This window comes from Calidris pugnax, unplaced genomic scaffold (genome assembly GCF_001431845.1).
Source record: "Calidris pugnax isolate Ruff unplaced genomic scaffold, ASM143184v1 scaffold123, whole genome shotgun sequence".
NCBI lineage: Eukaryota > Metazoa > Chordata > Aves > Charadriiformes > Scolopacidae > Calidris > Calidris pugnax.
In genome coordinates this window covers 2,589,449-2,660,578 of record NW_015090876.1, presented here as the reverse complement: position 1 = coordinate 2,660,578, position 71,130 = coordinate 2,589,449, and the positions used below count along the sequence as shown (strand labels likewise).

Sequence of the window (71,130 nt, the reverse complement as noted above, 5' to 3'; positions counted from 1 at the left end):
TTTTCTTTCAGCTTGCGGAAAAATACGGCCCCATCTTCACCCTCCACTTTGGGTTCCAGAAAGTCGTGGTCCTGACCGGGTACGAAGTTGTGCGGGAGGCGCTCGTGAACTACTCAGAGGAGTTTGTAGACAGACCATCCATCCCAATATTTGACCAAATTCAGAACGGAAACGGTACTAGAGAAAGGCGGGGGGGCGGGCGGGGGGGACGACGCCGTCGCTTGGTGCCAGCCAAACTGTGCTTCCCCGGAGCCCGGCTTTTAAACATCCCCCTTGGACCCTTCCCAGGCCAAGCCAACAGAAAAGATTTGGCTTTCTGAAAAGCCTCCTGGCTTTTTGCTGCCGTGGTTTTTCCTAATGCACTTGCAGCTGATCCATACCCTAAACGTTCAAGGGTGAGGAGTGGGATTTTTAAAGGCACCGTGGTAATTCTGGGCTTAATTTCTGTAAGACGTCCCTGAGAGCGGCTCTCCATCACCACCACCACATTTACAAACCTCCCCCAGGGTTCCAGGGGGATTTGGATTGACTGGTTTGTAGGGTTTTTCCCTTTCTCCCACAGCCAGGTGCCACAATTTTGGCCACCATCAGCCCCCCCTGTGCCTTGCCTCCCCACAAAACCCCTCGGGTGGACCACAGGAAACAGGTTGAGGCAGAAGCAATAGGCTGAGAATTTGCCCCCACAACCAACCTCAGGGTTTTTCCAGGGCAACCGAGTATTTCAGAGGCCTTTTTTCCTCATTTTCCATCCTCTGAGGCTTTAGCTTTGAGCATCCAAAAGGCAGCTTTATATGCTGGTCACAGGCTGAAGTTGGTCTTACAATTAGAAATTAAATTACCCAGCCATAATATCAACATATGAATTTATCGCTACATAAGGGAAAGGAATCGATGGGGAGAAAAGCATTTTTCAGAGCTAATTTACATGTAAAATATCCCTGTGGGAGACTGTCAGTATTGCACTATAAGTCCTTTCACACTTACCTCCTCAGCCCAAGTCTGAGCCACTTAGAGATGACCCAAAGCTGTAAATTCACAGGAACTAAGTCACGATGGTCACAAATTTTCCCGTGAAACACTTTTTCTTCAGAAAATGCCAATCTGTTGACTCCAGAGCTGTTTGCAGAAAAGGAATGACCCAGATGAAATTGCCTGAATTAAAGAAAAAATAAAAATGAAGTTTAGAAATTTGCTTTGACATTTTTAGAGCAAGAAAATTGGTTTTCCAAACTAAAACTACCCTGCTTTGAAACAGTGTTTATTCTAGACAAAAAAACCAAAGGCATTTAAAAACCTTGCAGCCAAGATGAAGATGTGAAGTGCTAGGATCCAGCTTTTCGATTGACATAACTTGAGATAGTCTTTGACTTACTGATAAAATTTTTTTCTTTCACTATTTCCAACCCCCTGACAGATGAAATACCCATCCCTGCTTGGTGGTGTTAGTGGTCAGCAAGGCGTGAGCTGAGTGACCTCTACAAAATGATCGTATTTTTGCCACTGCTGAAAATATAGCATTGCTGGCAATCTCCATAAAGCAGTTCAGCACTGACCAGGGTTCAGGAGACTGAATTATCCCACCCCACATAGATAAAATCCCTTTATGAGTGGAATGGGATGAAAGGAGAAGCTTCAAAGACACAAGGTTGTTGTAAAATCCCTTTATGAGTGGAATGGGATGAAGGGAGAAGCTTCAAAGACACTTGAGGCCTTAGACTTGCAACCAAACAGGGTCAGAAAGTTGTGTGATTGACTTAGACTGCCATCTCTCCCCAGCTCTACAGCCAACCAGTACTGGTTTGAAACCATTTCTGCTGAACTTCCACTCAGGAGAGGGCTGGGACAGACTGGGTTGGGTGGGAGTTGCTGAGACTCAGTGAGACTGGGCGAATGTTGCTGAGAGGATACAGGGATGGGGCACACAGAAACGGGAGACCCTTTCTGTGTCTCCCAAAGTGGGAGACTGGGCAAATCCATGGGAAACTGGGCAGCAGGAACGCTTGTGGAGACCCCTCCTCAGCCGGTCCCCTGTTCTGCTCCGTGCGGTGGGGCTCCTCCGCGCGTGAGCCCAGCGGCGATGCCTCACGGCCTCCCCAGGTTTATTCTTCTCCATCGGGGAGCTGTGGAGAACAACTCGGAGGTTCACCGTCTCCAGCATGCGCAACCTCGGCATGGGGAAAAAAATGATAGAAGGGAAAATTTTCGAGGAGCTCCACTTCCTCATCGAGATGATCAAATCCTTCAAAGGTGAGCTGGAGACCACCGCGGCGCTGCACAGCCCCATACGTGTCACTGCTGCTGCAACATCTCACTAACGTCCCCATCCTCCTCCCCTCACAGGGGAACCTTTTAGCCTGACGTCCTTCAACTGTGCTCCCATCAACATCACCTTCATCATGCTGTTCGGGGACAGGTTTGACTACAAGGACCCAACATTTCTCACTCTCTTAAGACTCATAGATGAAGTTATGATCCTTCTGGGATCTCCGTATTTGAACGTAAGTGACCTGTTCCACAGACTAATTTTTTTTTTTTAATGCTGGCCCGTTATATTTGGGAGCCTCACAAATCTTAGGATTTAGTTCAGCAGTTTTCAAACATTCAGAACCAGCAATTACACCTAAAACATGACAGTTCTCCTGTCACACCACCTCACTCACCACACGTGTGCAGCCAGATCCCAGATTTTTAGCCAGATTTTGCTACTCTCCTTTTGAACCACCCTGTGTGGAGCTACAATGAGAACTGAACTATGATTATTTTAGCTCCACAGATATTTTGGGGGGGCACTTTCAACATAATTGCTCCACACAGGAGCCCCAACTCTGTTGAGAAGCTGACCAGGCTCCTGGTTCCCACAGAACAGCATAAATGCTAATTTTAGGTAATTCTAAATAAAGACTCAAAGGTTGCAGAGCACTCCCTTATGAAAATCTGCCCAGGAAGTCCCCGAGATGCCAAGATGATACGACTACAAGACAAAACTCACCTGGCATCTCTTGCCTTAGGAAGAAGCTGTTTCAACATGCTGATATTTCTGCAGAATTAATGCTTCTCTCTTTTTAATTCCTCACTAGTATTTCAATTTCTACCCGTTCCTTGGATTTCTTTTCAAAACCCACAAGATCATGCTTGGGAAAATAGAAGATGTGCGCGTCATTTTAAGGCAATACATCAAGGCAAGCAGGGAGGACATCAACGAGAACAGCGTGAGGAGCTACATTGATGCACTGATTTTCAAGCAACAAGAGGTATTTGACTGTTTAGCTCTGTTGACTGTTTTGCAATGTCTCCTTTAGATTTTTCTCGCTAAAATACTTGCTGAATCTTGATTTCAGACATTTAAAAACCTTGCAGCCAAGATGAAGATGTGAAGTGCTAGGATCCAGCTTTTCGATTGACATAACTTGAGATAGTCTTTGACTTACTGATAAAATTTTTTTCTTTCACTATTTCCAACCCCCTGACAGATGAAATACCCATCCCTGCTTGGTGGTGTTAGTGGTCAGCAAGGCGTGAGCTGAGTGACCTCTACAAAATGATCGTATTTTTGCCACTGCTGAAAATATAGCATTGCTGGCAATCTCCATAAAGCAGTTCAGCACTGACCAGGGTTCAGGAGACTGAATTATCCCACCCCACATAGATAAAATCCCTTTATGAGTGGAATGGGATGAAAGGAGAAGCTTCAAAGACACAAGGTTGTTGCTTGAGGCCTTAGACTTGCAACCAAACAGGGTCAGAAAGTTGTGTGATTGACTTAGACTGCCATCTCTCCCCAGCTCTACAGCCAACCAGTACTGGTTTGAAACCATTTCTGCTGAACTTCCACTCAGGAGAGGGCTGGGACAGACTGGGTTGGGTGGGAGCTCGTTCTTCCCAAACTACAGGCTCAGTGAGACTGGGCGAATGTTGCTGAGAGGATACAGGGATGGGGCACACAGAAACGGGAGACCCTTTCTGTGTCTCCCAAAGTGGGAGACTGGGCAAATCCATGGGAAACTGGGCAGCAGGAACGCTTGTGGAGAGTCCTCCTCAGCCGGTCCCCTGTTCTGCTCCGTGCGGTGGGGCTCCTCCGCGCGTGAGCCCAGCGGCGATGCCTCACGGCCTCCCCAGGTTTATTCTTCTCCATCGGGGAGCTGTGGAGAACAACTCGGAGGTTCACCGTCTCCAGCATGCGCAACCTCGGCATGGGGAAAAAAATGATAGAAGGGAAAATTTTCGAGGAGCTCCACTTCCTCATCGAGATGATCAAATCCTTCAAAGGTGAGCTGGAGACCACCGCGGCGCTGCACAGCCCCATACGTGTCACTGCTGCTGCAACATCTCACTAACGTCCCCATCCTCCTCCCCTCACAGGGGAACCTTTTAGCCTGACGTCCTTCAACTGTGCTCCCATCAACATCACCTTCATCATGCTGTTCGGGGACAGGTTTGACTACAAGGACCCAACATTTCTCACTCTCTTAAGACTCATAGATGAAGTTATGATCCTTCTGGGATCTCCGTATTTGAACGTAAGTGACCTGTTCCACAGACTAATTTTTTTTTTTTAATGCTGGCCCGTTATATTTGGGAGCCTCACAAATCTTAGGATTTAGTTCAGCAGTTTTCAAACATTCAGAACCAGCAATTACACCTAAAACATGACAGTTCTCCTGTCACACCACCTCACTCACCACACGTGTGCAGCCAGATCCCAGATTTTTAGCCAGATTTTGCTACTCTCCTTTTGAACCACCCTGTGTGGAGCTACAATGAGAACTGAACTATGATTATTTTAGCTCCACAGATATTTTGGGGGGGCACTTTCAACATAATTGCTCCACACAGGAGCCCCAACTCTGTTGAGAAGCTGACCAGGCTCCTGGTTCCCACAGAACAGCATAAATGCTAATTTTAGGTAATTCTAAATAAAGACTCAAAGGTTGCAGAGCACTCCCTTATGAAAATCTGCCCAGGAAGTCCCCGAGATGCCAAGATGATACGACTACAAGACAAAACTCACCTGGCATCTCTTGCCTTAGGAAGAAGCTGTTTCAACATGCTGATATTTCTGCAGAATTAATGCTTCTCTCTTTTTAATTCCTCACTAGTATTTCAATTTCTACCCGTTCCTTGGATTTCTTTTCAAAACCCACAAGATCATGCTTGGGAAAATAGAAGATGTGCGCGTCATTTTAAGGCAATACATCAAGGCAAGCAGGGAGGACATCAACGAGAACAGCGTGAGGAGCTACATTGATGCACTGATTTTCAAGCAACAAGAGGTATTTGACTGTTTAGCTCTGTTGACTGTTTTGCAATGTCTCCTTTAGATTTTTCTCGCTAAAATACTTGCTGAATCTTGATTTCAGTCTTGTCATTTAAACCTACTGAAATCCATGCTGCTGTTCTGGTGGTACAGAAACCAGACACCAGTCTCTTACGGCTGGTAATTTACTGCAGGGATTTTTCTATCAAAATTAAGATCTAAAAGGCACTGTCTCAGTCCACTCCTGGAACAGCAGCGCTAATAACCTGAGATCTACTCCTTGTTCCTAGTAGAAATTGCATGAATTCACATGAAAGCTGACTCTGCCTTTCTTGTTACAACAGCAAATCAATTAATCATCGATACTGTTGTTCCAAGATGAGTGATACGCTTAAAGCACTTGGATAATAAATCATCTGTACAAGTCCTAGCCCTGCCCTGCATCTTACTTTAGCAGAGACTTGGCAGTTTCACACATCAGTTGAGTTCATTCGACACAAAATATTTGGGATCTGAGTTTTTTCTCCTTTCTGGATCTGGGCCAACCTTAGGCACAAAGTCTTCTACCCAGCTACGTGGAAGAAGGGTCAGTAGAGTCCTAAAGCCCAGCATAAATGGCCTGAAGGGTCATTTTGAATGTTGTCGGGGATTCAACCCTGCCCTTGGGCAGGAGGAGCTGCTCAGACCTAGGAATAGCTGAATCTCCTTCTGTACAGGGGAGAGACCAGGCTCTTTCCAAACCTGTGAAGGTCCATGAACAGCATTTGGTGCTGGGCTTCTGCTTCTGGGTGGAGATGGAACAACCCAAAACTCCACTCCAAATCTCCCATCTTTGGTGCTCCCACCTTTGGTGAACACTTTGCATTCAAGATCAGGTCTATTTTAACACCCTGTTCACAAACCCAAGACAATGGTCAGGGGTGCTGCAGGCCATGCGATATTTCCCAAGCGTGGGGAATACTAACACTGATGGTTTTAAGACCTTTCTTATCACTTGTGTTTTTCAAGGAGAAAAACAAGAAGGACAGCCTCTTCCATGATGACAACTTAATAGCATCCATACTGGACCTGGTCATGGCAGGAACAGAGACCATAGCCACGACGATCCAGTGGGCCATCCTGCTGATGATGAAATACCCGGAGATTCAAAGTGAGCTCCTTTCCCCCCGTCCATGGCACAGCAGATACGGGGAGGGGAGAGTCTGGGACACAGATCCACAGGAGCTCCTGCACCTTAAAAACTGAATCCCACCTCTCTGTTATTATGAACTCCCGATGTAATTAGATGCTAGTCAAAGTCACGACCAAATTGTCCCTGTGCCTTGCTGGGAGAGAGGAGGAGTGGAGATTGAAGCATGACACCGGGAAAACAACCCATCCATATGTCTGAAGTAGAAATAGAGCAGAGAAACCCTGGCATTTTAAGAATCCTCTCCCTCCAGACCCTGGAAAAATATCATAGAATCACAGAATGACCGAGGTTAGAAGGGACCTTTCAGACCATCTAGTCCAGCCATCAACCTAACACTGACAAAAACCATTGCTAAACCATATTGCTAATATGTTTTTACCAAAACTGAATCAGGAACCGGCTTTCTTGCTGGAACCCAACTGTGTTTGTTCCTTTCAGAAAAGGTGCAGGAGGAGATTGGGAGAACTGTCAAAGCTGGAAGCTGGGCCACATATGAGGATCGGAAGAACATGCCATTTACAAACGCGGTGCTACACGAAGTGCAGAGGTTTATCACCCTCCTGCCCCACGTTCCCCGCTGCACTGCTGTTGACACCCACTTCAGGGGCTACTTCCTTCCCAAGGTAGGTTCCAGCCCAGGAACACATCACCTTCCTCGTTTTTGCTAGTGCCACTAGAGATGGGTTTCTTTAGAGGGAGTTCTAGGACAGAAACCCAAAGTAGGTATCCAAACTCACTTCCAGAAGAGTTTCTATGTTGAGTCTATGAGATCGGTATTGTAGGACTATTGTGTCCTAGTTGAGCCTGTTCAACCATACTGAGTCCAGACAGACTGATCTTGTAGGACTCAGTTCAGTCCCTCTCATGCTCAGGACTTTATCACTCCATGGGTGATCCCGGTTTGCCTCCTCAATGCCATCTGCATGGTGAAGTATCTGCCAGGGAATTTACAGGATCTGACCCTCTGCTTGAAGCTTTCACAGCCCCCACGTAGGGTTTGGTTTCAGTCCTTGGCACTGCTGGGAAAGTCTCACTCACTTCTCTCTCTACTGGCTATGGGGATAAAACCCTGAGGGTCTCCACCTACTCCAGGTGGAGCAAAATCTCCTGGATACCAAAGTCTGTGTCACAAAATGAACCAAAACAGAGTGCTTTTGCTGTCTTTTGTGCCTTCAAATACTTTTCTTCCAGGGTATAATTGTAATCCCGTCGCTCACCTCAGTGCTGCTGGATAAGACGCAATGGGAGACACCACATCAGTTCAACCCCAACCACTTCCTTGACACTGAAGGGAATTTTGTAAAGAGAGAAGCTTTCCTGCCCTTCTCCACAGGTAACCAAAGGGCTGACCTGCACAGAGCTATGGCAGGACCACCATTTTACTGCAATATACATTAACGTGGTCTTCATGGCCAAGTACTGCCTTTAACCCAGGCAGTAAGCACCCAGGTAAGTGAACGGAGTCAGTTATCCTACATCCAGGCAAATGGCTGCTCTCGGAGCACGCCTCTCCCACCACTGAAGGGGCTGGTTCCCAAAGCTTCACTGGGAGAGAGGACAAAGAGATATACTGCCTCCATAAGAAGGTGGAAAAATGCCTTAAAGCTGTCAGGAGCAAGTGGATAATCAGAGAGGGCTGGTGGGGCTGCCAGCACGGGGTTTTGTGAGCTCTTTCCATCAAATAAACACGCTGCTTCCCTCCGCAGGGCGACGGAACTGCATTGGAGAAAGCCTCGCCAAGATGGAGCTGTTTGTCTTCTTCGTAGGGTTGCTGCAGACATTTACTTTTCAACCCCGGCCAGGAGTTTCGGAGGCCGACCTGGACCTTACCGTCCCCCAAACGACTTTCACATTAAGGCCTCAGCCTCAGGCAACCTGTGCTGTCCTACGCGAATAGCCACGGCCTGGCTGGAGAGCAACCCAACAAGCACAGAAGCTGCTTAGACCCAACTTAGCCACGCTAGGACTCACCAACCCTCCTTCACATCCCCTTCCCACTGTCTCCACCCACTCCCACTCCATTGCTCCCCACCACCACATCTGCCCCATAGGCTGACGCCCCCCTCTTTGCTTCTGTGCTGCCATCAATTAGAAACCACGACCATGGTTGACAAACACAGGCTTCCTCTCAAGACAGACTGTCTATGGAGCAAATGGAAGGACCATGGAGATGGTCTGGTGAAGGGGGTGCAGCCCACCAGTAGTAGGAGTGTCAACCCAGGCTCCCACGGGAAAGCATTGAGGCTCATAACGTCGCAGAAATCTGCCCAAAATCCTGAGAAAAGACACTCCACCATTTGCTAAAAGCCACAGAAATGCACTCTAGGTCACACACCTGAACCCTCTGCAGGTACCTCCTGAACTTTTCCAAGCTCCCTAGTTGTCCACAGCTTCTAGCGAAATCCTCCCAGGCTGGGTAGCCAAGTCAAACACCCAGAGTGAAAAACAGATCGATTCATGTGATTTGAGAATAAAGGTATTTGTGCCCTGGAACAGTGTCCTGAGAGATGCCCCAGAGTCTGCAAAGTCATTTAGATAAGCAAGTGCTCACCACCAAGTTGAACACGGCTTCACGGTCTGAACAAAAGAAGATCTACATTTCTAAGTTTGCAGTCTGAATCATGAGGCCATGTGAGATTTGTACCAGCAACCGATCACAGAAGGCTAATGACACAGTCCCATTTCTAGTTTTATGGATCTCTGTCTTTCCTGTTAAATAGGAATAAACACTGTTCCTCTCTCAGACCTCCTGGGCCACGCTAGGAGCCACCACCAGCAGCCAGTCTGGTCTTTGGGATGGCCTGGCCATTGGAACCAGCCATGCAATTTCCTTGCAAAGGTGTCTCATTTCTCAGTGCTGGTATTTCACGCTCACACACGTGGAGAATTGGGATCAGGGATTAGACAAGACCTGGTTTGGGTTGTTTTCCTTTCCTCCGTAGCTCTGTCTGGCTGTTTTCCTGCCTGTAGCACTCTTATCTGCCATCATATTCCACAATTTTACTCCAGTTGAAGTATAGCTCAGGCAATTTTTCATCCACTAATCTGCCTGTGAATTGCCACTTCTCCATGTGCATTTTCTTATCATGTGCTTTATGATACTGTTTGTTTCCCCCATCGTGGGAACCAAATAAAGTTTTAATCCCAATGTCTTCATCATATTTCATATGCCTGATACCCAACTTTGCTAACACAGAAATGAAAACGCCACGAAAGTTCGATCCCGTACCCAGAGTGACAAAGAATACTCTTAAGTTTTACTTTTATCTCATGGGTGAGAGGTTCTGCATACCCTTAATCGACTAAAAACCAGCTCAACAGGAGACTCTCTGTATCTGCAGAGTGGTTTCTCCAGGGCAAAGAGCTTTTCCTTTGTGCTCAGCTTTGGGCTACTAGTCTATCCTGGGGAGAGCCTTGGGTTTTCACTTTTTCATCTTCAACTCCTGGTTTCAGAGGCTGAATGAAAGGTTCCCACCACAACTTCACTGATGTTGGTGCTGTCCCTCTGCCTCGTGCCTTGGACCCTCAGCCTCTCACCTCCTGTCCTCCCAAAGCATCACCTGCTGGCAATGTCACTCCTGAGCAGTGGCAGCAGGATGGGGTCATCTTCAGGGAAGGTGTGGAGAGACAGGTAAAGCAACAGTGGAGTAGGCCACGTTATCAACTCAGTGAAGGAAGCCTTGGCCCTGTTGTACATTACTCCGAAGGTAAACTCAAAAGAAATACAGCAACAATCTTGAGCTTTGGGGGACAAACCTACCTGGGCTGGCTTCAAATCTGCATGAATCCTCTGGTGGAACCTCAGCCCTGACTCCTTCCTACGGGGTCTCAGGATCCTGGCTTTGAAGGAGAGAGATGGATCCCCTCCTACAGGGCACAGCAGCCTTTGGACATCACCTTCTGCCCCAGCACTTGCTGTCGGGCAGAGCAGAGCTCAGGGTGGTGCTGGCCATGGACAGAAACCCATCAGCCCCAGCAGGAGCCCTGAGCTGGCACGTTCAAACACTGAAGGAAAACAGGTTTCTTTGATTCCTTTGAAAAGTGCATCCCCCTTGTGCCTGCGTTGGCAGCTGGATGGAGGCGATCACTCCCCAGCACGCTGAATCAGGCACCTGAATACATCTCCCCAAAAGAAAGTGCCCGCCTCCCATTTATTTGTTCAGCCAAACGATGGCAGAACATTGATTATGACTCAGCTACACAATTATCCAGCAGAAAACATTGGCTCTCGGGGGTGGAAATACCATTTCCACATTCCTCAGCGGCCCCCAGGGTCTTCTCTTGAGCTGCAAAACATGTTGGTGCCTTGCAACACGCTGACCTGAATTGAAGGCAAACATCTCGGGGCAGGGCAGGTGGCTGGATTTTTAAAGTCAGATCTGAACAAATCCAGCCCACGCTGTGCCTGTGGCTCGTGCCACGTGGAGCTGGCAGGGCATGTCCCACAGCCCAGCCTGCCACCCCGTCCCAGGACCGGGGGCTTCTGCACTCATCAAGGACTGAAGTGAATGCATAGATTTGCAAAACCAGGTCTGTCTTGTACCCGCAGCCCCTCTGGGCACTGGCCAGAGCAATTAAGCCGTGTGCAGAATATAATTTCTATTTTCTTTTTGCCACGAGATGGCACCACGATCCCTCGGAGTCGCAGCCAGCCCGGTCCTTACTGGGGTAAAGCGACCTGCCCACCACAAACTGGGGCTGTTGGAGGAGGGCAGAGCTAAGCCATGAGGGTTTATGCACCCCCAGCCCAACAGCATCCATCTGAGAGGAGAGCTGGGGCCAAAGACATATGCACTATTTATTTACCATTAACCTGGGACAATCGGGCAGCACACAGGGAACAGGAGGGCTCTTCTCCTCCCATCCTACAGCAGATGAGGGGAACCTAGAAAGTCCAGCATTTGGCATCTGGGATTCAAAACCAGAAGTCTGGGAAGTGTGGAAGAGCATCCATCAGACACAGAAAGAGCAGGTGTCTGGAATAATTTATCCCGTGTGCAGCAGGGAAAAGAGCAGGAATTAGACACAATATTTGTATCTAGTGTGGAAGAGCATCCATCAGACACAGAAAGTGCAGGTGTCTGGAATAATTTATCCCATGTGCAGCAGGGAAAGGAGCAGGGATTAGACACAATATTCATATCTAGTATCACTCTGCAAGTGAAGAAATGATCCACTCTTGAGAACCATCTTCTCCCAGAAGCTCAGAGCCAAAATAACTTTCTTACGTTGCATATTGGATGTGTAAAGTCGTGGCTGTCCTGTCATTTCCAGTCACGTATCTGGCTGGAATTTTCCAGGTAACCTCACCCACCAGCCCTCCTCTGCTTCTCTGAAAAATACTTGTTCAACAGGTATTTTAATCACTTAGCCAGCACCTGCAAGGCTTTGAGTGAGAAGACACTTATGGCTACTGCACAGGGACCTGACTTCTCCTCTGTGCATCTGCTGGGCCCTGCACAAAACGACGAGGTGGGTCTTTCCTCAGTTGAGGGCCTGTTGGCGTAGCACGGCGCAGGCGCACTGCGGATGGGGCCTCATGGTGAACCCGGCCTCCGCAGTCGTGTCCAGCTCCGATTCTTTCACCCCAGCTGGGGGCTGGAAAGTAAACTTCTGGATCAGGCCCGTGAAGAAGACGAAGAGCTCCGTCGTGGCAAGACCTTCTCCAATGCAGTTTCTCCGCCCTGCAATGCCAAAAGTTGGTGGAGAGGTTGGGTAAGCGGTGGCTCAACCTGACTTCTCTTCCTTACCACTTGGTAACAACAGCGTGAGGGACAGTACAGGCTTCAGAAACACCAAATATCATGGCATGACATTCAGCAGCCATCCCCATTCATCTCCTTCAGGCATTTGAAGGGGGCTGTTTTACTCTCAGCCTGCAGGGAATTGGTGTGGGACACCCTGGACACCAGCCTTCCCAAGACAGAGGGAAGGTTGAATGTTTGCTTGAAGGCGTTGAGTCTTCTGTAGGTCCCAGTGGTGTCTTTAAACACCAGGACCTGGTGTGTGCCTCCCAGCATGGGCTGAGGGGCTTTTGCAAGCCATCAAAACCCAGGGTGGGTATTTCTAGACCACCCCCACCACTGATGTCCGTGCTGTTCCTCACAGAGGCTTGGATCCTGCCTCTTGGCTAGGACCTTCTGAGGGGCACTGGGAAATCAGCGCAGGATCAAATGTTTTCGTTACCTATGGAGAAGGGCAGGAATGCCTTCTTCTTTACGAAGTTTCCATCCGCATCAAGGAAATGGCTGGGGTTGAACTCGTCTGGCGTCTCCCACTGCGTTTTATCCAGCAGCACAGAGGTGAGCAGAGGAATCACCATCGTTCCCTGCAGCACAACCACACTCTGCTTTAGCACGTGAGGACGTAGCAAACTTCTGGCTTTGCCCATTCAGCCACATCCCTCCCTTTGTGTTTGGGAGCAAACTTCTACCTCCGAAGAACTAATTTCTGGGCTTGTGCATGACCATATGACCCTTAGTTAGTGGGGATACCCACTTTGCTGGAATTTCTGACTAATATGTGATGAAACAACAGTGGCTGTTGGCCGTTCCTGAGTTCTGAAGAAGAAGACAGATGTGGACCAGGCTTCCTTCCTGCCCAGCTCCTCTCTACGTGCCTCATGCAGGCAACGAGACGATGCCGTGGTACTCCAGGGCATGCTCTACAGGGCAGGAATGGCAATGGAGAGCGAAGAGAATACGAAAGAGGCTCCAGGTTATGGGAAATGGGAAGTTGTGTGTGTAACCCTGAAGTCACACTGCCCTCCATCTGGGCGCGGAGGGGACAGGGAACTGACTCTTCCCCCCAGAAAGCCCTGTGACATCGTGTCCTGTGGGTCACTGGTGTGCTGCACCCCCCTTCCCTCTGGAGAGCAGCAAGTACCTTGGGGATGAAGTAGCCCCTGAAGTGGGTGTCAGCAGAGGTGCAGCGGGGAACGTGTGGCAGGAGGGTGACAAACCTCTGCACCTCGTGGATCACCGCGTTGGTAAATGGCATTTTTTTCCGGTCCTCGAAGGTAGGCAAGCGGTCAGGGCCAAGGACTCGCTCGATCTCTGCGTGCACCTTTTCTGGAGGGCAAGGGAAAGGCATAAAGGGAGCTTTCTTTGGTGGCAAAGCACCTCCAAATCCCAGCTCCTGATGACTCTTGGCTGGACTTCCCCAGGCAGGGGGTTGCCCAGCCCCTGGGAGCAGAGAGGGGACAACCTCTCAGATCCTTTGGTCCTGAAGGAACGCCAGGACAGGTTGCAGGTGCTCAGATGTTGGATGCATGAGAGGCTACGAGGTGAGCGGTGCTTAGGGGGTCACTGTGCCCCACGTAAGAAGAGCAAACCCATAAAGGTGCCTTACCTTGGATCTCAGGGTGCTTCATCAGCAGCAGGATGGCCCACTGCAGCGTCGTGGACGTTGTCTCAGTGCCAGCCACGAGCAGGTCGAGCGCAGAGGCCAATACATTTGCGTCGTGAAAAAGCGTATTGCTTTCATTTTGCTCCTTTAGGGAAATAAAAAGAGAAAAAAAAATCCAAAACACTGCTGTTAGCATGGAAAGAGAGAACTGGGACAGGCAACCTTGTCTTCAGAGACATCACAGTGGGATGCATGTGAAGTACAAGTGCCAAGACGTACTGCATTGACAGGCCATTCCAGAAATGCCTCAGTTTACAGCAGGAATATCTTCACACTTGAGATTTTGCCCCCCCAAAATGAACTAATTGGAGTAATTCATTGGTTTTTCAACATCATATGACATTTCTCTGCTCTGGGCAGTGGTTATCTGATTGACTCAGCACTTCCACCCCCTGCCTGTGGGTCCCAAGAAGGTGAGAAATTGATGGGAGGTGGAGGAACACGATAGAGTGTGTTCATTAGACAAGAAACACAGAGCATCTCGGTAGGAGACACCGCGCTAAGAATTGTCATATCATTAAAATACCTCTTGTTTGAACACCAAAGCATCGATGTAGCTCTTCAGGTTGTCTTTATTAAGACTTTCTTTGCTTTCCTGGATGCACTTCTTTAAGACCACACACATCTCTTCTACATTTTTCAGTATTGTCTTGTGAGGTTTGAGGAGAAATCCAAGGAATGGGTAGAAATTAAATAACTAAAAAGAAAAAAAAAGGTAAGAAAAATCACAGAAGAAAAATTAAATTCACCCATTACCTTGTAAATCTCAAGTATCATAGTGGAGAAATCATTTATGTCAGAGACCAAATGACATGTGATTGGGATCCCTCTTTTTTGGTAACTAAAAAATTTTAATGTATAAAAATGCCTCCTCTTATTAAAAGTTCTCTATAGAAATGAATGGAGCCTATCAGACTTGTCTAGACAGAGCCTATAAACACGAATTTAAAAAAGTACAATTAAGGGAAAGTGATAATAAACTCACGAAACAATGAAATTACATTTTAAAAGAGGTAATAAAGTAAAAAGATAAAGCATTACGCAAAGAAAACCCCAAATGTTCAGCAAGCCAAAATACTTATGTTTTAAAGTTGTTAGATCATCATTTTTAACTTTCACATGAATTATAAATCAATTACACTGAGTTCTCAGCATCGTTAAATTTCACAGCACAATAAACAGTTGCATTTTATGTGTGTGTGGGGGGTTACTTACTCCATCTCTCAATGTTATAAATAAACTGGCTGCAGAATAAGCCTCACAAATCTCTTGCTCTTGCTAACTGGTTATAATTTCTGTTCTTTTCTGCAAAACCTAAACCTGCCGCAGAGATTAAAATAAAAGGGATGTTGTACTATTGTCAATTGTAACTATAGGAAATAGTTCTCATCCAGGTAATAAACCCACCAGCTTTTTTTTTTTTTTTAACCAGCTGTTGGGATTACTTTCAATATTACCTGAAGTAACTACTACTGCACTCCTGGTGATGGAGGATTGAGTTTAACAGGAGCTTTTGGCTCAGGTGAGAGCCTTGTGGTTGGAACACTCCTTTGATGCAGCTCCCTTGAGCAGGTATTGATTTAATGCCACAACAGGTAGGAAAGGTCCATCTGTAATGTCTGCAGCTCTGTACTTTGTACCACTACTCTGTAGCTTCGCTAATTTCTTAAACTCTTGCAAGAAACCAAAGCCTGGTAACCCTCAAATACACGTGCAATTGTCCTTAAGACAAGAGGTTACTTTTGGGATGTTCACACAGCACTCAGCAGAAAATAACTGGAATGAGCCTGGCTATTTTTATTTGTACATGCACAAAGTCATTATTTCATTAATTTTGTGACCAGTGTGATAAAACCAGCAGCTCAGCCCAGTGGCACCACGGGATGTTGGACCTTCATCATAAGAGGATTTAATGAAGGAAGAAAGACCCAAAACAATCTTGTCCCTGCAGGGGGCTTGGACTACATAACCATTAAAGGTCCCTTCCAACCCAAACCATTCTATGACTCTTACGTTTCAGTACCCTAAAGATTCTCCAAAACCATTCAGTAACAGAAAGTCAGCTTGACCTACCAACTCCAACGAGACACTGAAGCACCGAGGGGAACTTACATGCAAGAACGGAGAGCCAAGGAGGCGTATAACTTCATCTATGAGTCTCAACAGCATGAGAAACGTCGGGTCTTCATAATCAAACCTTTTCCCAAAGAGAATAGCACAGGTGATGTTGGTGGGGGCCATACTCAAAAATTGTAATTTGAAAGGTCCACCTAGAAATGAACAAAATCTTAACTCCATCAGTCATTTCTGGAGCAACCCAGTGGCTTTGTAAAGTACCATGAAACACGGGATGCCATCTCCAGCTCACCTTTGAAGGACTTGATCGACTCAGTGAGAAAGTGAAGCTCCTCAACCATCCTTTCTTCTCCAAGATGCTTCCCCATGCCGAGATCCCGCATGGTGGCTAAGGTGAACCGCCGTGTCGTCTTCCAGAGTTCTTGAGAAGAAAAGAACACACCTACGGAGGGATTGCATGCTCTGTTTGCCGAGGTGGTACAGGATTTTCTCAGAAACACTCAAAAGCACAGCCGGGGAGCGCAGGGGGTTTTCAACCTGGTGGAGCCCGTTTGGGAGAGGACTGGGGGGTGCTCTGCGGGGGGCTGGCTTGGGAAAACACCACCCCAGGCAAGTTCAGGAGGGCAGGAGGCAATATTTCAAACAGTTGGGGGTTGTTCACACCAAAGCTGTGGGTTTGGCTCATGTATAGCTTTGTCTCTTTGCAGCCATATGCAGTAAAAAGCTCTCTGCGTGGTATTTGTCTCAGGCTGACTTGTTTTTCCTCAGAAAAATGCCCCAGCTGTTTCAGAGAGCAGATGACACCGCTCTGTCCCTGTCATGAACAGGACAAACGATTTCACTGAACAACATGCGTTTTAGAGGACGAGGACGGGGGGACGGGAGGCACCTCTGCTTACACTGGGGATTCCCCCTCAGCTGGATAACCCACCCCCCAAATAAATGCTTGGCCAAGAGGGCATGGAGGTGTTTGGGTACAACTCACAAGTCCTCCCCTCCCAGGAGGGCTTCCAGGGCTGAACATAGTCTACACCTTCATGGGGTGGTTGGGAAAGTAGCGCAGAGCACCCTTCCTCACGCAGGGCCTCACTCTTAAAAAAAGATACAAAAAACCCCCCACACGCTGTATGCATTATATACATATTAGGTCATCAGATCTTTTTCTTTCAGCCCTGGATTATTCCCTTCATTGTTTTTCAATGTCTAGTCTTGGGCAATGTATTACTTTTTAACATGCAACTCAGAAACAGGCCAAAAATCTGTTTACAGAAGTAATTGTTTGAGGTACAAATAGCCCGTGCTATTGCACTCTTGCCAGTTCTTGCAGTCTTTATCATGAGTCATGCGTGATCCACACTTTGTCTGAACTCCCAGTAACTGTAGAGAAGAGATTGCATAAGGACCTCAGCCTTCACATTGTGAAAAATAATTTCCTTCCCTCTGCGCTGAAAAAAAAACCCGCCCTTGAAACGTGACCCAAGTGCCACTAGAAGCAAAAAAACCTGATAAGGCAAATAAGAAAATCCCCAGAAATATTTTTCTTGAGAAAATAAACAACTGCCCCCAAGCCCCACAAAATGCAGCCCTCGGCGATGAGGACACAGGTCGAGACTCTTAAATATTGTCACGATTGAAACAACACAGGTGAGAAAGAGCAGAGCAAGCACGTCCTGACGGGCTCATCCTGCCAGTACCGTTCCCGTGCTGGATGTGGTAGAATATGGGTATTGCTGGTCTGTCCACAAACACCTCCGCCGTGTTCAGAAGGGCATCCTTTACCGCCTCGTAGCCGGTCAACACCACCACCCTCTGGAAGCCCAGGTGGACGGTGAACACGGGGCCATATTTCTCTGAAATCTAGAAGGAGAGAAAAATCAGAGCACGGAAGTCATCGGTAGGAGCGGCACGTCCTGCTGGGGCGGCTGAAGAGTCGCCTTCCCTCCTCCTTCTATGGCCAAAGGGATACCAGATGTTTGACCCAACAACTTCCATAAAACTGCTGTCCTTCTGAGCTGGTTGGGCTCAGGTTTGCCCAGTGGGATAAAGAGGCAGAAGGTAACAAGGCACTTTGGACACCACCAGCAACATAAAAGCATGGCCGAGATCTTTGTCTGCTCTGCCCTGACTGCAAAGGACAGAGGATGACGAGAGGGTCCTCCAGGCTGCAACCACAGACCCCTTTCCCAGTTGGTTTCAGCAGAAGACCCCTTCCCAGTTGGCTTCTTCATGCTACGGGGGGGAAGAAGGCACTGGTAGGGACGGGTTTCAGCAGAAGACCCCTTCCCAGTTGGCTTCTTCATGCTACGGGGGGGAAAAAAGACACTGGTAGTGAAAATGTGCCCAATACCTTCCCCCAAGTCTGTGCTTCACCAGGATGCTCCTGGGTCCTCACATCACTCTGCTTTGCTTATTCTTCCCAGCATGTCCATAAACCACCCCAAAACCCTCCTCTCCCCTCCTCTGGTCTTGCAGAAACAGGACCCACAGGCCAAATCGATTCCCCACCTCCCAGGCAAAACCCTCCTCTCCCCTCCTCTGGTCTTGCCAGAAACGGGACCCACAGGCCAAATCAGTTCCCCACCTCCCAGGCCGTCCTGGGTTGAGTGACATGGGACTAACTTTTCTTGCTTTCCTTGATTCCCCTTTCCAGGTGGGGAGGGCTCATGGGGTGAGAGAATAATTGTCTAAACGACAATAAATTGTTATGGGTTTGCTCAAACCATAACACAAGCTCCGGGTGTTGAGCGCACAGGGAGCTGGCGGGACTACGATGAAGATGCATCTCCACAGGCATCTTGGAGGCCCCTCACATGGATGTGCCCAATACCTTCCCCCAAGTCTGTGCTTCACCAGGATGCTCCTGGGTCCTCACATCACTCTGCTTTGCTTATTCTTCCCAGCATGTCCATAAACCACCCCAAAACCCTCCTCTCCCCTCCTCTGGTCTTGCCAGAAACGGGACCCACAGGCCAAATCAGTTCCCCACCTCCCAGGCCGTCCTGGGTTGAGTGACATGGGACTAACTTTTCGTGCTTTCCTTGATTCCCCTTTCCAGGTGGGGAGGGCTCATGGGGTGAGAGAATAATTGTCTAAACGACAATAAATTGTTATGGGTTTGCTCAAACCATAACACAAGCTCCGGGTGTTGAGCGCACAGGGAGCTGGCGGGACTACGATGAAGATGCATCTCCACAGGCATCTTGGAGGCCCCTCACATGGCACGGGGACAGGAAGGAGACCGGGAGAGCCACCTCCTCCTCCCTACCTCGTGCTCAGCTGATCAGAGGGCTCGGTGTCAGGTGCAGGATCTTCCCACCCCTCATGTCTCAACATTGGGAATTGCCCGCTGGGCCACATTTTGGCCCTGAGAGACTAAATACATTGAAATTCTCTCCCCCCTTTTCTGGCAGACAGATGCAAAGCAACTGTGGTTCCTGCAGAGAACCTTGTCTTGCGTAAACCCAAGTCATTCACAGTTTCAAACAGTTTCTCCTCCATCTCTTCTTGGGGCTGGGCTGTATTAATTCCCATTCTCATGAAAAACTGGCAACGCGAATAAGAAATACAAGCTATTTTGGCAACGGCGATTAAGCATCCATCATTCTATTTGGCTACGTGGACACTCAAATATTTTAAAGTATTTCACAACACACGAAAGGTGCCAAAATTCAGGCCCATTGGTCTGATCTGGTACAGATACTTGTAGTTTTCGACGCGTGAGCAGTTCTCGTGTGAGCGCTGCTCGCATTTATCCTTGGGATTTAACAGTTTCCTTGGCCATTCCGAAAGCTTTAAAACATTACAGTTGTTTAAAAATGCATTTGGCACCAAAACTCATCGCAAAACTGTCACTGGTGGAGGATTTTAAATAGGCACGGGCTGACATTCAAAAAATAAAAGGATGGTTGTTCTTACCTTCATTAGAGACTTGTCCTGTCTCCTGATGTCCAGCAGATGCAGGTTGCCGATGATCGGAAGAGGAAACGGACCGGGAGGCAAATTTAAAGCTGACTCCTTGAAAACTTTTAAAACATAGAGGATGGCTGATAAAAGCAAGGCGCCCGCTCCGTAGATGAAGAGGAGGGTGAAGGCAGCCATGTCCCCGTGGAGCTTGCCCTTCTGCAAAGCCACTGAGACACCTTTATGAGAACGCTCGCATTAGCGCATTATATTTATTCAGAGTTAATGATGTCAGGGGTTTTTTTTCTGCACTTTGCACAATCTTCCCCTCCACCCCCAGCTCTCCACAAAAATTGGAATTTTTGTCTGCAAAAGGCAAAGTCCAAGCCCCACTGGTGGAGGTGCAGGCGTGAGGGCTCCCTGCTCAGCGCTTCATTTCCAGAGCCCAGCTCAGATTCTTCTGCCTGTGATAACTTCACAGAATGTCTCCAGGGATGGGGCATCTACCACCTCTCTTTTTCCTGGGAGTCCCATATTTATTATTAGGCACCGGCCATAAATTTCTCTTAAGATTTCCTCTCCATCCTTCTCTTCCATCTTTTTCTCCGAGCACAGACAGCTCTTTCTGCCTTCTCCCTTTTTACCTTACAAATGCTGATCCCAAAATCATCCTTCAGGTGGACGAGCATTGATCATCCCATGGTGCAGTGAAGGAGAAGCAGGTCCTGCAGGCGAAGGGACCTTCTCCAGGCCACGTGTCACCTGGGTGGAGGGCTGATGGGCAGCATCTTCCCGCCTCTTCCACCTTCTTGCATCATTGCATTGCAGCATTTTCTCCCTATGAAGGGAAACAGAACCGGGAAATCTTCATTTGTAAAACAACCAGGACCCGTTTGCTGGGACTGGGAGTTCTGCTGCTTATCTCTGTGCTCTTCCTATGCACTGACACTTTGAGTCTGGACTGGGCAGCCCTGGAGCTTGAACGACCCACCAGCCCCGTGTGAAACACATAACAAGGCACTTCTACAGCTCTTACTCTTCTTACTGCGGGTTACGACACAGAAAGCCCAATAAACTGCAGAGCTGCTGATCCTCCTCTTGGTTTTCTCCCTGTCAAAGGCTGGCGAAAAACTAATTCACTGCTACAAACTCCAAAGCTGCAATTCGGTGCCTTCCCTCCCTCTGCCAGCAGTGGCTCTTCCAGTGAGGGGTATTTCTTCCCGCTCCCCAGCCAGTGTTAGCTGGTACCACCTTCACTCCATGTGCAACAAAAGGGATACAAACCCCATGTCTTGGAGAGCTGGATTGTTGAATCAATACCAATGTGGAAGACTTTGTAAAAGATCTGTTGTTCCCACTGGCTTCTGGCAGTGTCTAACAGAGCGAGATCCGTCGGAGACCTTACTGGAAACAGACACCACTTCTGTAAAATTTTTTTGTAAAATCACAGACGATGCAATGGTCCCGCCAGTAGGAAAAGAGCATTTGACATCTTTTCCTTGAGCCCTTTTAGATCACAAGGGTTTTGTACTGCTCCACACTGTGATATGAGATGGTATCAGCCCTGCAGACACTTTGGGACCGTTCCAAGGTGCAGCAAGGATCGCACTCACACTGGACAAGATGTGCACTCAGACCTGGACTCTCCCATCCATCTCAGGCCACGAGGGACTGGAGAGGAGGTGACCTCAACTCGGCACCAAAACTCATCGCAAAACTGTCACTGGTGGAGGATTTTAAATAGGCACGGGCTGACATTCAAAAAATAAAAGGATGGTTGTTCTTACCTTCATTAGAGACTTGTCCTGTCTCCTGATGTCCAGCAGATGCAGGTTGCCGATGATCGGAAGAGGAAACGGACCGGGAGGCAAATTTAAAGCTGACTCCTTGAAAACTTTTAAAACATAGAGGATGGCTGATAAAAGCAAGGCGCCCGCTCCGTAGATGAAGAGGAGGGTGAAGGCAGCCATGTCCCCGTGGAGCTTGCCCTTCTGCAAAGCCACTGAGACACCTTTATGAGAACGCTCGCATTAGCGCATTATATTTATTCAGAGTTAATGATGTCAGGGGTTTTTTTTCTGCACTTTGCACAATCTTCCCCTCCACCCCCAGCTCTCCACAAAAATTGGAATTTTTGTCTGCAAAAGGCAAAGTCCAAGCCCCACTGGTGGAGGTGCAGGCGTGAGGGCTCCCTGCTCAGCGCTTCATTTCCAGAGCCCAGCTCAGATTCTTCTGCCTGTGATAACTTCACAGAATGTCTCCAGGGATGGGGCATCTACCACCTCTCTTTTTCCTGGGAGTCCCATATTTATTATTAGGCACCGGCCATAAATTTCTCTTAAGATTTCCTCTCCATCCTTCTCTTCCATCTTTTTCTCCGAGCACAGACAGCTCTTTCTGCCTTCTCCCTTTTTACCTTACAAATGCTGATCCCAAAATCATCCTTCAGGTGGACGAGCATTGATCATCCCATGGTGCAGTGAAGGAGAAGCAGGTCCTGCAGGCGAAGGGACCTTCTCCAGGCCACGTGTCACCTGGGTGGAGGGCTGATGGGCAGCATCTTCCCGCCTCTTCCACCTTCTTGCATCATTGCATTGCAGCATTTTCTCCCTATGAAGGGAAACAGAACCGGGAAATCTTCATTTGTAAAACAACCAGGACCCGTTTGCTGGGACTGGGAGTTCTGCTGCTTATCTCTGTGCTCTTCCTGTGCACTGACACTTTGAGTCTGGACTGGGCAGCCCTGGAGCTTGAACGACCCACTAGCCCCGTGTGAAACACATAACAAGGCACTTCTACAGCTCTTACTCTTCCTTACTGCAGGTTATGACACAGAAAGCTCAATAAATTGCAGAGCTGCTGATCCTCCTCTTGGTTTTCTCCCTGTCAAAGGCTGGCGAAAAACTAATTCACTGCTACAAACTCCAAAGCTGCAATTCGGTGCCTTCCCTCCCTCTGCCAGCAGTGGCTCTTCCAGTGAGGGGTATTTCTTCCCGCTCCCCAGCCAGGTTTTTACCTTACAAATGCTGATCCCAAAATCATCCTTCAGGTGGACGAGCATTGATCATCCCATGGTGCAGTGAAGGAGAAGCAGGTCCTGCAGGCGAAGGGACCTTCTCCAGGCCACGTGTCACCTGGGTGGAGGGCTGATGGGCAGCATCTTCCCGCCTCTTCCACCTTCTTGCATCATTGCATTGCAGCATTTTCTCCCTATGAAGGGAAACAGAACCGGGAAATCTTCATTTGTAAAACAACCAGGACCCGTTTGCTGGGACTGGGAGTTCTGCTGCTTATCTCTGTGCTCTTCCTATGCACTGACACTTTGAGTCTGGACTGGGCAGCCCTGGAGCTTGAACGACCCACCAGCCCCGTGTGAAACACATAACAAGGCACTTCTACAGCTCTTACTCTTCTTACTGCGGGTTACGACACAGAAAGCCCAATAAACTGCAGAGCTGCTGATCCTCCTCTTGGTTTTCTCCTTGTCAAAGGCTGGCGAAAAACTAATTCACTGCTACAAACTCCAAAGCTGCAATTCGGTGCCTTCCCTCCCTCTGCCAGCAGTGGCTCTTCCAGTGAGGGGTATTTCTTCCCGCTCCCCAGTCAGTGTTAGCTGGTACCACCTTCACTCTACATGCAAAAAAAGGGATATAAACCCCATGTCTTGGAGAGCTGGATTGTTGAATCAATACCAATGTGGAAGACTTTGTAAAAGATCTGTTGTTCCCACTGGCTTCTGGCAGTGTCTAGCAGAGTGAGATCCGTCGGAGACCTTACTGGAAACAGACACCACTTCTGTAAAATTTTTTTGTAAAATCACAGACGATGCAATGGTCCCATCAGTAGGAAAAGAGCATTTGACATCTTTTCCTTGAGCCCTTTTAGATCACAAGGGTTTTGTACTGCTCCACACTGTGATATGAGATGGTATCAGCCCTGCAGACACTTTGGGACCATTCCAAGGTGCAGCAAGGATCGCACTTACACTGGACAAGATGTGCACTCAGACCTGGACTCTCCCATCCATCTCAGGCCACGAGGGACTGGTCAACTTAAACCATCCATCCATCCCAAACCCTCTTGTGTTACACCAGCACCTGTGGTAAGAGCAGGAGACAGGGAGTGTGGATACACGTGTTTGGGTCCTTGCTTGGACAATGACTTAATGTGGAAGACTTTGTAAAAGATCTGTTGTTCCCACTGGCTTCTGGCAGTGTCTAGCAGAGTGAGACCCGTCGGAGACATTACTGGAAACAGACACCACTTCTGTAAAATTTTTTTGTAAAATCACAGACGATGCAATGGTCCCATCAGTAGGAAAAGAGCATTTGACATCTTTTCCTTGAGCCCTTTTAGATCACAAGGATTTTGTACTGCTCCACACTGTGATATGAGATGGTATCAGCCCTGCAGACACTTTGGGACCATTCCAAGGTGCAGCAAGGATCGCACTTACACTGGACAAGATGTGCACTCAGACCTGGACTCTCCCATCCATCTCAGGCCACGAGGGACTGGTCAACTTAAACCATCCATCCATCCCAAACCCTCTTGTGTTACACCAGCACCTGTGGTAAGAGCAGGAGACAGGGAGTGTGGATACACGTGTTTGGGTCCTTGCTTGGACAATGACTTGTCTACGTGGCTTTGAGGAGCGTGCCCCACGTCCCATGGGACATCCCCAGAGCCTGTGTCAGGGCTGGGCTGAGAACCCAGCTTCGTGCCTGGAGCATCCCTGGGGCTGACTCACTCCTGCCCTTTCACCGTAGCCATTTCTGGGAGGGCTTTGGGCTCCCTGCAGAAAGGAGACAAGCGGGACACGGTGTAGGAATGGCATCATCTCACACCGTAAGAATTATGAAAGCAAGAGGCAGAGAGATGTCACTCTGGCACTAAAAATGCCTTTATGATTCCCAAAGGGAAGGGAACAAGGAAGCAATCAGCACCCGGCCTGCCCAGCGGGAGGAAAGGTTACTCATTACCTGTGGGGTGAAAGAGGCAAAGCTGGGCAAGATAACAGCATCTCAGATGGCCTACAAAAACATTTGCACCCAAGAGATGCAAGTTAAAAATTAAAGTGAAAATTAATCTTTATCTAGGAGTAAATGATCTCTCTGAAAAAAAAAAAAAATCAAACCCTCCCTGGTCAGGGCAGGGTCATGTCACAAGTCACAGGAGAAATGACAGAAAAGGAGGCACAGAGAGAAAAGCCCTTACGCAGAGCGCCCCGGGACCCAGCCACCCACGGAGCTGGAGTTGGGAAAGAAAGTCCTTGGGCTGTGTGTAATTATTTGGAGGTCGGGCCCTTCCAAATAAACCACGGTCTCCTTCCCACATCTGCCCTTGGAGCCAGCCATGGGCAGGTGGGGTTAAAAATGCAGAGTGTGACAAATGGCATTGCTGGGGGTGTCCTGCTGTAACTCGGCATAGCACGGGCCAGCAGGTTGCTCCAGCCCTGCTCCTTTGGGAATGGGAATGGTGAAGGTGGGAGAGGGAGCCTTCAACATCTTGCATCATCGCCCCAGGCTCCTCCTTCCCCAGCACCACTGGCAAACCCAGCTGTGGCACATTTTAAAGCAGGATTTGCTGTGCTTTTTAAAATTCTCCTTCCCTGGCGCCCTCATCCCATCTGCCCGGTCTCTGATCCTTCAAGCTTCAATCCCAGGTTTTAGCTGGTTCTTAATTGTGTACAAATGTGACATATTTAAGATAAATACTTTCTTGCTCCTTTCATTCTGCCTGAAGATTTCAGCTTCTCCCCCTCCCTTTTCTGAGAAAAGCTTTTCTCCCCACCCTGCTCTGCCCCCGTGGGCAGCCCTGTCCTGCCTGCACATCCCAGCCTGTGCCCGGGCCACAAAGCCACCTTGGTGTCCCCAGCACTGTGGGGACAGCCACCTCTGCTGCCCAGGACCAGGCTGGGACATATCCTCACACCACCCCCACCTTCCTGGCACCAACAGAGCCCAGGACCAGCACTTCTTCCAAAGCAAACTCCAAATCACAGGCCGGTGAGGCTTCACCTCCCACCTCCACGGCCCCATGTTGCTACACACCAAACAGAAGCCAAAATCTCCAAGATACAGAGGTCAGGTCTCCAGGTTGTTTTTTTCAGGTTGCAACCTTGGTCTGGGGCGGGTGGTGGGACCAGGGGATGCTGCAGGACCCGCAGGTCACCCGGGAAGGAGCCCATAGCCCAACGGCGTGGGTGGCCTCGGCAGCACTTTCCCTGCTCCACAGCCGCAGGTGGCCACAGGAACAAACTAAACCCTTCTCCATTTATTTTTCTTGCACGCTGTGTTTTAAATGTTACCCTGAAGGGCCCTTTGAAGCAGCACAAGCCGCCTCGGACCTTTCTCTTCAGCTAATTAACACGTGCCGACAGCCGTGACAGCCCGAGCCCAAACCCCACCGCCCAAACCCCTCAGCCCTGGGCACAGCCAACTCACTGTGACCTGGGACCAGCACCTTCGAGCCATTAATCCACACACAGACGTTGTCTCCCAGGTTGGAGCTGCCTGTTGTGATCTTCTGTCTCATAACAGAGCTGGGGGGCACCAGCTCTTACTGGGGTTGGAGTGGTTTGGGGTTTTCTCTTCAGAGCTGCAGGTCAGGCACTCGTCAGAGGCAGGGTAAAGTGCTTAAATGGTGTTAAGTGGGATAAAAGCATCTACAGTTCTCTGTAAATTGTCTTTTAAAAAGCCCCATCCGATTTCTCGGCTCCTGGGGTCCATCCCTCATCTCTGCTGCTCTCCAGCAGCAGCACTTCACCCTTCACTTGAACGTGAAGTGCACTCCAGTTAAAGAAATGCCATTATCCCTGGTTTATAGAAGGAAAATCCAGATGGAGAAGAGAAAAGGCCACATGAGACAGTGACAGAAACAAGAGCAGAACCACGGCCATCACTAAGAGGAGAACCGAAGTAAACGTGCCCCCAGCAGACAGTAAAGTTAACTCAATCTATCACAATCCAGATATTTTCTCACTCCTGGAGCACATGAAACACAACTTGCAGTTGCCAAACCCAGCCCGTGGTTGTAAACCTGTCACCTCAGCAGGGACAACGCAGCGGAACGAGCCCATCTCCTTTCCAGAGCCCTCTGAGAGGAACCTCCCCCAGACCTCCCTTGGAAGCGTTTTGGGGGTTTGCAAATCGTGGGGTTCCAAAATGCTACCATTTCACTGCATCACCAGCCAAAGGGGCACCGCAATCCTTTTCAGGTTACAGATTAATATTTAATCCAATCAGTGATTTTAAGTTAAAATGTAGGGGTATTATCTGCCTGGGTTAGCAGCACCGACAGTTACCAACCTGCAAAGGAGGCTCTTGCCCATTCTGAGGAGGGACCACAGCACCTGCTTCATTTCCCTCTCGGTAGTGATTCTTCAGGAACCAGGCAAAGAATCCGTAGAGGTTTGCTCCACAAACCATTAGCCCATAAAATTCTAGTGAGGTCAGAGACATACGATCTTAAACCAGTAAAGAGTTCAGTGGCTGCAATGGTATCAACCCGACAAAATGGGGGTGCATTCCCAAACCTGCTGGCTGAGCACTGGGAATTGTGTTAAACTGAAAGAGGGGAGATGGAGATGAGATGTGGGGAAGAACTTGTTTGGTGTGAGGGTGGTGAGAGCCTGGCCCAGGTTGCCCAGAGAAGCTGTGGCTGCCCCATCCCTGGAGGGGTTCAAGGCCAGGTTGGAGGGGGCTTGGAGCAACCTGGGCTGGTGGGAGGTGTCCCTGCCTGGGGCAGGGGGTGGCACTGGGGGGGCTTCAAGGTCCTTTCCTACTCAAACCATTCTGTGATTTTGTGATTGAGAAGGAGCTGAGCTCCGGGATGAGAAGTCTTAGGGAAGATACATCAACTTCACCAAGTCCCCCTGACATCTGCCAAGTTTTACCATTAGTTTCTATCCCAGCAGGAATTTGGGACACCCTGCAGGGGGTGCTCAGACCCCTGCACAGGCTCCAACACCACTCACCCTCTCCTTCGGGTGTCCTGATGATGAGGTGTCCACGATCCCTCTCTGTGGTGTTCATGGTTCTGCTGGACACGATGTGAACCGTGCGCTGCTGCCACTGGCCCCACGAGGCATTTCTGACCACGAGCAGCCACTTTTCTCACCCTGTTCACACACAGAGATGCACATGGGTGAGACTGGCAGAATCTAGCCCTAATTTGCAGCATTATGGCCCTATAGTGAGTGCAGGGAAATGTCTTTAAAAGGAGACTGCTTTCTCATCGCTTCTTAAAAAAGCCTTTAAGGTGGACGCTCTCTGGCATGACTCAGGGCTGCCTTTCTAAATCCAGTTTCTCCCATGAAGTTTACCCTGCCTCTTTGGTTGGGCCGCATCCACGGGCTATTTTTATTTTGCTGATCATCGAGCCCGTTTACAGCACAGAGGGACAACATGGGAACAGAAATAAAGCTGGGGCGAGCCCAAAGGAAGGAGCCCACGAGCGGCACTGCCAGCGCCTCCAACTCAAGGAGCAAGGGCCCTCCAGTACCTCAGGGAGATGCTCCTCCCTTCTGGTTCTGCACCTCAGCCCTCCGTTGGGTTTGATTTACCCATCGGCTGCAGACTCAATCCCCAGCAGCCGAAACGCCTGCGTGGCCCCACGCTGCCAACTTCCCATCTGAGTGCCCTGCAAGAGAGAACATTTTCCCAAATACCAAGGCCGAGGGACTGGCTGTCACAACACTATCACTTTTGGCTTCCTTAAACACAGTAATCAAAGCGTTTTGAACCGTAGCCTACAGCTACTAAATGCTTTTCTGTCTCAAAATAGACACGGGCCTCCTCCCACCTTCTGCCACCAGCTTTTTGGTCACTCTGAGGTTTTGGTGGTCCAGGCCCAGCTTCCTTTGCTAGACCCAGGGAGCGCAGCCCATCTGGCTGCCAAGTCTTTGATCCACGCTCTACCAGCTCATTCTGCGAAGCCCAGAGTCAAAAGGACACGGAATGTTAACAGGGAAGGTTTGGAAAAAAAAAAGGAAATATTTTTCTATATTTGCATTTACATTTTTAATATAGTGGCGTTGTCTCGGGGCCAGATCTGGGGAATGGAATCCAGGAGCCTGGTTTCTATTTTCAGCGCAGCCGCTGATTGCTCCGTGTTGCTGGCAAATCTTTTAATCTCTTTCCCTCTGTTTTCCCCTTCTGTAATAAAGGGATGATCAGGCCTCCCCAGCTACGCCTCGTGTGGCACCATCCTCGGGTGGAACGCGGCAAGGACGAAGCATTAATAATGACTCCATATAGAAAAGCCAAGGGGTCACAGGTATTTAAGCAGAGTTTAGCTTTTCAGTGCTCCTTTATGCATGCCCCGTGCCTTCACGTTAATAGCAGTTATATATTAATATGAAATGGAAAAGTAGGCCCTTCAGGGCACAAAAATAACCACATCCAGAGCACCACTGAATAAATACAATATAAAGATGAAATCGCTCCAAATACCGAACAAATTGAAATGCCAGGAGATATAAAAGAGGAAAAGCAAAGTCCTCCCGCCCTGCTCCCAGCTGGCATCTCACCACCCTCAGCACAAACCCAGGGGTGAAAAGGAGCATCAGGTACCAAGAGGGGACACTACAAGTGGTCCCTTGATGGCGAAGAGTTCCTTTACCCCTCTGGCATCTTCCTGGGAGATGTCACGGAGGTGGGCTGAGGACTGAGCTCCCTGACTGTGTACAGCAAAGCACATGCTCCATCTCATGTGAAATCAACCCCATAAGTTTTCCTGTCAGCCCATCCCTGCATCCTCCAGGTCTGACACACTGTCCCTTGTCCTCTCCCCCCACCCTGCCCATCCTGCACCCCCTTCTCCGGGCTGGGCAAAGATGCTGCCCTCACATCCCTGCAGCTGGGCACGCTGCCACTGCCAACCACCACACCTCTGGCCAGATGTTTCCTTCCCCTCACACTGTCCCCATCACTCCTGGGAGAGCTCTCCTGCATCAACACTCTCCAACGCTGCCCTCGGGACCAGGGGATGAGCAAAGCCCGGCTGCTCCTGTCGGCTAAGCCACCTTTGCTCATTTTATTGACACCAGCAGCTGCTCGGGCAGATTTTGGGGAGGATTTGGGGGATCTTGGTGATGAGCAGTCGGCAGCACAGATCTCTCCGCTGGATGATGGCAGCCACAGGAGGCTTTGTCTTTAAAACCTTGAGCATCTTCCTGTCCACTCCTTCAGACCAGTTATTAAAATAATAATAAAAAAAAAATAATCAGTGTGGCATGACACTGTGTGACAGTCGAGCTGCTTATTCTTCCCACAGCCTCCTGGACTGAGCTGCAACAACCTGCATCTGCTTTTGGGGCAGAGACCGGCGTTTATTTTAAGAGGTGCTTAAAATATCAGCACAGTCGCCACCAGCTCGTCACATTTACTATTCAGGATAATTGGACCACAAGTGACCTTTCAGATTCTTAAGACTTGGATTACAAAGGGCTTTATATACTAAGCCTAATGACTTGAATTATAGCCTTAGCATCCTGACAATCAGAACAGGACTAGGAGCATTTTACTTTCTTCTATCCACAAAACCAGCTTGGGCCGGATTTTGAATCCATTTCCAGGGCACGCCAAGCTGGTGCCCATTATAATGATCTAGTCGAGTTGCAAGAAAGCTAAGATGACCTAGGGAAAGGTCACGCCTGAAAGAAATGGCAGGATTTTCTAGATAAGCCAGCTGAGGCATCTGTCTCCCTTCCTCTAAGACAATTCTTTTATCATTTCCAAATATTAAAAAAATCACTCTGAAATGCTACGGCGCATTTTAATCCATGGGGCTGCAGCAGCAGGACAGGGTATTTTGTCATTTTCAAATCTCTGCAGCAAAAAGTTTTGTGGGACCAATAACTACCTTCCTGTAACTGGCTGAACTGGGAATACCTTTCAGCTCTCAAAAAAGAAAAATAAAACAAAAGTATCAGCAACTGATATGGCACCTGCTATGGAGGCACGCACACTGGAGGTGACTGAAAAGTCATTCAATGTTAACAGAATTCAACATTACGGTGAGATTTGCTTCCTGACTAAAATGCCTGAAGCTCATCTTCTCCGTCACCTGCCTTCACCTCTCCTGAGGGACAGGCTGAGAGTTGGGGGGGTTCAGCCTGGAGAAGAGAAGACTTCAGGGAGACCTTAGAGCCCCTTCCAGTCCCTCAAGGGGCTCCAGGAGAGATGGGGAGGGACTCTGGATGAGGGAGGGGAGCCCTAGGAGGAGGGGGAAGGGTTTGACACTGAAAGAGGGGAGATGGAGCTGAGATGTGGGGAAGAACTTGTTTGGTGTGAGGGTGGTGAGAGCCTGGCCCAGGTTGCCCAGAGAAGCTGTGGCTGCCCCATCCCTGGAGGGGTTCAAGGGCAGGTTGGAGGGGGCTTGGAGGGATCTGGGCTGGTGGGAGGTGTCCCTGCCCAAGGAACGGGGTTGAAACTCAGTGATCTTTAAGGTCCCTTCCAACCTGAACCATCCTGTGATTCTATGACTCAGTTCCCGGTGCAGGGACCGGCGCTGGAGTCCCAGAGCATCCTCGCTCCTAGAGAGTACCAAACACCGGTGCCTCGCAGCTGGACAGCAGGTCAAAAGTTTAATTTGACCATTAAAGCAATTTTATGAGTTACACAAGACCCACAGCGATGATGCAGACAAGGGTTGGCTGGTGCCTTCTGCCGGCTGAGACGCCGCTCCAGTGAGGAGGGAGGAAGGGGACAGGGGCACAAGCGGAGCAGAAAAGCGAGCAGGACGCGCTGTTTGCAGGAGGATGGCGTTTGTCCCATTCCCTTCGTTCCTCTCTTGCAGCAGCACCCATCTGGGACACACCAGCAGGGAACGGCATAAACCCAGACTCAGCTCCTGAGCTCTCATCTGCTACTGGGACGCCCCCAAAAATACCCAGACAGAAGTCACCCGAGACACTCTGTCTGCTCGGCATTAATGGGGTAATTCAACAAGAGGCAGTGTTTTCTCATTAAACAAGGTCAAAGATGTAGTCTTGATCTCTCAAGATCAAGAGGTTTTTTTTCTCCCCTTTGTCCAAAGACAGCTGAAATAATAGAAGAAGGATTTAGAAAACAAAAGGGGAAGCCCTGGGTTTTTTTAGAGAGCCAATGACTATTTTTTCGGGATGAACTAACCTCTGGAAATAATTGGCAAGTTCACTGTAGTTCTCCTTCCACATCCTGCGTTCTACAGTTGGCAATCTTGGCTGTTCACAAGACAACTAACGGGATGTAATAAAGCACAGAGAGCTATTTCATGCCATATTGCTGCGCAGGTGACCAGTTTCAAATGAGTTTTATTAAAAATATCACAGAGTCCAAACAGCTATAACTGGCCTATTTAGAAATAAAAGTTAAACTTCTGCATTTTGTCACTTTGGTGAGCTGTTTCCCTCCTCATCTCCTTTGCTAACTCATCAGCTGAGTGTTTCCCAGTATCAGTTAAAGGGAGTTATAACCTGCTCAGGAGCCTGTGCCGAAGGGAAGGAGGACGCCGGGGCAATATCCATAATGGAACTGTCTGCTCAGTGCAGCTTTCCCATCTCTGAGATTAAACAGCGTATTAAAACCACTGGACATTAAAATTATCTAAAGGTTTTTCTTCTTTTTGACAATAAAAATACCTGGCAATTGGCTGAGTTCAAGCTGTACCAGGAGATCATTGTTTCCAGGAGCCGCGTCTCACCGTGCCTCTGCCTCCACCCTCTGCACACCACAGGAGCCACCTGTACAAGGGGAGGAGCGGCCTCATTAGCACCTCGGTAATTAGGGCAGTGAGTGTTGGTGTGTAGGAAGGGACAGCCCAGAGAACAAGCCTCCTGGAGGCGACACTGGCTGCAAACCCAAGGTAAATGCCTGGGCTCAACACTGGGAAGCACCAACGTGTCTCACTACCCACACGAGAGGCAGGTGCTCCCAGGGTTGGAGTCATCTCAGGCAGTTTTTAAAGCTCTTAAATAATCCCTGCCACCTCTCCCCAGTTCCTGCAAGTCACACTCGGGCTGGGACCAGGCTCAGGCTGGCATCACCTCACCCAAGCAGAAACACTTTACCCATCCAGGTGTCAGGTCTGGATTTGCTTGATGAGACATCACCCCAGGGACGAGCTGATGGAGATGGAAATCCACAGCCATCTTGGAGGAATTTGGGTCAATCTTTAGGATAACTCACTTGTTATGACTATGATATCTCAGGAACTTTGAATCCCCAATGCCTTCTGCTATCCCAGCTGAAGTGGCAAGCACCAGGAAGCACTTTTTCACACAAAAAGATGGAGAGTGGGAGCAGATCCTTGGGTGCGTGGAGATGGTGTGGGTAGAGCCGAGGGCCTAGAAGTGTGAGGACCATCTGCTGATGATGCTCCTGCTTGCAACAGGCACTGGAAAAGCTTCCTGAAAGGCATCGGAGCCTCCAAAGAGATGAGGGTACAGGCAGAGCTGTGCAGGAAATGTGTTGCCTTTGATAGTCCTCAAAGCTGCCTCTGAAACGGGAGGGTCTCTCTTGGACAGAGGCTCATCACAAGCATCTCACCTTGAGCATGATCAGGAGAAGAAGGAGGACTCAAAGAGAAAGCTGGAGCATTACTGTCATTGCCAATTAATCCTTGACCTGAACCCAAAGCTGGGGGTTCCTCCATGGGACCGAAGTGACCCACAGGCAGGTGAGGTCGCTCTTCTGGGGTGAGCATCAACTCATCCACAGAAACTTCAGCAGCTTCTCCAGCACCTATTTTATTGCAATGGGCAGCAGAAGGTGGCCAAAGGACTGCAGAGGGTCTACAGGCTGCTTTGAATAGACAGACTCTAGTTACATTATGGTACATGATCATCACAAAAAGGGGACTAGAAACCCTTCCTGGGGCTGAGATATCACCAGGGCACTGAACCAGTTTGACGCTGCTGCTGGGCACACTTAGACTCTGGAATTTCACCCAAATTCCACCAGTTTAATGCCAGCAGCTTGTACCCAGGGCCTGGCTTCCAATCACCCCTGGTACCTTCAGCTGGTCTGGCCCCAAGCACTAACCACAAGTAAGACACCAGAGAAGCTCCACATTTCTTCCTTCTGGCCCATCATAGCGCCCCGTTAAACAAGGACAAAAGATTTCCTTATGTAATGGGGAGACTATTTGTTATTTTTAACCTTATGGCAGCCGGGATTGGTGCCAGGTGGCATTTTGCCTTCACCAGGAGGGGTGGGGAGGTTCCATTCCCCGCTGTCATCCCTGCCCTCTGCTATCTGGGATGCCCATACATGGGTTCCTGGCTGGCTGGCGCCGCGGGGATCTGCTGGCCGGCCTTTGGGGCAGGAAATACCAGTCTCATTTAACAAGGTAAGTCTGGGTGTTGGTCAATCATTTCCAGCACCCTGCAGGAGCTTCTGCTTCCAATAAATCTTTGTGAAATCCATAAAGTCTATTTAGGCGTATCCGCGCTACCAGAGAAACACCATCGCTGTAGCTTAAGCTTTCAATATGCCAAAATAGTGCGAAAACAGTTTGTTTGGTCCAATTAAGACCAGGAAAAGTAGAGAAATAAAGTGGTTGCAGCTCTTAGCAGGAGACCCCACCGCTCTGTGTCTCAGTGCTCCCCAGGCACATCCCATAAACTATGTCCCTGTACCGGATCCAGGCAATTTCATGGAGTTTAGGAAAGCCTGGCCCACACAAAGGATGCTGCCAGAGCTTGTTTTACCTCCAGACCAGCAGAGAAACCCAGTGTCAACACTCTTCTTGGGGTCCAGAGGAGCTCAGCAGCCAAGGATGACTGTCACAGTGCTGGAGCAAGGGCTGGCTATTTATAAGGAAAGGAGAGTGACAGATCCTGTGTCCCGCAGCTTAAAACTGTGTAAAGCACACGTGGGCCCCTGAGGAGAACAGATGTAAGTTGTCACAGCAAAAGGCTACGTGATATTTCAATTAGCAGCAAGCCTACTTTAAGAAATCTGAATAATTAAAGCTAATAGGAAATGTAATTCCACCTTCCTATGAATAGAAGGGGATCTGGTAATCTTTAACGATGTGCTCGCATAATTTAGGGGTTTTGGCTTGTTTGCTTCTAACACAATCCCCCTTCATTCCATCTCCAGGCCGGAGGCACAGAAAGGTAGAATTTGAATTCTTTTAGCCATTTATATACATGTGGCATTTCTTGACCTTTAAGTATTTGATTTTGAAACCTATTTAACTTTTTGACGTAGGTGTTTTCGTGGGTTTTCTTGGGGAATGCCAAAAATTTTCTGCATGTAGTGGTGGTGGGGGAAAAAAAAAAATCAATAAGAGCAACTGTATGACTGTTCTTCTGTTTTTAACCCAAGGGCCCTCCCCCTGTGTCTCTAACACCAGCCAAACTTTCTGAGCAGCACAAGCTTCTTATTCAGCTTTGTTTTGACAAAGAAAGATAAACCACTGTTTTGCTTTCCCCCTCCCCCATCATTTACTCATTAGTGTTATTTAGTTTGGTATTCCCTACTCCTCATAGGGGAAAAAAAATGAAAAAAATAAATTATTATTTTTGACCATATTAAGTTGTTGACTATGTATGTTCTTATGAAGAATTAAAATAGAATGTAAGTATAAATCACTGCTAAAATGAGCTTGTCCTGCAAAGGCAAGGACATTTAATTGTGTCCTTGTACGACTGGAATCACTGTAAACAACTAATATTCCTATTTGCAGGGACAGAAATAACCAGCTCATTCAGCCGTACAGAAAGGAAGACATAAAAGGAAACCAAAGGCTAAACCAGAATAAGCCACTGGAAAGTTTTATGTCAACAAAACTGGATTTAAATTAAGTAACATCAATTCAGTATTTTGACTGTAAATGAATCAGAATATTAAAACACTTTTTAAAAGGAACATTTGTGATGAAACATCTACGACTCATTCCTGTACCAAAGGAACAGGAAAGTTCCTACTTACTTCTCCTCCGCAGGATCACGTCCTCCCAGCAAAGTCATTTCTCAAGCTTTAATCCCCTTTTGTAGCCCTGATTTTTGAAAACGAGAAGAGCAGCAGAACTGCAAGTTACACACAATGGGAAATACAGCACTGATGACATAATTAGAGGTTGCATCACACCACATACCCGTGAAGGAGTGAAATTAAAATTGCACAGACAACTTCCATTCTCATCTTTTCTAATTTTCTGAGCGCTTGACTTTGCAACCTAAATCTCTTTTATGATTGTTTTTTCTGAGTCTGATTTGCAGAAATGTGAGTAGATTTTAACATTCATTATTTTGCCTTACTTAGTGGCAAAAGATAAAAAAAAAAACCCAAATGAATAAAGCAAGCTCAAACCAAAGAAGTGCATTTCTCAGCTATTTGAAATGATGGGAGATGAGTCAAGAGTCACCTTGTTTTAAAATCAACAGAAACAGGGCACAGCCATTCTCCAGTGTGAGGAAATGAGGAAATAAACTACGCGTTCAACAGCTACGATACACCCTTTTGAAGAATTCATTCACCCAGTAATTTTACAATTTACTGATGAAAATTGCAGGTGGGTGGCAGAGAACCCTCCATCCACAGCAAGGAGCAGCCAAATTAAAGGGAACTTTTTACATTGTCAAATTTTGAGTAATTAGTACTTCCATTAGAGGCATGGTTCCAGCTTGAAGCAATTTTGAGTAATTAATGTTCCTTTATTTTGCCTGGAAACCCTGACTTCAGCGTTCTCTGAGAGGACGAATTCTTCCAGCCAGAGCCACACAACAGAGACTGACCCAATGAGAAGACAATTAGAGGTGGCAGATGAAGATGTAATTTGTCAGTCTGGACACACTGTCACTTCTCGCCTCAGAGGCCGTTTCCATTAACCCAACAGACCGATCTGAAGGGAGCAACAGCCACCATCCTTTTCCATCTCTGTCCACTGTCACCTGAGCCACAGCCATGTCGAGATTTGAAAATTCTACAGGACAAACAACAAACCAAAGCGAACGAAGTGCCAGATTATATCTCCCTCTGCAGCCCTGAGCAGCTACAGGAATCCAATAACTGATTATACACTGAATAATTGCAAATCATTCAAAATACGTGATGGAGGAAACCTTGCTATACTTATTCACCCCACAAAGTAAACCCCTGGATGAAAACGCCGAGAACCAAGGTCCAAGAAAGCCAAATCTTGCCAAATCTGTCAAAATCACATACGGTTCACATCTTTTTGCCTGGACCTTACCCTCACAATCCTTTTCACAAGTCTCTTCCAAAATACCTTCGCAAAGTGCTTGTGCTTTTAAGCCAGAAGGTTCATTAACTGCACAGTGAGGACCTACGTTTCTGTGTGGTACAGAAACCAAAAGCAGCAATTTTCAAAAACCTAAGAGAGATCACCAAGTCTTCTGTGACACCTAAAAATCAAAACAAACTCACAGACAATTTGAAAACTTCATCCCTAATTCCTTTTTTTCCATAATGGAAAGAAAAAAGTCTCAGCCTCTGCTTGGAGCAATAGTGGTTTTTCTCAGACATAAAATGCAAGACCTGAACCACTGGCAGCTCAACCAGGAGCCTGGACACCGCCACCGAATCCTGCCCACCCCTGTGTTAAACCCCCCTTTCCGGGGCTGAAAACATCATCTTCAAGAAGTCAGAAAGCCTAAGTTATTTGTTACGAGTAATATATTTCATATTTTTAAAGATTTGCAGTAATCCACGCCTGCGAAGGCTGTCAAATCCACCCAAATGCTTCTTATTGAAAAACGAGGCCTCCATACCCATAGATCCTCCCCCCTCTCACCCCTCCAAATTAATGCCATAATTCCCAAAGACAGCCACTCTTCTAAAACACTACACAGTTCATATCGTGGTTATTAATAAAGTATGAAGGATGTTTGCAGAAACATTAAAGAATCAGGTCAAGAACGCTGCCTGAATACAAGTGTTATTAAATAAGTCAATCATCCAACTTTTGAGTAATTAACGTCCTTGCTTTTTACTTGAAAGCCTCATTTTCAGCATGTTCATAGGAGACAAATGGGCCACGTCAAAGCGAATGAACACAAATTAACTCTTTTGGCCACCAATTACAGGAGAAAGAGGGAAAAGCCGCGTTGGCTGGGCAGGCAGTGCTGCAGCACAGCACTCCTCGTGCAGCCCAGTTTAGGGCAAATCAGATGATTTCACTAGAAACAGTCAAACAATTCGATCCCTTCCCAGCTGGGCATTATCTGAGAATCTAAACAACTGCCACGACACCTTTGGAAACCTTATAATATAAATTAAAACTATCAAAGCTGATGGCATTGCCTTGCAAAGTGCTTATTAATAAGCAACTGTGTTACAGAGCCCGTGTCCAACAGAGCAGCCACGATGGATCCCAAATCCCAGCGACCCACAGAGAGGGACTGGTTCCAGCTGCCACTGGAAAAGGGCTTTTTATTGGTTCCTTTGCTCTTCTTACCAAGAACTGCAAAGCTCCTCTTGTTTAACAGTGACTACGGGGAGAGGTGGAGAAAAACGTCACAAGAAAGAGAGGTTTATTTTCCTAAAGATAGGCAGTAATTTCACTTTTAATAGCACGTCTATGGACCAAATAAGTTATTCTCATTTCATCACCTCAAAACACGATAAATAGTTGTAATTGGAAAAAATTATGAGTATACAAAATCTGAAAATTTAGTATTAGGATTCCTATTAGAAAATACGTCTTTACAACTAACGTAGAGTCTCTGTGGATGACACCCTCTCCTCCTCTCCACCAGACAGTCATTAGGACACAGAATGACAAAATGACCCTCAGGAGAGCAGCTGCAGCACTTGTCGTATGCGCTCACACTTCTCCAGCAGCTTTGGGTCTTCTACATCAGAACCATCAAATTCCTTCATGAAAGCTTCAGCCTTCTGCACAGTTATGTCTCGAGCGCTGCCTTGAAGCCCTTGCAGATAATCCAGTAAAATGGTGAAATACTTCTCTGGAACCTTTAAAGGAAAAAAAAAATTAATAAGGAAGATAAAACCCCTGCTTTATTTTGTTTTCTCTCAATCCTCATTCACAATTTTGTCAAACCATCACCTGACATAATTAGGAGAAGTGGAGGAGTTTCTTGCCCAGGTGGGAGGGATGGATGGAACTGGAGGAGGACCGTCATGTGCCGAGATGGGCAAAGCATCCCGGAGGAAATTCTAAGCAGATGTGGAAAGGCTGCTCCACAAATGCAAACCCCCCCTGGGAGCGAGCTCAGGGCTGCGAGGGTTGTCGGGGAGAAAAAAAACCCACTAGCCAATTTTTTCTCTTGGAAACACATCTGCAAAGCCTGGTGAATTCAGAGAGAATTGCACACACGTGTCCGGGGAAAGGAATTTGCAGGAATCACCCTTACCCCCACCCAAAATCATTTGTTTGTGAAGATGGGATCCCACCCACCATCAAGCACGTTGACAGAGTGCTTCTACAGAGGAACAGAATTTAATTTGAAAAACAAATTGAATTCAGACATATGGAAATAATTTTAAAATCATGCTGACTAAAACCAATGGGCTCTACCAACACATGCAGTCATCTACGGCGGCGTCACCCCCGCTTCACTCCCTTTCTCATTAACCACTCATAGGTTGAATTTTAGCTTATCTGGTACAACATACAATGTAAATGATCATTACATTAAATAATCTCGGCAATAACCGAGCAAAGACTTTTGAATTATTTATTCAGTATTTCAAGGCAATGTATTTTCAGACAGATTAGGTGAGCAGGTCTACCCTGAAGTGTATCTTTACGTTGTGTATCTGTGGAACAGGTTCCAGCCAGTAAGAGAATATTTTTGCTGTGAATCAGGAGATGTGAAAATGACCTAATCCTGCAAATATTTTTCCCCATGTTTGACTTTACACATCTAGCTTTAAAAGGCATGCTCGACATGAGTCAAGTTAAACACATACGTAAGTATTTAAAGGACTGGAGACTAATTATTCAAGGGCTGTTTCAATTCTGCGAAGTATCAACATTTCAGAGAAGACAGAGCTTCAACAGATACTTAATTTACAACTTATTCCTCCATCGACATTTGGCAGCGTAACTTTGATCACTGAAACTTCTATCACTCCAAAAGAAGAGGAAGAAAGAATATCCCAACGCTGCCTTCATCAATCAGGGATATTACAAAGCAATAAATCAAACCTAAAGTCTGCATCCAGCCTCATCACTTATGTGCTATGGAAAACCTAATTCTTCTCACAAATACTCTTGTGTTAAAGAAAGAATACAAATACAAAAAAAAACCAACCTAATTTTACAGTGACTAACACTACATGCTTACTATACAAATCAAACACTTTTAAACATAATAAAAAATGTCTATATTTTTGAAATCTTTTTATTCACAGTAAACTGATTTTATTCCGGCATGGAAGTGCTCCTTTAATGCAGATGCTCAGCACCAGGCTTTTAAAGCTCAGCAACATTTCTCTGTTTCAAACCTCAGCCAAATTATCTACATAATTTACACCTCTTGTTCTCAGACCCCGTGGCACAGTCATACCTCACTCTGCCGAATTACAGTTATTATTACAGCGTTTAAGCAAAGTGCTTGAAGGGGCAATTAAAAGCCTACTCTAAATTTAGAAATACAAAGTGTGCAGACAGACATGTGGCTGCCTGAAGCCTAGAAAACATTTAGCATTTGGCCCTAAGGATAAGTGCTCAAGTGTGCAAAAAGTCTGATTTTTTTCTTTCACACAGCTATTAGGTTTATTCCAGCAAGAGCTCACAACCCAGTACCGTGTGGGCAAGACAATATCCTATTTCCTCCTAATTTACCCGTACGATAGAGCCACAGCGAGGACTGGAACATGGGAAGTGCCAGCAAAAACTTAATGAAATCCAAATTTTAATTCTTCAAATACAGTAGTAGAAGAGCTGGAATTGCAGGGGCTCCTGGCGAGGTTTCACAAGAAGGAACACGATCCTCCTTCTAAGATCAGCTTTTGGCCTGGCCTGAAATGGGACATCGAGATCTCCCACCACGGCGCTGGCGAGTGGAAGAGATGCTGATGGGATTTTATTATTATTCTTTTGTTAAGCTGCTTTGACCTTTTCCTTGTTTCTTTTTCTCCCTCACACGCGCCCCTCGCCTCTGTTCTAACGGGCTAATGTGGAAATATCCCAAGGTGAAATAATTACCATCGTTGGGAACAGGGGGGGAAACACTACAAAACAGTAGCAGGAGAAGAGCAGCTGGCACTTTTAAATTGCACTGTGTAACTCGAGAGCTTTCTGGCTTTTTAGACTTGCAGATGCCCACAGATTTTGCAAAGCAAATAGAGATCTCTGCACGGAGAACTTGAGCCATGAAGCTGGATTTGTCAGCTACTTCTGAGGGAGCTTGAGGAACCCCCCCAGGTGGAGACAGCACATGGAGTCACCTTCTAAAAATGCTGTGCCAGATGACAAAGATCAACAAATGACCTAGTGTTTATTTTATACAGGATCCTGAAGACGTATATACACTGTAGGGGCACAGCCTTGGCTTGGAAGCTGTCGGCCAACCACCAGATGGGTCTCAAAGGGACTTAAAAAAACCCTCATGTTGCAAAGAACTTTAAAACCTTCAATTTATTTCTTACAGAAAAAGGCCAACCAGTAGAGGAAACTCAATCCACTCCTTCGCATGGCTTTTCAGTAGGCATCCAAGTGACACCAGGAGATCAAAGATGTGGCTTAGGAAGGAAAGAGACTCATGTCTCCTTTTGTATTTCAGTCATGGCTGGATATCCAACAGATTTTATTCTGTAACGGGCAGGAAGTTGGATTTGGGTATAAAAAAATATTCAAAAGAAGCTGATCTGCCCTGCCTACAGTCCTGATGAAGAAAGAGCCTTCATCATATGATTAATTATAAGCACTTGAGCAGTTCTACTGACTTTACTGAATCTCGATGCAGATGTTAGTCATTATCTACAGCTCATATTCAATGCATCTCTGATTATAAACCTACAAAATGTGTGAGTTTAAATAAATCATAGCACTCTCATCAGATTTAAAAAAAAATAGAAGGGAAGTTTCATATCGGTGTTGAGAAATAAGGCGAAAAAATGCTACTTAGAGTTAATTATTTCCCAGTATATTTCAACACAAACCCCAAAGTCAACAGGTAAAAAAAGTAAAAACATCATTCTGCCTGAAACACAATTTCTAGGCAGCTCTAAAGAGCGTACATTGATTTGGAAAGGTTGATAAATACTCTTAAAGGAGAAACTTAAAAATAAAAGACACTGCAAACAACCTAAATACCTACAATCAGATTCTGCCACCAAGCTTTTTGAAACGTTATACTGTGTGAGCATCTTTGCCTTCAAAAAACTCTGCTTTTTAATTATCTGGTTCTTTAAAAGTATTTTTAATCATCAAGGTGACACCCTGCGTCAGGTGATGGGCGTAAGAGCTGCTGAGTAAGGTGGGTCAGGAAGATTGGTGTGGTTAAATGGCTGAGTGCACACAAAATATCAGCAAAAAACAACTGAATGAATCAATAGGGAAGGGGCTGCGCAAACGGCTCCGTGTTTGTGCTGTTACACAACAAACCCAGTGCCCCGAAACCCCCACTCGATCCCGCGCTGGGCAGGAGCTCATTGGAAATTCAATTTATATTGGTTTTTAAGTTATGAAATGAATGGGTTTCAGTAAGGATGGAAGCCCAGCTTCTGGTTATGCTTTACGCTTCCTACAATCAACATCAGGTTTCACTTATATTTTAATCAGAAAGCTATTTCAACATCTTGGCAACGTGGCTGTACATCTTCCATGGAGCCAGAGGTATCTGCAGCAATACCAGAACCGTAGCTTTCGGTACCGAGTTCCACATTCAGAAATTCAAATGAAGGATATGACTGAAATTCTCAGTAAGCTCCAGGTTTACATAAAACATGAATCTGCTCTACTTATGCGTGACATATATCACGTATAAAAACCTAGCATACGCAGCAGAATGATCAACAAAATAAATAGATTAATTACAAGAAATTAAAGCAATTAAAATGATTCAGCATTTTGGTTAAAAACACAGTAATTGATTTATAGATTATTAAAAAATTACTTGAAAAGTGCACGGCTAGCACTAGTAACTTTTGGTTAATAAAGAATAGCTACAACTAAGGTATAAAACTTTCTATCATGTTTGTTCTGAGAAAAAGCAGTGTCAATACTAACCTTCTCTTTATCATACATGTGCAAGAGGAGCCAGGTTTGTCTTGTCTTTTGGAACTTCCATTCTTCTGGGGTTTCAGACCAGCTGTAGTAAATTTAAAAAAATAAAAAAAAATGCTTAAATGAAATACTGTGGGATCAAAACATCCATTATTCATAAAATATTTCCTGCAGTGACTCCAGGTGACTTTGAGGTCCATGGCGTTGTGTGAAACGGACACTAACACACATTTTGTATGAGTGGCACAACAGAACCCAAGGGTTGGCCACCTAGTCAACCCACAACCACCAAGTGCCCCAGATCCCTGCCCCAGCTGCAGGGCTACCTCCGGGAAGGTGGAGTAGAGGAGAAATCACATTTGAGTTTTAGAAAGGTGATATTTCACAATAAAATGAAATTCCTATGAAATTAAGCAGCCTCTCAAGGACTGGAAGGAGAGATTGGTTCTAGAACAGACCCCACCACAATGGCCAAAGCCCATCACGGGTGAAGTCCACACTGTCCAGAGGAGAGAAAATTCATCTTTCAGGAGCAGATGTTTTAAGGTTTGGATTTGCCTAAAGGTGTGACTTAAATCTTGATGTTTACAAGATAGAAAAATGCTTTTTATGTCTCACTCTCCCCAGAAATTCATACACCAATATTCAGCTGGAAACTTCAGGCTGCTCCAATACTGTTAGGGTTAGCGGGTAGAAGAAATTATTAACATCTACAAATGTTCTTGAGCTGTTTAGCCAACACACTTTAAATACAAAAAATTTTAGCTGGGTTAAAATGGCACATTCACATACACCTTCAACGTGATTTTCAAGGTGGTATATTCTGCCTTAGGGGAAGAACAAGACATTGATTTCTACAAACAAATGAGCAAAGTAGCAAATCACACTATAAAATTAAGACTGCTTTTTAAAAAATGTGCTTGAAAATTAGCATCTTAATGTGTACAAAATCTGTCAGTGCACTGAAATGTCATTTCAAGATTCAGAAGAAAATATGTGAGGAGAAAAAACCGGAAAATTTTACACTTATTTGATTTTTCTCTAAAGAAAAACAAGTTTCCAGAGGGTAGCATGCAAGAGGCCTTTTATGTTCTGGCTTGTTTTACGCAGCAACAGAGAGCACAGAAATCAATTGAAAGGCGGCTGGGTACGAGAATTAGTATTGTTTAAACACTGTCAAGTCTAATAAAGCAAAAGAGCCCTCATATTTGGTGAATGCTGCACCAGCAAATACATTGTTCTATCAATTCAACGAAGAGAGAAAAAAACCAAGAGCACAAATTTGCACAGAAGAGTTTCATGGAATTCTCTGCAGAAAACCCAAAGGAAAAAAAATTATTGTCTTGACTTTTAAATTCAGGATAAAGAAACAGCAGCAACAACTCACTGGGGTTATCACGGCCTAAACTCAATAAAAACATCTGTAACCAACCTGTAAGGTAAAAATCAGACAAATAACAGTAAACCAGGAAGGGCAGACAAACACTAACAACCACAACGTATCATATTTTGCATGCTCAAATTAAACCCACAAATGAACTGATTTAGAAGTTTCTTTTGGGACACTGTGAATAAACAGGCAAAAGTTTCCAAAACAAATACTGCACGAAAGCAGGAGCCCAAAAGGTGACTGCCAAAAGTTACAGAATCAAATAAAAAAATATTATTATGGGAAAATTACCCTTCTCCCATCACCACCAACCTAGAAACCAAAGTACTCGCACAATGGAGGTCACTGAACTATGTATTTATACATTTGTGATTATTTTCACTGGTTTGACACACCACACAGTACTTGGAAGAGTTTATTCTCTGCTAATTTTATGTTTCTCTCACTTATGCCACCACCGGAGCACTCTCAGGCATGAACCTGAACAACACAGCCTGACTTCACTAATCTCCTATAAAGCTATAGGATGTTAAAATACCTTTATTACCCAGTTTATAAACAACTGAGACCAACAAATGAGTGCACTATAAGGTTAATTGCTCTTATTAGCCTATTACCAAAACCATATGCTCTCTTCTGCACGTTAAGGCAAGTCATTATGCTCCTGCATCCAAGATCCCACGTCGCCTCTCCCTCTGGGGAATTCTCTTCTAGGAACAAAGTTCCTCTTCCTGAAAAGTTTTGCTCTTTACACACTGTAATAATTCATATAAACAAGAAATAGTTTAACTTAATCAACCGCAGAAAGTACTTTTGTGCCCGTTACAGCACTGGAGCCCCACAAACTGTTTTTCTTTTGTTTGCGTTCTGTCCTGTCAGAAACAAATGCTAAATGAGGAGGAATCATAAAATCATAAAAAGAGGAGGAATTTCCTTAATAGACTATGGGTGTGCTCATATTTTCAGAAAAACGCTCCCAAGTTTTCAGCTGGCACGTTATCCATGGTTGTATCAATTCCTGTTTCTCCTTCTCCAGGAAAACGGTCCTTCTCTTGACCCCAATTCCTATCGAATTGTGGGCAAAACACTCATGATAAGGGATGCACAATCTTTAAGACAGATAACGTGGCACTCGCTCCCCGAAACTGAAACCCCCAACAGTTATTAAAATAGAAGTTTTCCACTGAATCCTATGACCATGACAGCTTTTTTCCTACTCCTATGACAGCTCTAAGCCCCATGGAAAGTATCACTCCACGATGAAGGGAGAGGGGTATCTCCTTTTATCAGAATGACACAACCAGTACATTTTTAGCAATGCTCAACTTTGAAACTACAAAAGTTAAAGCTTTGTAACACAAGAGAGAGGTCCCATTTTGCTGTTTATATGCAGATAAGCTTCCTTGACATACTACAGCAGTAGAAAAGGCTGTTCCTTTGAGTGATTAAATATACAGAGTACGACCAACTACTTTATGGCTTAAAAAAACCTTTTAAAAGACAATCACAGCCTCTTGCACAGTTTGAATTACTTTGGTAGCCTTTAAAAGTATCTATGTCCAGATCTAATATAAACTATGCAACTGGATGAAAAAATACACACATATAAAACATGTATTTTTCTACTATGCCTCGAGCCAATTTTCACTATATTGTACAAACACTAATTGCCTTCTTTACACAGTTCTTGTTTGAGTCTCTCTTACGAGCTCATTGAAAAAACACATTGGTTGACTTTAGTTAAAGAGAACTTTTATGTTTGTTGAAATGATCTTCCTCAATGGCTTTGAAACTGAAGATACAGAGGAAATGAATGAAATTAATCAAGTGCCCTAGGGAATTTTACATTTGGGCTTTGGGTTTTTAGTGTGAGAGTCTCATGTGAAAATGCCACCCCAGATTCTCACCGGTCCATCTCCTAAATGACTTTTAGTCTCTGCATTTTGAGTAATCTCACACAAATCTACTCCCAAACCATGGGAATTGGGGCAGCAGGAGGAGGCGAAGAGAAGACAAGTGGTAGCGTGTGGGGCAAGAGCTCTCTGGGATGTCCCAGTAGAAAGAGAAGGGGAAGGGAAAGTAGTCAAATTGGTTCCAGAAACACAGTAAGAGAAAACCATTATTGTTACAAATTGGATTCTGGAAGATGACACAATGCATCTGCTCAGAGAACTGGCCAGAACAACACGCTACGAAGCTGTCCCAATTAGTAAATAACCCCCCTTGCGTAGAAAAGCACTACGCTGACAACCATTTTATTCATTCAACTGACAAGATCATTGGGTAAGAGACAAGCCTTAAAAAACAGGAAGAAATAAAGATATGTGGCTGCTGAGAACCTTCCAGAAGCCAGGAGAGCACTGCCTCAATGGCATCTGCATGTAATTTTGGGCCACCGACTGTCCAACCCACCTGGGATACACCTTCCAGCCTGGATATCTGTCCACAGGGAAGCAGACTGGCACCAAACCTGGATTTCTCCAGCAGACAGCCCAGGCTGAGCATCAGGGACTTGATCTGAAAGGTTTCTCCAGCCCCGAGGTCAGCGTGAAGCCTCCCCCTGCTCTCCTGTGACTTACCCTTAGGTCTCACTCTCTCAAGCTCCACTGAATCTCCACGTTGGGACAGAGCAAAGGATCTGGTGGATTACACCATGTTCAACGCTACTCTGAAAAGATCTACCAAAAAGGTTAAACGCAGTGTCCTACCAACACTATACAGAAATTACCACATTCTTCTCACCCCGTTTACCTTTTCTGTTTTGACACACTTGAATATTCATCACCCTAAAACCTGCCCCTAGGGATCACCCCTGTTCTTTCTACACAGAAGGCTGAACAGAAGTTCCGGCAAAGGACCAAGGCTTAAAGGAATCAAACGAAGCCCTTTATTCCCCAAGAGCTCTGCAAACAGTGCAAAAAGTGTCATTTTGTCTCTCACTGCCCTACCCATGAAACGTGGAGAAGAGGTGCTTCCTCAGTAAAGAACAACCCCACTCTAAAAAATTCCCTTGAAGACATTTAAAGCCTTGCTGGAAACACTTGGCACTCGAGTGGCTTGCTGTAATATTTCATGATGCAACAGATAAAATAGCAGGGACTTTAAAATATGATGCACTTGGGTTTAAGGCACGTTCACTGCCCTTATGTGCCCTGGATTGGGGAGCTCTGGATCCAGTTATCAAGTCAGTCCCATGGTGGCTGTAACCAAGAGGAACCCGGCACCTCACCCAGGCTCCTGGAACCACTGGAAGGAGCAGAAATTCAGCATAAACACATTCTTGTGGGAGAAGAGCTGTTTTATGAATGGAGGTTTTAGACGGATATATAAAAACTATATGGATGTGGATGGAAGTTTTATATATGCTCTACAGTGCATATAGCGAAGGAGGAATCATAATTTCTTTGTCCAGTTGTAACACATACAATTATTTAAAAGGTAATGTGAAAGTCTTTATTTTTATTGGGGGTATTCACAATTTTCTCTATTTCTCTCAGGGGCATTTAAAATTAATTTTTAAAAGACAGTTTTTGAATGTCTTTGTTGACACCCACATGCCCAGAACGCCGCCTTGCGCTGCGCTTCGGTGCTTAATGCAAGATAAGAGGAAATCTCATTTCAAGTGTGTGTGATGCTGATGTTCCCCACTTGGAAAAAAAATATCCAAAATTTAAATTCTAAATAGATTTTCAAAGATGTGACCAGAACGGCTGTAGTTAAGATCTTAGACACACTAACCTGTGGCAGGACTCAAGATACAGACGTAAGAGAGTGTCACGGCCTTTATTTTTAACTTTTTCTCACATTATGGATGACCCTGTTTATCCCCCAGCTCCAGTTCCTGGAGAAAGTTAATATATTTATACTGATATTCTCAAATCCAGCTTGGAAGTTAATTAAATTATGACTCAGATAAAGATTTTCCTTATTTTCCTGGAAGAGAAGAGACACTAATTGAGCTCTTTTGCCAGAAGAAAACTTTCTAAAATTGCCAACAGATTTTAGAATCAGTGCCACATTTTTGGTTGAAAATCCTGGCACCATTTCTCAATCTGTGGTTTAAAAACAATTTTTAATATATTCTTCCATCTGGTTTAGACCCAGCATAATGACTGAAGACTTGTGAAAAGGCGAAGGGAGGAAGCTTTTTTTCTTCTTTTTTTTTTTTTTTTAATTTAGGAATCACACATGCAGGAAGAAATAAATGTGCTTTTTAGTGTCCCATTTTTGTCCTGGGGTCCGATACAAGGACAGATTGTAGCTGGTTGCTTCTGCACAGCAAACCACACAGCTCACAGGATTTTCTGAGAAAGTATTTATAAAGCAAAAGGAAAGGGCCTTTGTGCCTTAAAGCAAAGCTTTGATTAAATCTACATAAAACGTTTATCACGGCGTATTATTTATTATATGTACTTTTATCACTTGCCATTGTTAGTACCGTTTTATATTATGTTTGCATCCTGAAGCTGCAGCCAAGCCAGAAACCCCCTCCCTCCCCCCAACAGACACCACTCAAATGCGACGTGAGACCTTCCCTTGAGGAGCAGGGAGTATAAACAGATGAGACAGACGATAAGTGGAAAGGAAAGTTGACCCAGAAAACTCTACCAACGCCTCAAAATCCTTCAGCAGGTCATGGGCAGAGCTCCTACACCTTCTGTATTGTACCATCCACGTACAGTATCTCCTACACCTTCTGTATTGTACCATACACGTAGAGTATCTCCTACACCTTCTATATTCTACCATACACATAGAGTATCTTGCTGTGATTTCACTTCCCAACTCTCCATAGACACCAACCGACCTGCAAATGGCAAGACCGTTCCACTGGGGAAAAAAAACCACCTTTACAGTTAGATTTTTAAAAATTACCTTCTATATCGTACCATACACGTAGAGTATCTCCTACACCTTCTGTATTGTACCACACACGTAGAGTATCTTGCTGTGATTTCACTTCTCAGCTCTCCATAGATACCAACCAAATGCAACCAAATGGCAAGACCGTTCCACTGGGGGAAAAAAACCACCTTTACAGTTAGATTTTTTTTAAATTCTTTTCCTAGTACAATTATTTAGTGGCTGATATCCATATTAGCCTGCCTGCAGCAAAATCACATTTTGATCTGAAAATATATATAGCAGCAATAATACACTGAGAACTTTCTGTTGTTTTCAATGATAACAGAAAGGTCAGCAGGAGGCTTGGAAGACGACAGCTAAAATTACTATATTACTAAGCTAAACATGGCTTTCATTTTACATACGTTCATAGAAAGAAGACAAAGCAAGAGCTGAATTTTCAGAGAAGAAGAATACACACCAGAATTTGAGCCCTTCGTAGCCAATCTGTTCTGCTCCTGCAAGGAATACACAAGGAAGCTCTACCCCAAGGCCGTGCTGGTCCCATCTCCTCTCCAGATGTCCAGCTTTTGTTGCACTTCATTCCGGTCACACTGATGCCCGGACCAGAAACAAGGGAAAGGAAAAATGAAAACAACTGTTTTGCCTCCCTCCCATGAAGAACGTGCTGGGGGGTACGAGGAGATAAAGAGGGCCCCCATGGTCTCTATGAAAACTGTAATAAGAAGCCCAGCTGCAAGGCAAATCATTTGCAAAAGCTGGCAACAATCCACTCACATAAACGCTTTCTGAGGATCAGATGAGGGATGTGCTACCAGACCCAGAGAAAACAAACGTGGTCACTTGTCTCCTGTCCTACCATTACATCAGCCCCCGTCCAACCGCAGAACACCCCGGCCAAGGCATGGATTCAAGCTTGGTTGCAACCAGGAGCTCATTTGCATTGCTTTTTACATTTTAAATGAGCTTTCCAAACTTTTAAAGATCCCCCCTCCCCACGTCTCAAAGAAGAAAAGAATCGCAGAAGAGATCAAACAAATAAGGGCAAATGAAGAAGTTAATTTCTTAAGCCTAAACTAATTGTTCATTCCCAAGGAGGGATGGGAAGAGCACGTGGATTGAAATTAGGCTGAAATCTCTGCTTGTGACTCAAATCCCACTCTGGGAGAAGACCAGGTCCCGAGGTGGTTCTCAGCTGGAGCAAATACTCACTGCATTTTACTGCTCCCCAGGACAAGCAACGCGGGTCCTTTCTGGGCAGATCTAGAAGATCCAAATCAATTGTTTGCTGCCACAAAACTACCACAGTAACACCTCCTCACGGGGAACGGGGCGTTAATAAACCCATCCTGCATCTTTTGTTGGTTTTTACACCCCAATTTGGACATCCTTCTTCCTCACTCCCCCCCCAAAGCTGCGTTCCTTCAATGTGTGGCAGAGGGATGAGGAGAGCCTCAAATCCCCGGGGGTGTGAGCAGCCCCTCACCGCAGGGTTCCCTCCTCTTTTTGCAGGAGAGCTGTAGAAAGGGACAAGCCGATGGAAACACCAAGAAGAACCCAGCAGCTGGCAGCCTGCTCCTGCTTTCTGGATTTAGCTGGTCTGTTCAGGCACCTCACACTGTGTCACCAGCCCCACCGTGTCCAGGAGAGCACCAGGGGCTCCTCCTCCAACCCCCGTGACGTCCATTCACTACCAAGGTTTTAAGTCACCTACGCTTAAAGAAACTCATCTGCCAAGCACTGCTTCCTGCAGATGGCTTTCATTCCAACCCAATTTTATTCACATAAAAGCAATTACTAATACCTTTTTGGGGCATCAACATATTAAGAAATGTGTGAAGCAGTTTTATTAAGGATCCAGTTTTATTATTTCAAAAATATTGCTTGTTATTCTAACTCTGGCTAGGAAGCCTTGACGGCTCCCTGGAGCTAATTGATTAATAACCATTGCCAACTGCATTTTAAATTTTAATTTTGGCTTTGGCGGACTAGACTAAATGATTCCCTAGAGCTACAAAACTGCTCTCTGCTATTTTGAGTATTTGGGCATGGGATGAATAGTTTAAATGTGTTTGAGGAAGTGAGCAGCCGCGTTAATTCTCCTAGATTGACATTTTATGACACAGAGAAAACATAAAACCTTCTTTTTTCTGCCGTGTCAACATGGCCTGAATGGAAGAAGATGGGCGAGTAGAAAATGCCTTTCCTGGAATCCTGAAGAAGGTTAAGGGGGGTATATCAGGATTGGGGGCATCTGAGGGCACCCATCTCCCTCCTCCTCCAACGCTATTTTATCCAAATAATGTAAATAATCCCTGCAATCTGCTTTTAGTTTAAAAATATCAGCAGGTAGTTTGTTGTAATACCTATATTGCGGGTCATTTTAATTCCTTTGGTTTTATTTGACCTGAATGGTGCATGAGATTTACCCAAGGCAAATGGGAAAGGGCAAAGTGATGGTGTGAAGTGGAGACTGGAGGTGTCAGGACACGGCCCTGGAGCCTCCTGGCCTGTAATTCCACACTCCTGCTTCTGAACCTCCCCAACGTATCTCACAAGGGTTCCAAAAGTCATCTCAGATGAAATAATATACTAAAGCTGCTTAACTATTTGATGAGATGCAACCTCTTTTGTATAATACCATGGACAGATGAAAGCTGGAGCTCAACGAGAAATATCTAATGACTACATTTAATAAACTCTTAAGAAAATTCATTTATACTAAATTTTATTTTACTGGAAATGAGAGTCATTAAGAAAGGATGCATTAAATTTTCTTAACTAGGTTTGGAAATAAAGATGTTATTTTACAGGAAAGAAAATCAGGCAAAGAAACTTTAACTATTTTTATCCCAATGTTTATGGATTTAACACATGTAATCTAGTTTGCCCCACCTGAGGAAACCCTTGACAGCACTATGGTTAATTACTGCTAATACAATTTATAGCTGCAACAACATATATGCAAAAAATCATGAGGAATCTTAAAAATCCTACTGAAAAAAATTAGAAATAAATAAATGCAAACTAAACTTTGGAAAAAAAATCAATTCACCACGAATACCTAGGAAGCCTCTTCAAGGATATGAGAACGAGTCATCTCAAGAGCCACCAATCTCATCTGATACAGGATCATACACAGGAGAAAAATCTTATATATGACTGAGAATAGAAGTGCTGTCTGTAACATCCAGCTGGCTAACTTGGGAGGTTTTGTTCCCATACACAGGAGAAAAATCTTATATATGACTGAGAATAGAAGTGCTGTCTGTAACCTCCAGCTGGCTAACTCAGGAGGTTTTGTTCCTAGTTTTATCAGCAGCAATAAAGTGGAATAAAGCTGCCCAGGTCATCTGCAGCAAGACCACAAAGGACCACAAGCGAAAGAAGAGCTCAACCATGGAAGACAGTGACCTCTCCCAAAAGCTGGAAGGGTTTGGAACATTAACCCATCCATCACATGAGATCCAGTTGCAAGCAGCCTTCAGGAATGACTTGAGATGACCCCGCAGATTAAAAATCCATTTAAGCTCCTTCAAAATAAGGCATGGAGAAAAATCCTACAGGTCTGCTGGGACCAGACGTTGGGACAGGGCCAAAGAAAGCAAAGCCTGTGCTCAGATAGGAAGAAAGTTATGTCTAGTTCCCCTCCCGTCACTTGCTTGAAAGGAGACCTTTGGATAGCACAAGGACTTTGGTGGGTCACAAACTTCATCACTGTTTAATTTATCCACCTGAAAAATGGGGTAATATAACAATTTCTCAAAAGCTGTCATAACAAGAGTGAATAAATTAGTGTCAAAATATTTTTCATTTATTTTGTCAAAATACAGTCATGGTATGCTATCAGGAAAGGTATTCTGGAAAAGCAAATTGCCATTACTACGACGGGGAGAAGAGAGGGAATATATCTAAAAAAAATAAATAAATAAAATCCCTTTAAAGATGGGGATGGTCACTCGATAACATATTTTTCAGCTGCTCCTGTAAGTGATAGACGTCAGATGAAAGGATCTGTGAATTCATGCTAATGATGCTATTAAATACAGCATTTCCCTACGAGAACGTTTGAACCAAATGCCCAAGTAAATATTTTGACAGCTTTGTTTCACGCTGAAAAAATGGTAGAAGCGCAAAGAGACAGAAGGTCTCAAAGTAAATCACTGCGGCTTTTCCTGAAATATGCTCTGAGATGTGGACTTGTGACCTCCCATAAAATTAATTCGAAGATTTAGAAAGACGAATTATTTGATGTGGAGCCATACAGCAGGATTAGATTTTCCTAATCTATTTCTCCCTTTTTGTTCAATTTAGTGACCATTTACGGTTATGGAAATGACAAGGAGAAATCTCTTCCCTCTGCCACGAACGGAGCAGGACGATGGGCAGATTTGAAGAGATGGAAGAGCCACTGACTCCGACTGAGAAAGGTTTAGCATGAGCTTCCCTCCCTGTCTCCTCCTAAGCCCTGCATTAGCGCCCAGCAAAGGGGTAAGAAAGCTACTCCAGAAGTGCTCTCTGTAAAAAGGAGTTTATCCAGAATAATAGGAGAAGCTAAACCGTAGGAGGTTTGGTTCAGGGGTGTTAGTCTGGCTGCTTTTCTGAAGCTCCACTGAAGGAGCACTCACCGATACAGCTGGAAAATCACCCAACTCCTGATGGTTCTCCAACTTCCTACTTCTGAATGAGCTGAAAATACCGCACAGATATCTGCAACATCTGAGAACTTCCACTTATAAATACGCTTAAAAGTCTCAAACCCCAACATTTCAGAACCTTCAAAGCTCCTGTTTTGTCCCTAGAAACTGGAGTTGCTTACCCAGAAGCTAGAAATGAGAAAAAACATTAAAAAAATGGATATTAGGAAAAATTTTGACATTGAAAGGGTTATTAAGCCCTGGAACGGACTGCCCAGGGAAGTTTGCCACGAACGGAGCAGGACGATGGGCAGATCTGAAGAGATGGAAGAGCCACTGTCTGGGGGGAGAAAAAAAGCCAAGGTTTTCAGTGTGCAGCAAATGAAATGAGAAATCTCCACGTGCCAGGGCTCAGAGATGAACCCAGTGGCTGAAGACAAAGGATGATGGATGTCATGGGGATGGATGGATGGGAAGGGACTCTTGATGAGGGAGGGGAGCCCTAGGAGGAGGGGGAAGGGTTTGACCCTGAAAGAGGGGAGATGGAGCTGAGCTGTGGGGAAGAACTTGTTTGGTGTGAGGGTGGTGAGAGCCTGGCCCAGGTTGCCCCGAGAAGCTGTGGCTGCCCCATCCCTGGAGGGGTTCAAGGCCAGGTTGGAGGGGGCTTGGAGCAGCCTGGTCTGGTGGGAGGTGTCCCTGCCCAGGGCAGGGGGTGGCACTGGGGGAGCTTTATGGTCCCTTCCAACCCAAACCATAACATGATTCTATGATTCTATGCTGCTGCTCCAAAGGGGCAGCGAGATGCAGAAAACCAATACAGCCACATGAAGAATGTGAACACCAGGATGGGGAGAGTTTGTTTAAAACATGTAGGGCAATACAGTGATTTAGAAACCCTAGAGTTAGGTCGACAGTTGGACTAGATGGGCTTAAAGGTCCCTTCCAACCTGGACAATTCTATGATTCTATGAAATATTTCTAAGTACTAAGGTGCTTCAAAACTTGATACGTCAGTATGGAGAGGACTTCCTAGAAATGACTGAAATTATTAAAAAGAACTAATTCTGTCCATCTGGAACGTTTCCAGGATAGCGTTACAGATACCCAGAATATATTCCGATGGTTCATATTCTTCCCAGAAATTCTGCCCAATAGCAGGTCCGATACAGCAGAACAATTTTCCTGCTTCACAGGCCCCATCTGCTGAAGATAATACACTTGAGTACGCTTAAGAATAGCCCTAAGCAGCCCCAAATCCGGAGAGTGAATATTCCCTCTCCACCTACCCCCAGCAAGAATAACTTTCGGCATAACTGGCATCCTAAAAATAGGAAAGGTGTGGGCATTGCAGAGCTGTGTGGAGTTTCTGATTAATGCCGGGGCTGCCAGGGAACGGCAAACAAACTGACGTGGCTCCCTCAGATGCCACTGGGTACTGGAGTTACACAAGGGAGTGTAGGAGAATGATAAGGTAACTCATTAATGAGACAAGAATACCTTTCTCTGCCACGACCAGAGAGAGTGGCTTCCTTTAAAACAAAGAAGATCTGTCCAACTATTAGCATTGACTGGAAAGCACAGATTTACTGATTTAGGTCAAGAGGAATCCCACACAGAGGCAGGTCAGGCCCTGGTAGGAATTAAAAGTCAGGCGATATAGAAAGTTGGAGAAGTGCTAAAACAAATTCACTGACTTGTGGAGCACCAGAAGTGCAGGCCTCTGAGATGAGAGAGCAGCAAGTGCCTGCCCAAGTTCACCCAGAACAGCCGCAGGACGACGCCCAACACAAATCCATCCCGTATCTCGACTCTCTGGATTCATGAGGCTTCTTAGGGAGCTAATGAATGTGACAAGATGACTAAAAGCATGTATGAATAGATTAATTACATCTATAGTTAATGCTTGCCCCAGAACCTCTAAAAAATAACCCTGTGATTATTAAAACAAAACTGGCCTCTGTCACTACTCCCCTCGTCTTCAAGGAAAAGCTGCTCCTTCCAGATACCTCTGAGCCCCAGTTGCTGAAGGGAATTCAGAGACATTTCTGTGCCTAATTACAACAGCTCCTCTGAAGTTCACATACTATTTTTTGCTGCTGGCTAATTGAGATTCATCACTTGAACAGTTCTCCAACAGTTTCTGAAATTCAAGATAACTGATGAGCTTTTATCTACGCTGCACCTCCCTGTCAGGAAGGAAACTCATTCTCTGTCCCGGGGGATGGAGGAAGGAGAAATGACACCAAGTGCTAACGTCAGTTGCTCTTAAACCCAAGGAGACTGTTTCTGGAGGGAGAAAAAAATTCTAGGGTTTTTTTTTCTTTAAACATAGGGAAAAAAAAAATCTGTGTTTAGATTTCTAGTGCATTGGTTACTCTTAATATCTAAAAGCTTAAGCCATCGATGGTGAACCACCAACACCAGTGACAAGTTTGAAATTAATAAAGATTAAGGCCAGCAGCAACGGGAATGACTTAAATTTAAGTTCAGAGTCAGATGTCAAAAGTCATCACTGACCGTGGCTAAAAAAATGCCTACACTGTGAAAGGAAAAACAGCTTCAAAATGCTACAGATCAAAGAAGCAAACTAAACCTGACACAAGCCCACTCCACGTACTCTAAATTTAGAAACTCTTTTTCAGCATTAACGAGGGTGTCTGTGATTGAGCAGAATCTCTCTCAGTACACTCACCTGGTCCCAGATGGGGGAGGACGAATGGCTTTGTGACTTCCTGAAGGCCACCTCCACCTCAGCTGTTTGGCCACAAATCTCAGATGTTGCTGCCTTACTTACAGCCCAGGAGAAGCTTCCACCAGTCCCTTCAAAAATCAGAAGCCTCCCAGATGCTACCACTGAATGAACACTAAGTGACCTATTAATGCCCCGCTCCAGCCGGAGCAAATATCAACAAATAAATAGAATCATAGAATCACAGAATGGTTTGGGTTGGAAGGAACCTCAAAGATCATCGAGTTCCAACCCCCTGCCCTGGGCAGGGACACCTCCCACTAGAGCAGGCTGCTCAAGGCCACATCCAGCCTGGCCTTGAACCCCTCCAGGGATGGGGCAGCCACGACTTCCCTGGGCAACCTGTTCCAGTGTCTCACCACCCTCATAGTAAAAAATTTCTTCCTGAGATCTAATCTGAATCCTTTTTCTTCCAATTTAAAACCGTTTCCCCTTGTCCTATCATTACACCTCCTGTCAAAGAGTCCTTCTCCAGCTCTTCTATAGGCACCCTTCAGGTATATAAATGCCTACAGCAAAGTCTCTCAGCTTCCTACATTCTTTGAAAGAAATAGCAATGTTGCATCTTTAAAAATCTCCCATGGTTGGCACTATTTGTAATAAAGTCTGAGTGAGGAGCAGGACCTGTCCCCACTCTGCAAACCCAGCAGATCAACGCCCGCCCGGGGCTGTTCAGCATCACCACCGCTCCGCAGCATCCACCTCCTCCTGCAGACACAGGCTCCTGCCCTGCTTCATGGCCTATTCTGCCTCTCGCTTCTGTCCTTCTGTAAAGGGCCTTTGCATGTTTTGGTTTCTTTTTTTTTAAAGAAGCCTCTGACATTCTCTTGAATGCCTCCTCTTGAACATCTTTTCTATCTGAATCTCACCTAAATTAGGAAAAGTAAGACACCGCTCCGCAGCATCCACCTCCTCCTGCAGACACAGGCTCCTGCCCTGCTTCATGGCCTATTCTGCCTCTCGCTTCTGTCCTTCTGTAAAGGGCCTTTGCATGTTTTGGTTTCTTTTTTTTTAAAGAAGCCTCTGACATTCTCTTGAATGCCTCCTCTTGAACATCTTTTCTATCTGAATCTCACCTAAATTAGGAAAAGTAAGATCTATAAAGAAAACTGAAAAGACAATGCCCTGGGCAACATTCTGGTAACATCTATTAGGAGTATGACATAAAGTATTGTAGAAAGGAAAGAAATGCACTCCAGCAGCTTATTTTTTAAACACTTGATAAATAATATTGCCAGGCTTTGGCAATTCACAGCAATTTCCGGATAATGATATCATCTACTACTTCTACTTCAGATGAGATCAATGTTGTAACTCCATGTACTTTTAGTGACGTCTTTTCAGATCTCTGTCTATTCCTTGGACGGGTGGTGGAGAAAGCCACGTGTGCAGATCACACAGCAACCAGCTTCCTCAGCCACACACAGGCACAAAACATTCCGAAACATCTATTAGGAGTATGACATAAAGTATTGTAGAAAGGAAAGAAATGCACTCCAGCAGCTTATTTTTTAAACACTTGATAAATAATATTGCCAGGCTTTGGCAATTCACAGCAATTTCCGGATAATGATATCATCTACTACTTCTACTTCAGATGAGATCAATGTTGTAACTCCATGTACTTTTAGTGACGTCTTTTCAGATCTCTGTCTATTCCTTGGACGGGCATGTTTTGGTTTTTTTTTTTTTAAAGAAGCCTCTGACATTCTCTTGAACGCCTCTTCTCTTGAACATCTTTTCTATCTGAATCTCACCTAAATTAGGAAAAGTAAGATCTATAAAGAAAACTGAAAAGACAATGCCTTTGTGCAACATTCTGGTGACATCTATTAGGAGTATGACATAAAGTATTGTAGAAAGAAAAGAAATGCACTCCAGCAGCTTATTTTTTAAACACTTGATAAATAATATTGCCAGGCTTTGGCAATTCACAGCAATTTCCGGATAATGATATCATCTACTACTTCTACTTCAGATGAGATCAATGTTGTAACTCCATGTACTTTTAGTGACGTCTTTTCGGATCTCTGTCTATTCCTTGGACGGGTGGTGGAGAAAGCCACGTGTGCAGATCATACAGCAAGGAGCTTCCTCAGCCACACACAGGCACAGAAACATTTCAAAGAGAGAGCATCTTGCCAACACAAACAAGTTTCGCCAACATTTTCACACCATGGAAGGTCACTTAGGTTATAATTAAGTCTAATTACCACTCTCATGAATTGCGCCATCTTTTCACTTGAAGGCTCTTCATGCTCAGAAAAGGACAAAGTTTTATTTTATATTTTCAAAGAAGCGAAGTGATGAGACATTCTAATTTCGGCTTTAAACGTGACTCATCACTTACCAGCACTGAGAAAAAAGGTCTGTCGTCATTAAAAGGAAGAGATTTGTGCAGTTTTACTCAGCCTCGTGCCTCAGCAAAGTGCTGCCCGTGGGCTCCCTGCCTCTTTCTTTTTATTTCCTCCCCGGAGCACCCACAGCTACAGCAGAAGCTGGGCTTTCACAGCACAGAACCCCCTCGCAAAGCAGCAACTCTTATTAACTATATTTTATTTCCTTCAAGCAAAATTTTTGCTACTTCTCCCTGACCTTACTGTTTGAAACAGAAACATATTCTCCCACCTACCAGAAAAGATTATTCTGCACTGAGGGAACTCCTACCCCTTCAAACATGTGCAACCCACAAAACAAGTGTCATTTTCCCTTGTGTGTCCCAAGTATCAATGTGTAACAAAACATCTTTCACTGCATCTTTTCTAACGTTTTTCTTTTAGAGTTATCAAACAAAGTTCCACTTAAACAAATTCAATATTTTCCTGTCCTTGGCTAAAGCGTCATATGGTGTGCTCTCACACTGCAAGTAGTCTCTTAAGAAATAAAAATCACAGCTTTAGTTATCGTACGGTCCTTCAAGTTCCACCTGTCCCACAGGAGATTCCCATGTCATCAGGGGATTAAGGTGCCACTTGGCTTGGCCACCCTCATGTCATGTAAGGCTTTTTTTATTGTAGGTGGGGCAAAACGTGAACCCCCAGCACCCTTTGGGTAACTTCCAATTACATTAATCTCTTGCATCTCTGAGATTAACTTCTCCTCCCACACATTATTCCTGCCTGTAGCCCTACAGGAACACCTAGACTGAAATCCCTGACCCACTGAAGTTCCTGGAGTTTTACAATTAACTTCCAGAGCTTAAATTTTAGTTTCCCTTCCCCAGCTACTACTTTATTTCTCTGATGACTTTAAATCCATTTTTCTCTTTTTTCCAGTCTTGCTGTGTCGAAAAAACTACTGAGGTGTAAAAGGATTAAGCTGTTCTTCCACAATTTACCACAGTGTAGGACAGTCCTGGGACATTTGGGTTAAATACTGTCTACGGTTCCCTTTGGCAGTTCAGCATCTTATGACTATCCCGGTTAAATCTGCAAAATTCAAATTGGCTGTTGCTGAAATAATCCCTCACAACCTATTGCTGCACAGAGAGCCCTGGGACTCTGCATTACAAGGCCCAATGACATCGACGGTTTCATTTTTCAAGGTAATTTGGTAAAGGTTAAGTGAAAATTTGGAGTCCATGTAGTTCAAACACAGTTTCATATTTTCATAGAATCACAATGGTTCAGGTTGGAAGGGACCTTAAAGACTGAGTTTCAACCCCCTGCCCTGGGCAGGGACACCTCCCACCAGCCCAGGTTGCTCCAAGCCCCCTCCAACCTGCCCTTGAACCCCTCCAGGGATGGGGCAGCCACAGCTTCTCGGGGCAACCTGGGCCAGGCTCTCACCACCTTCACAGCAAAGAAGTTCTTTCCCACATCTCAGCTCAATCTCCTCTCAGTTTAAAACCTTTCCCCCTCATCCTGTGCCTCCCCTCCCTGATCCAGAGTCCCTCCTCATCTCTTCTGGAGCCCCTTGAGGGACTGGAAGGGGCTCTAAGTTCTCCCTTGGAGCCTTCTCTTCTCCAGGCTGAACCCCCCCAACTCTCTCAGTCCTTTTCTCACCCAACAAGGCAAAACCCCATACAGACAACAGTGAAATATCACCCCCCAAACCCCCCAGCTTGTCCCTTTGCTTTCTGAACCCGAAGCCCACGATGAGTGGCTGCCCCACAGACCGGGGAGCACAGACGCTCAGAGGGAGCCGGTCCCTCCCCAGCTCAGCCCGGTGCTGAGCTGCTCCAGCTGTTTGCCAGATCAAAAAATATTATTGTCATTTTGGGGAGGGCTGCGTGCTGAGGGTTACGCAAGGAAAACGCACGTGTCCCTCTGCCTGGAATGCAATTAATTTCCTCCCTCCCCGCGGAGAGCGGGACGTAACAGCTCAGAGAGTCTGGATGCTCCGGGTTCACGCGTGGCCCGAGAGAATGGTTTTCTCCTGGAATTACTCCTCCTGGAAACCCGCTCTTTGTAAAGGATTGTGCTTCTGGAGGTCCCACAGACAGGGGGTATTTGGCAGTTTGGGAAAAAATAAACACTACCGTCCTGTTTATCCGTGGCTGCGGGGCACTATGAATGCTTTGTTGTAGTTATTTTTACATAGAATTTTAAGTCGGAATTTTAAGTATTCTAAATAAGTGTGCTAACTAGGTGAAGTAATTGCTTCTAATCTGAAGTCAGCCACTACACTTGCTACGTACTTTGGCATGCAAAAATAAGGCACTGTACACTATTAACTTGAAAATAGTGGCATAATCCCATCTAAATTTACAAATACCCAAGTATCACCCAGGCAGTTACATTCAGACATCCAGGCTCCATAGCGTTTAACCACTTCATGCAATTTGCTTACACAAAGGGAACAACTGGAGCTCCTCTGCTGAGAACAGCCCACTCAAACAACCTCATTTCCTCACTGCAACCTTTTCTGCATCGAGCCTTTCATCTTTTTAACGCAGCAAACCCAGGGATATTTCTATATCAACTACAGAACAAGAGGGAATGGCTTCAAGCTGCACCAGGGTAGGTTCAGACTGGCCATTAGGAAACAATTCTCCACAGAAAGAGCAGTCATAGACTGGAAGAGGCTGCCCAGGGAGGGGTTGGGTCACCAGCCCTGGAGGTGTTGAAGAATCATCTAGAGGCAGCGTTGGGGGATATGTTGGGTCACCAGCCCTGGAGGTGTTGAAGAGTCGTCTAGAGGCAGCGTTGGGGGATATGGGGTAGGGGAGAACTTTGTAGAGAGGGGTTGATGGTTGGACTCCATGATCCCAAGGGTCTTTTCCAATCTGAATGATTCTATAAGGTGTTTGGGGCAGGAGCTGCCTCTCACCGGACGCGACATCCCTCCCGTGGTTCCTGTGATGGAAACACAACGGGGCCACCGGCCATATTTTGGGGTGGGAACTGAGCCAAGACATTAACTTCATGCTTAACTGCAGCAATTTCCTTTCCTGCGTTATTCCTTGGTTTCAGCTCGTGCTGGGTTCCTGGCAGGGTCTCCAGCTGCTTTCTGCAGGCAGCACCTGCAGAGTTTTACTGTTCTTACCTGGTTAAATAGGCCAGAGCCCGCTCGGACCCCGACGGCTTCTGGGGCTCTGCCTTTTTAGTAGAGATTCCAGCTTCCCTCATCAGCTGCTTTTCTTTCTTCTTGCGCTCCTTCTTTAATTTTCTTTCCAGTTTCCTCCTTTCCTCTGCCGTAAGCTCTTCCTCTTCTTCTGGTGCCTGAAATAATAGACATTTAAATGGTGTGTTTATATTTCTATAGGAAAGTGAACAAAATATGCCTCAATGCAATTGGAGGGCACAGGTAATTTTTAAAACCAGGAGCTTCAAGCTCCACTATTGCATTATATTTCCATCACCTCTCTGCTCTGCTCAGTTCACAGAACTGTAAATACTCCACTTGCAGAAATCTGTAGAACTGCCCTCTACAGACATTTCTACCCTTCTCAGAAGAAACCTGAGCACCTTCTAACCATGTATTAATCACTTTATCTAGGATTCCTTGTCCTGCTTGCTCTCCCATCGCACCTGAGGGGGGAATGGGACCAGCAGAGGCCGTTTTGCAGCAGAGGGAGGGTATGGATTATTTAGTGCAGCATACACACATTTCATGGGAGAAGGAAAGTCTCCTTAAAGTCCTTAGTTTCTGGGGCTGCTTGTGGTGTAACCTCACACTTCCCCAGGCTGAGCAAACCTCTGTCTGCCACAGAGGGGCTTCATCTCTGTTATCCCAAAGGGGACGATGTGACAACAGCCATCTTCATCCACGACCCCCTGGAGATCCCTCAGCAATCTTGGGTAAACACACGCACAGCCACGCATAAACAAAGGCTGAAGTTTCTTTAGGTTTGTAGACAGAATAATTAATTATTCACGCAGAAAACCAAATTACTATAAATGTATCCATAAGTATACTCCAAATGAAAATATTTATTTGGCGCACAGATGAAGAGCATTAAACAGATAGACTGAGTTTATCGGGGAAGATCCAGGGTGAGATCACACAACGCAGCAACAAAAAGCTGTTCCATAGCAAGAGGCAACTGCCTCTGGGGACTCCTCCAAGTCTGAGAGAGGTTCATTCATGTCTTTCCAGGCAAGGGTCCCACGGAATTGTTTAGTGTCAACTAGAAGCATAAAAAATCACAGCCGGTCTAATCCTGGATGGCTGTTTACTCAATGCACTCCCCAAGATTTACTCTCTACAGAGTCCTGACTCCTCTAACAACCATCCTACACAAAATTGTCAACTAAAATACCTTCTGAGTATCCAAACCCCCACGTACCTCGGGAAGCAGAAGGGATTTGGAGACTGAAGCCACCTCTTCTGTGCAACCTCCCAGAAACAACTGGGAGATGAAAGAATATGAAATTCTGCAACCAAGGCTCTTACACTGTATTGGTGTTGCTTTTGGGTATTTCCAGCTCCAAGACTAAAGGGGTGGTGCGAATTCTCATCTTATATGGTACTTAACAGACCTCATACAGTCCTCATTAATTAAAACTTTGATACCTCTGTTGTGCTTTAAGGACCTGCTGCTGCTCAGCCACCTCCACAGGCCGGGCACTGCGATATCATGTGGGCGATAAGGAACCAACGCTGAGGACCTTTCAGATACCACCTTCTCCTCTAAGGAAGGACAAAATTCCAGTAAAAAAAATACCATTAAGTATTAGCTCCAGTGCTGAGCTCAGGGTTTCTGGCTCCCGCTGGCTGTGCTGTACCACTGCCCTGCTCTCATTTGTAAACTCAAAACTGCAAATACTGACACATTTCTGTGACACTTTACTGTGGCATCATACGTCCCAGGGGAGGTCCTCTGCTCGAGCATCGGAGACCAAGGCCAAACAGGGCAAAAACGCTTTTCCTCCCACCCCTGCTCCCTCCTCACCTGCCCCAGGAACCCAGAACTGAAACCTTCATGGACAACACCAGCCACGTTATGGAAAGATTGGTTAAAACCACTTTATAAAGTTCAAAATCCCTAGTGTTGCGCCAATTGGTGTTTGTTGAGTTCTTTCAGAGGGAAATACAGACGTGGTGCTAAATAACATTGTTCTTGCTGATGTTCCAGCAGAGGATGGTTCAATGAGACGACACCTGGACAGCACTGATTCTCCAGAGACACTCACTGAGAACAAACACGTGTTCAGCGTCGATTCATCTGACTCATCTTTTCACCTCTCTGTTTTTGAAGACCAAAAAAAATGGCAAGAAAGCAGAGATTCCAATAAATGGGAGTGGGACAGTCAAGATTTGCTTTTTTTGTTGTTTAAAATACTTTCTAGTTTTTTTTTAATGGAAAAGCCAGCATTCCTGTGTAAACACATGCAGAAAAGCAACTTGTGGTGCATTTGTAGAGAAGACGTTTTATAGCTCATGCTGAGAATAAAATAATATTTGGGGTGAAGGTAGGTAGGTAATTGCTATTCAGGAAACAACGTTTTCATCTGAAAAGCCACCCTGGTACTCACTAAAATAACAATCCAGCCCCACAAAGCCCAGGCAAACACTGAGGGTGGTCATTTATAAAGTGTTTGTAAAAGATTACTACAGCAGCTGTCTGACAGACGACACACCACAGTTAATCTTCTTTTAAAAATAATGTAATGAATTTGTTTACTTTTCTGCGAGCCATGAAGCTTTCAAATAAAAGCGACTGTGGCACATCATTAGAGCCGCTCTGATAAAGAGGCCTCTGCTTCTCCCTGCCCACAGTAAATGCGTCTCTCCGTGCCCCCCCCAGCCCCCCACATTCCTCCATTTAGCAAAAAGCTCTTTATCCCCCTCACTCCAGTAAAACCAGAACGAGTTGGTGCCTCCCTGGAGGTCCCACAGCAAATCCTGAGCCCAGAGGAGGTTTTTGGTGCCAGCATCTCTGGGGGGCACCATGGGCTGTCCCAGAGCAGAGCCACGTCCCGGGCATGGGAAGAGCCCAGGTTTACAGGTGGAGGTGGCTACTGCTGGCCCATGGCATGGGCCACGGGCCATGGGTTCAGCAGGTTCCTGCTGGGACTCCCAGCACACGTCCTGCGAAAGACTTCACTGCTCAAACAGCTTCTCTCATCACAACTACACTTTTATCCATCCTCATCAACTCAATTAATCTACTGCTACATCCCACAACCCGTCCTGGACCGGTTTTTGATTTGAAAGCCTCAAGTTTTATTTGTTTCATAAAATACCTGCATTTGGTGGTGTATTCCCCACTGACCCCAAAGGCAGCTCTAACACAATTTATAAAGAAAAAAACACAACACAACCAAAAGCAAACTTCCCCAAAACCTGGGACTCAAAAGAAAACAAACCCAAGCCTTTCCCTGGAATTTAAAGCCCGGCTGTATTTATTTTAACTTGCACAACCTGTGTTATGATACTCTGCTCATGCATCCCTCCTTCCTTTAAATCAACAGCCTTACTTCTTAATTTGGCTTTCCCTGCCATTTGGATGAAGAGTTTCAGAATCATGCCATTATTTAAATTTAAAAAAAAAGAAATTAGTGTCAACTAGAAGCATAAAAAATCACAGCCGGTCTAATCCTGGATGGCTGTTTACTCAATGCACTCCCCAAGATTTACTCTCTACAGAGTCCTGACTCCTCTAACAACCATCCTACACAAAATTGTCAACTAAAATACCTTCTGAGTATCCAAACCCCCACGTACCTCGGGAAGCAGAAGGGATTTGGAGACTGAAGCCACCTCTTCTGTGCAACCTCCCAGAAACAACTGGGAGATGAAAGAATATGAAATTCTGCAACCAAGGCTCTTACACTGTATTGGTGTTGCTTTTGGGTATTTCCAGCTCCAAGACTAAAGGGGTGGTGCGAATTCTCATCTTATATGGTACTTAACAGACCTCATACAGTCCTCATTAATTAAAACTTTGATACCTCTGTTGTGCTTTAAGGACCTGCTGCTGCTCAGCCACCTCCACAGGCCGGGCACTGCGCTATCATGTGGGCTAAAAGGAACCAACGCTGAGGACCTTTCAAATACCACCTTCTCCTCTAAGGAAGGACAAAATTCCAGTAAAAAAAATACCATTAAGTATTAGCTCCAGTGCTGAGCTCAGGGTTTCTGGCTCCCGCTGGCTGTGCTGTACCACTGCCCTGCTCTCATTTGTAAACTCAAAACTGCAAATACTGACACATTTCTGTGACACTTTACTGTGGCATCATACGTCCCAGGGGAGGTCCTCTGCTCGAGCATCGGAGACCAAGGCCAAACAGGGCAAAAACGCTTTTCCTCCCACCCCTGCTCCCTCCTCACCTGCCCCAGGAACCCAGAACTGAAACCTTCATGGACAACACCAGCCACGTTATGGAAAGATTGGTTAAAACCACTTTATAAAGTTCAAAATCCCTAGTGTTGCGCCAATTGGTGTTTGTTGAGTTCTTTCAGAGGGAAATACAGACGTGGTGCTAAATAACATTGTTCTTGCTGATGTTCCAGCAGAGGATGGTTCAATGAGACGACACCTGGACAGCACTGATTCTCCAGAGACACTCACTGAGAACAAACACGTGTTCAGCGTCGATTCATCTGACTCATCTTTTCACCTCTCTGTTTTTGAAGACCAAAAAAAATGGCAAGAAAGCAGAGATTCCAATAAATGGGAGTGGGGCAGTCAAGATTTGCTTTTTTTGTTGTTTAAAATACTTTCTAGTTTTTTTTTAATGGAAAAGCCAGCATTCCTGTGTAAACACATGCAGAAAAGCAACTTGTGGTGCATTTGTAGAGAAGACGTTTTATAGCTCATGCTGAGAATAAAATAATATTTGGGGTGAAGGTAGGTAGGTAATTGCTATTCAGGAAACAACGTTTTCATCTGAAAAGCCACCCTGGTACTCACTAAAATAACAATCCAGCCCCACAAAGCCCAGGCAAACACTGAGGGTGGTCATTTATAAAGTGTTTGTAAAAGATTACTACAGCAGCTGTCTGACAGACGACACACCACAGTTAATCTTCTTTTAAAAATAATGTAATGAATTTGTTTACTTTTCTGCGAGCCATGAAGCTTTCAAATAAAAGCGACTGTGGCACATCATTAGAGCCGCTCTGATAAAGAGGCCTCTGCTTCTCCCTGCCCACAGTAAATGCGTCTCTCCGTGCCCCCCCCAGCCCCCCACATTCCTCCATTTAGCAAAAAGCTCTTTATCCCCCTCACTCCAGTAAAACCAGAACGAGTTGGTGCCTCCCTGGAGGTCCCACAGCAAATCCTGAGCCCAGAGGAGGTTTTTGGTGCCAGCATCTCTGGGGGGCACCATGGGCTGTCCCAGAGCAGAGCCACGTCCCGGGCATGGGAAGAGCCCAGGTTTACAGGTGGAGGTGGCTACTGCTGGCCCACGGCATGGGCCACGGGCCATGGGTTCAGCAGGTTCCTGCTGGGACTCCCAGCACACGTCCTGCGAAAGACTTCACTGCTCAAACAGCTTCTCTCATCACAACTACACTTTTATCCATCCTCATCAACTCAATTAATCTACTGCTACATCCCACAACCCGTCCTGGACCGGTTTTTGATTTGAAAGCCTCAAGTTTTATTTGCTTCATAAAATACCTGCATTTGGTGGTGTATTCCCCACTGACCCCGAAGGCAGCTCTAACACAATTTATAAAGAAAAAAACACAACACAACCAAAAGCAAACTTCCCCAAAACCTGGGACTCAAAAGAAAACAAACCCAAGCCTTTCCCTGGAATTTAAAGCCCGGCTGTATTTATTTTAACTTGCACAACCTGTGTTATGATACTCTGCTCATGCATCCCTCCTTCCTTTAAATCAACAGCCTTACTTCTTAATTTGGCTTTCCCTGCCATTTGGATGAAGAGTTTCAGAATTATGCCATTATTTAAATTTAAAAAAAAAAAAAAGAACAAACCCAACCAACAGGACTTCATTATTCTGAGGTCATAAATATTCCCCGTTGTCCCCTTCCATCTTGAAGAAGTGACATCGCAATTTGTAGCGCCACAATTTGGCCTGAACTAGGAGGTTGTAAAGTCCCCGTTTGAGCGCGGGGAGACACTTGTTTATGGACGTGATAAATTTAAACCACATGCACAGGGAAAAACACAAGAGGAGCCTGCCGAGGGCCACCAGCAGCACCCCGGGCCGGGGGCTCATTAGATCTCAATCTAAACGAGGTCGGGCCAGGTCAGCGCACTTGAATGAGTGACATTGGGGAGTGGGATTGGGAAGAACCAGGGGGTCTGTCCTGATTAAGGAGGTGGGGGTCTTCCGCTTGGAAACTTTCCAGAAAGCCTGAAAAGGTGCTAAAAGGGATGTTGCCCCTGAATGTTGTATTTTGAAGAAGACGGACCCCCAAATCTGTAACACTCAGGCTCATACATGTCCATCTTTGCGAGGGCACAGGGATGGGAGCTTGGACATCCCCATGGTACCACATCAACCAGCGTGGAAAGGGCTGGGGCTGCCCGGGCAGCGCCTTCCAGCAGCCTCGGAATTCCCAAATTCTACATAACACAGTCCTATTCTGTAAATAGTCTAAGGCATCCCATCCAAAACATGTGGAGGCTTCAGCTGTGGCGGTTTGAGATACCAGCTGAAGTTTGCCATTATTCTTTGTGATCTGGAGGTATTGCACAAATGTAAAACATTTTGTAAGTATTCTTTAGAAATGAGTTTACCCATCGTGGAAGGGGAGCCGAAGCACAGCATTGAATAGCCCAAAGCAGCCCTGCTAAGCAATTCAGAACAGAGAAAAATGACTGTAACTGCAAGAGAAATGGGAAAAGGCAGAAAGATGTACCCAAGACAGCATTTCTTGGAGATATTCGACCCCTTTTTTTAACGCAAGGCCCTTGACTATCTCATGCTGCAGTGGAATCAAAGACATCTTCTAAAGGCTTCTGCTCCTCCTCTTCACTGCATTTCTTGGAGATATTCGACCCCTTTTTTCCTGCAGCAAGAGTGGAAAAACCAAACAGATGTAGTTTTTCAGAGACTGCATCTGCATTAACGCTTATCCTGCCAGGGCACCGGGACGCTGGGCAACCGGCAGCACTCTGGCATTAAGAGCACTCTAATTGGTGTTTCAGCAGAGCAGAAAGTGCATTTTTTAATTTATTTCCACCTTTATAATTAACCCAAGGCCCTTGACTATCTCATGCTGCAGTGGAATCAAAGACATCTTCTAAAGGCTTCTGCTCCTCCTCTTCACTGTTTCAAAGACTCTCCTATATGTCGCCAGCACAGAGTAAGGTTGACAAAGAGTCAAAAACTCTGAAGAATTGCCACAATGAACCGAATACTCATTTATTACAAATTTGCCTTTGGGATTGGCCTGTGTGGGTCTGAACTTTCTGCCCGTTCAGGGGTTTGGCTCCGCTGCCAAACCGACAGCCGTAACCACAGACCGAGCCACACCACCAAATTTCCTAGTTATTAGTATCAGTGAGTCCAGCTCCTCCAAAAACCAGTGGGCTTTTAACCTTTCCTAACAACACAAGTCTGTACAGCATCAAAGAAAGCAACATCAGAAACCCAGAGGAATAAATTAGACCTCGATTAATGTGATAAACATTTAAAAAGGCATCAAATTTTTGAACTCCGAAGAGAAAAGATGCGGAAACGGACGATGGGGCTCATTTCACAGTAGGAGTATTGTGTCGCCTTGTTTGTTCATTAAACTCGTGTTATTTCATAACTTTTAATAGGGAGAAATGTCAAAAGGGGCTTTGTTCACTGACCACGAGCCGACGGGGAGTTACCGACCCGTCACGTTGCGGCTCCTGCCCACGAGTAGCCTTTTGCCCCAAAAATGCCCCCGCGGAGGCTCTCAGCATGCGACCCGCTCGGCTCCTGCCTCCCCCAGCCACAGGGACCCGGAGAAACCACTGGCCATGGGCCAGCCCCGAAACAAAACCAGGGATCTAGAAACACCCCTGCAAAACCTCCCGAGAAGAAAGGCCGGCAAACCCTTAGATGGGAGGTTCATGAAAAAGCAAGATTGACAAATGATTTACTCTCCGGGGGGCTCGCCAAAGAGCTGGGCTACTGCTACAGCATCTGCACAGAATGGTTCACGGCCACACCGAATTTAAAGAAGTCTTTTCTATCATTTAGCACCTCAGGAAAAGCAGGCGTAGGAGCAGAGCGGGCGTATGAAATGTCACTACCCTGCAGAAAGCAAATTTTGAATGAAAAGTTAACATTTGTGGAAGTGCACCTCCTTACTTCCTATCTCTAGCACATACAGAGGAAGATTTCTTTAAAATTATACATTGCTCAAAGAAAAAAAAATAAACATTTTCCATAAAAGGGAGGTGTTTTTAGAATCTCAGCTCCTCACAACAAAGCCACCAGGAATAACACACACGCGCTGCTTTGCAAAGGTCCCTGTAGCTGCAGCCCAGGCAGAAAAGCCTCAAACAAGTTCTGCAGGAAACCAGATTTAAATAAGAACAAGCTTTTTATCTTTCTGATCTAGGGACGGATTCTTTCAGTGGTTGTGTCAATGATTTTTTAGGGGAAAAAAAGCGCCTCCTTGTGCACACAGCTATGGGATCTCACAGGCAGGAGGGAGCAGGTAGAGCCCGAAATTTCCAGCTGTAATTTCGAATAGATGCTCATTTACCAGCTTGAACCCAGGCTTAATTTACAACTAAGTGATCTTGACACGTTTCCTAGATTTACAGCCCGTTGGGAAGAGCGCGTGAAGCGTTACCATTAGGAACTGCTGAATAAGAAGAAACTGAACAATTTTCTGAATTAAATGGGAGCGTTTACAGGCAACGCAGAACAAGAGGATTTACAGAACCCAGCTCGTTGAATTCCGCTTTATAGATTGTTTGCTCCTATAAAATACATTCTGCAGCAGACTGAGTTCTGAGGCATAAATTAGGACCATATTTTATTCCTCCTTTTTCCCCACCAATATCCCAGCCCTGAATACCCCAGAAATATTCAAGACCCCACCACGAGTGCCGGCTGGGGGAGTGCAGTTGTGCTTCGTTTGCAGCTCCAGCCCTGCCAGGAATTTGCACGTATTTGTTGAAGGATTTTGCTTACCCTCTTCCCCTTAATTAAACCGTG

General features: G+C 45.8%; 3 protein-coding genes across 3 annotated transcripts in view; 1 reads left to right on the top strand and 2 right to left on the bottom strand.

Annotated features, from left to right (window-relative positions):
• LOC106890422 (cytochrome P450 2W1-like) overlaps positions 1–9,602 on the top strand; it is an 11,661-nt gene extending 2,059 nt beyond the window's left edge. Inside the window, exons 2-9 of the mRNA XM_014946223.1 lie at positions 12–174; positions 2,098–2,247; positions 2,341–2,498; positions 3,078–3,251; positions 6,263–6,404; positions 6,885–7,069; positions 7,638–7,779; positions 8,153–9,602. Of these exons, the coding sequence (XP_014801709.1) occupies positions 12–174; positions 2,098–2,247; positions 2,341–2,498; positions 3,078–3,251; positions 6,263–6,404; positions 6,885–7,069; positions 7,638–7,779; positions 8,153–8,343 (1,305 nt within the window). The 3' untranslated portion in view covers positions 8,344–9,602. The remainder of the gene's footprint in view (positions 1–11; positions 175–2,097; positions 2,248–2,340; positions 2,499–3,077; positions 3,252–6,262; positions 6,405–6,884; positions 7,070–7,637; positions 7,780–8,152) is intronic.
• A 1,923-nt stretch (positions 9,603–11,525) lies between these two features.
• LOC106890421 (cytochrome P450 2W1) lies at positions 11,526–20,563 on the bottom strand. Its single transcript, XM_014946222.1, has 9 exons — positions 19,845–20,563; positions 17,624–17,786; positions 16,222–16,371; positions 15,966–16,123; positions 14,380–14,550; positions 13,797–13,938; positions 13,332–13,516; positions 12,633–12,774; positions 11,526–12,130 (listed from the first exon to the last, which is right to left on the bottom strand). The coding sequence occupies exons 1-9, from the start codon at positions 20,025–20,027 to the stop codon at positions 11,931–11,933; spliced, it is 1,494 nt and encodes a 497-aa protein (XP_014801708.1). The 5' UTR covers positions 20,028–20,563; the 3' UTR covers positions 11,526–11,930.
• A 17,183-nt stretch (positions 20,564–37,746) lies between these two features.
• Positions 37,747–63,898, bottom strand: LOC106890404 (chromosome unknown open reading frame, human C7orf50). Its single transcript, XM_014946200.1, has 4 exons — positions 63,857–63,898; positions 62,110–62,285; positions 42,984–43,065; positions 37,747–38,758 (listed from the first exon to the last, which is right to left on the bottom strand). Exons 1-4 carry the CDS (start codon positions 63,896–63,898, stop codon positions 38,576–38,578), a joined length of 483 nt encoding a protein of 160 aa, XP_014801686.1. The 3' UTR covers positions 37,747–38,575.
• Positions 63,899–71,130: the final 7,232 nt, after the last annotated feature.

Bases quoted from the DNA above. Each gene is read 5' to 3' on its own strand.
- LOC106890421 (XM_014946222.1), bottom strand. From the start codon at position 20,027: ATGGCTGCCTTCACCCTCCTCTTCATCTACGGAGCGGGCGCCTTGCTT. The intron at 16,124-16,221 runs GTGAGCTGGAGA...GTTCATTTCTAG, and splicing joins GTCGATCAAGTCCTTCAAAG to GTGGACCTTTCAAATTACAA. The intron at 12,131-12,632 runs GTAACGAAAACA...TTGGCATTGCAG, and splicing joins ATTCCTGCCCTTCTCCATAG to GGCGGAGAAACTGCATTGGA.
- LOC106890404 (XM_014946200.1), bottom strand. From the start codon at position 63,898: ATGCTCGAGCAGAGGACCTCCCCTGGGACGTATGATGCCACA. The intron at 62,286-63,856 runs GTAAAGTGTCAC...CTATTATTTCAG, and splicing joins CTGGGACGTATGATGCCACA to GCACCAGAAGAAGAGGAAGA. The intron at 38,759-42,983 runs GTTAGTATTGAC...TTTCCTTTAAAG, and splicing joins ACATGTATGATAAAGAGAAG to GTTCCAGAGAAGTATTTCAC.